We start from the raw sequence: 72,089 nt of genomic DNA, 5'->3' as shown, positions 1-72,089 counted from the left end.
ACAAGGTTTTGAGAAAAATCTACGGTAACCATTACTTCTTTTCTCCTAGTGTGACAAAATATCTGATAAATACAAGCTACAGATGACAGGTTAATGCTTTAAGATACAATTCATCATGGAAGAAAGACAGGATAGGTGGTCATAATGTAACTGGTCACATTGGTTTTACAGTAAGAAGTCGAGAGAGATAAATGCTGATTCTTGAATAAATACCCTGACTCATCAGGGAAATTCAAATCAAAACAACCCTGACATTCCACCTTTCAGTAGTCAGAATGGCTAAGATCCAAAATTCAGGTGACACCCAATGCTGATGAGGATGTGGAGAAATGGGAACACTCCTCCATTGCTGGTGGTATTGCAAGCTGATACAACACTGGAAATAAGTCTGGCAGCTCCTCAGAAATTTGGAAATAGTACTACTTGAGGAGTCAGCTCTACCACTCTTGGGCATATACCTAAAAGATGCTCAGCTATTAAAAACAACGATTTCATGAAATTCACAGGCAAATAAATAGAACTTGAAAATATCATCCTGAGTTAGGTAACCCAGTCACAAAATAACACACATGATATGCACTCACTGATAAATGGATATTAACCAAAAAGAAGCTCAGAATGCCCACGATACAATTGACAGACCCTATGAAACCAAGAAGAAAGAACAAACATCACACCAAAGTGTGTATACTACAGTACCATTCAGTATGGAGAAGAGAAGAATCTCTGAGAAGTAGAGGGAGAGAGGGATCTGGGAGGAAGAGCAGAAGGGCAGGGAAAAAGGGGGCCAGTTCATATATGGGAGGAGATCCAGTAGAATTACAAAGGGTAAGGAATTTGAATGTAGCTGTGTAGCAGTTGGGGAGGGGGGAACGGAGTGTAGCCACCAGCAAGTCTTAGATGTCAGGGACCCAAGAGGTTCCCAAGATCCAAAACGGAAGATTTTAGCTGAAATACCCAACAAAGTTGAGAGAGCATCTGTAGAGACCATATCCAGTGGATAGGCACAGCCTGCAGTTGAAGGATGGGGCCAGCCATCCACCTCAAAAATATTAATCCAAAATTCCTCCTGTCAAAAGGAAATGCAGGGACAAAGAGTGGAGCAGAAACTGAAGGAAAGGCATCCAGAGACTGCCCCACCTCGGGATCCATCCCATCTGCTGACACCAAACCCAGATACTATTGTGGATGCCAGACACTATTGTGGATCCTTACTGACAGTAGCCCAGTATAGCTGTTCTCTGAGAGGCTCTGCCAGAGCCAGACAAACACTGATGTGGATGTACAAAGCTAAAAATTGTGTACCCAATGGGGAAGTTAGGGTAATGACTATAGGAGCTGAAGGTGTTTGCAAGGACCCAGGGATCCATGGTCCTCTTCTCAGACCTCATTTGTTAGAACTTTGCAAGTACATGCATTGTGAGTGTCATGTGTTGATAGTACCCCACTTGACACATAAGCAAAGAAAAATTTACTACTCCTTAAAGGGGCTGGAAACAGGTTGCACCCACAGTCAACATTAAAGCTACATTTCTGTAAAAAAAAAAAAAAAAAAAACTCTGGCTCCCTTGGGCTAATGACCAACTCCCCCCACCCCTCGGCTTTCAAAAATATAATAAATAATTCTTAGGCTTTGTTTTTGTTTCTGTTTTAGCAGCAAGATCTGTTTCAGCTCATATGTGCTAGGTATATAGATTTGTGCTACCGTGACCTACTAGTATTAGTATGAAACTACTTAATATGAGGTATAGCTATGTAAACTTCCCCTCCTTTTCCAATGTTTTTAGATATAGTCATTGTCAGAATTGCACCAGATAAGAAAAAGATACTGTATGTAGAGATGAGCATACTTTAAAATAATAAGCCATTCTATCATAAACAATGCAGATAACAATCAACATAGGTTTAGTGGTCATACTAAAGATGTACAACATGATGACTTGTTACTAGAGCACAGCAAAAGTATGCATCTGATTAAGTTGAGGGTCTTGATATATTGAAATTACTAAGAATAATTCACCTATGTCTAATATAACCACAAGCATTATTATAAAAGTAAATAAGGCAATCTAATCAACAGAAAAATAGTTGAGTTCTACTCTCTCATGGAAAATAGTATTACTAAATAAAATAGAAGTTGCTTATTACCTACACTAGCTAATCATGAACTTAATCCTGCTAAAACTTTAATTATAGCCAGAAAAACTGGTTTTAAATATTTTGTACTTATAACTGGTAGAGAATAAATCTACACAGTCATAATGTACCATGTCTTTATGTACCACTATTTGAAAAGGAATATATTATATTTAATAATATGCAAATTTCTGCAGACTGTTATAGTAGATTTATAAACTAGGAAACAGAAATTATAATGTAATTATTATATAGTTCATCAAGTATTGAAATTACTAATTTCATTTAATATAACTAGTCATTTCTACTATTAGAACTTTCACTTTTATTATTGATATAGCCTAGATATTTGTATATATTTTACATTTAAATATTTAATATCTGGATTTTGTTTGAAATATCAACAAAATTATCAACCAAGAATATCATTTGTACAGAGAAAGTTTAGAGACTTCATATGAATTACAAGTACATAAAAATCCATTTGAAGACATTAAAGATCTATGAGCAATGTACCTGGGACCCTCTGAACAACATGGTTCCTTTAGCATATTAAGAAAAGCCAAAACATGTTGAAGGATGTTTTCTCCAGAGAAAATATTGAAGACCTAGGAATGCTAGACTGAAGACAGACTATTGATTAAAGAGGTTGCCTGCTTCAGCAGTTTGGGTTTTTTTAATTGTCTCTTCTTAACAAATGTATCAAGTAAAGCCATAGAAAGTTTCCTACCAGATCTCTAAACCTTTCCTCCCATCACTATCCAAAGATATGTACTTCAAAGTCCTGCAATGTAATGGTTAGGCATTATGCTCCAAGAAACTTTTATTATTATAAGAACTCTTATTAGACAAAGGAAAAAAAAGGACAAAAGATGAGACACTAGTTTTGATTTTTTTGTTTGTTTGATAATTTTTGTTTTTCTTTAATTACTTTTGATTTTTTTTTACAGTCCAGATGTTGCTTCCTACTGTTCTACCCTCCAGAGTTCCTCAACCCATTCCTCCTCTCCCGTGTGTTCAAGAGGATGTGCCCACCATGACTCCTCACACCTTGCAGCCTCAAATCTCCCTATGGTTAGGAGTGCCATCTCCCACTGAGGTCAGACCAGGCAGTCCTCTGCTGTACATTTGTCTGAGACCTTGGACCACCTAGTGTATGCTACCTGGATGGTGGCTCAGTGTCTGAGAGATCTCAGGTGTCTGGGTTAGTTCAGACTAATGGTCTTTCTATGAGGTCGTCCTCCTCAACTTCTTCCAGCTTATGCTAATTCAACAACAGGAGCCCCCAACTTTAGTCCATTGGTTGGGTGAAAGTGTCTGCATCAGTCTCAGTCAGCTGCTTATTAGGCCACTTGGAGGAAGGCCATGCTAGGCTCCTGTCTGCAAGTACACCATTGCATCAGTTATTCCTGTCAGCCATTGTAGCCTCCACTTGAGATGGATTTGAAGTTGAGCCACTTTCCCTCCATCAAGTTGAAGAAGAACCTCATGTAAGTTATGAATCAAATACACTTTAGTTTGTTGGGCCTCTTGGAGGATAACCATGCTCCACTCCTGTCTGTAAGCCTGTTATAGCATCAGTAGTTGTGTCAGGTCTTTTGCCTCACCTTCTCCTCTCCCACCTATGTCCCCCCCTCCTTCTGCCTGATTATGATTGTTTTATTTTTCCCTCCTACATGGTATTGAAGCATCCTCACTTGAACCTTTCTGCTTGTTAACCTAAGGGACCCTGATATTCCACCTTACACCAATCAGAATAAAAATACTCAGGTTACAGCATATGTTGGTGAGGACATGGAGAGAGAGGAACCTTTCTCCATGTCTGGAGGGATTGAAAACCTGTACATTCACTCTGGAAATTAATCTGAAAGTTTCTCAGAAAATTGGAAATAGATGTACCTGAAGACCCAGTTATAACACCCTTGGGCATATACACAAATGATTTCCCACCATACCATAGGGTCACATGACCCACTATGCTCATAGAAGCCTTCTCTGAGATAGTAGTTTTGTGCACTGTTTAACTTCCAGTTACTCCTACATTTAAAAAGTTATTTGCTAAATACCATTTTCAGTAATTGTGGATACGACACTATACATATATGTAGAACAATGAGGGAGAGGTAGACTAGACTACATTCAGACTAGACAAGAAGACTTGGTCAAGTTCCAGATCAATTTCTTCTTCTCACTAAGTGTTCTATTTTTTTTTCTGTTTTTGTTTTGTTTTGTTTTGTCTTTTTTGTTTTGTTTTGGTTTTGGTTTTGGTTTTGGTTTTGGTTTTGGTTTTGGTTTTGGTTTTGGTTTTGGTTTTGGTTTTGGTTTTTCGAGACAGGGTTTCTTTGTATAGCCCTGGCTATCCTGGAAATCACTTTGTAGACCAGGCTGGCCTTGAACTCAGAAATCCACCTCCCTCTGCCTCCCGAGTCCTGGGATTAAAGGTGTGCGCCACCACGCCCGGCTCTAATATTTTAAAAGCAACGATGTACTTTAGGTATGGATAGACCAGCTGTTAGCCTGCTTTGAAGCATACTCAGATCTTTGCCTTTGATCCCAGCCCTGTTCAAGCCAGGTGTGGTTGTCTGTAATCTCAGCACTCAGAGACTGAATCAGAGAGACAGTAAATTCAAAGCCATCCTCACTGCATATTCATTTTGAATCCAGCATGAGGTATATGAGATTCAGACTCAAAATGAGTAAAAATAAAAATGAATAAACACATAAGTGTGTTAAATATATATACTACTTTTGTGGAGCAAATTAAATCAAGAGATTTTTTTTTCTGTAACTACCCATGTATTTTACTGAAATGCAGCATATGCTGTGTTAAATATTAGGTTTTATTTTAGAAGCTCTGCTCAAACTTTTCTAACATGTGGTGATGCATTTTAATTTTTACGTGCTAGTTTACAACTCTGTCAGCAGCTGCTATGTGTAAACAGAGTTCTGCATCAGATAAGTGTATTTCTCTACAAGAAAATTGGAGACTGCCCTGCTGCTGCAAGGAAAAAGCATATGGCTATTTTTGATACTGGAAAATATACCTGGTATTTCTAGTCTGTCATATCAGCGACTACAAAACATGAATGTCGAAGGAATAAAATATTTAATGCTAACAGAAAAGAAAACAGCAAATTAAATAATTCAAAACCTACCATTTTAAAAAAAACTACCACTTTTTCATGTATGTGCAATATGAAACAATGTAAGTAGAGAAGATCTACAGTTGTAGTGATTTTTTTTCATTCAATAGATTCAGCTGCTTGCAATATGTTTGTTTTCCTTAAACTGAAGTCATTTCCTAAGGTCATCATATCCTTTTTTTTTTTTAATTTTGAGAAGTTCTTAGGTAACCAAACTAAAACAATTAATCACACAGCTGGGCTGTCTTCTCACAATCCAGGGGAATTATACTTGGAAGTCATTCTTCAAAGCCTCTCAGGACAATCTCCCTGCAGAAGATAATACCTAGGAGGTCAGCATTCATTTCTGTTTCCAGAATTGCAATTGCTCTGGCATTGTTTCACACACACACACACACACACACACACATTTTTTTTTTTTTTTTGTATTTCTTCATAATGACGTCTCTCAAAAGAAGTTTGAGAATTAGGGTTATGAATGAACACACTTGCAGATAGTGTTGTAATTACCTGTCACATCACTGAACATATTCTCATGCTTGCTTGTGCTGAGGGACAAAAACTGAGTGTGAAAAAATTGAGTGTGAATCTCATATTTTGTCAATAATTGTTAGGTCTCAAATCCTGGACAAATGGCTGAAGTGCCTATTTATCTTATAAAGTGGAGCCAGAAAAGTGACAAAAAAACCCAAAAAACAAAACCAAAAAACATAAGATAAAGAAGAAGAGGAGGAGGAAAAAGAAGGAAAAGGAAGCAGAAAGAAAGAGAAAGAGGAAGGAAGGAAGGAAGGAAGGAAGGAAGGAAGGAAGGAAGGAGGGGGAGGGAGGGAGGGAGGGAAGGAAGGAAGGAAGGAAGGAAGGAAGGAAGGAAGGAAGGAAGGAAGGAAGGAAGGAAGGAAGGAAAGAAGGAAGGATATGGATATGACTATTTCTAGGTATGGTGGAGAAGGTTTATTATAGCCAGGATATCTGGGAGCTGCCACAGTGAACAGAACTCTTAACCAAGCCATGAGAAAGAAAGAGAAAAGAAGGAGTAGTGAGTCAGACTAAGTGGCCAGGAGGGTAAAGGGTAGGCCAAAGGCTAAAAGGTTTTGTATGGCTGAGTTATATAGGAAATGGCAGCCCAGCCCCTTGGCAGAAGTTTAGGGTAGGAGACAGGGTATCCCAGTAATGAAAGAAAGATGAAATTTTAAGACCTGTAAGTCATATAAAGTACTCAGAAATTGTTGGTTGTTTGTGAGCCTAGAGGCTGCCTGGGGCTGAGAACAAAGAAAAACAAACCCGGGCATGCCCCGTAATTAAAACATTCCTGGGAACAGCTTGACCATAAAGATATAAGGTACACTTTGCTAAACACATGAAACTCAAGAAGAATGAAGACTGAAGTGTGGACACTATGCCCCTCCTTAGAATTGGGAACAAAACACCCATGGAAGGAGTTACAGAGACAAAGTTTGGAGCTGAGATGAAAGGATGGACCATGTAGAGACTGCCATATCCAGGGATCCACCCCATAATCAGCATCCAAACGCTGACACCATTGCATACACTAGCAAGATTTTATTGAAAGGACCCAGATGTAGCTATCTCTTGTGAGACTATGCCGGGGCCTAGCAAACACAGAAGTGGATGCTCACAGTCAGCTAATGGATGGATCACAGGGCTCCCAATGGAGGAGCTAGAGAAAGTACCCAAGGAGCTAAAGGGATCTGCAACCCTATAGGTGGAACAACATTATGAACTAACCAGTACCCCGGAGCTCTTGACTCTAGCTGCATATGTAACAAAAGATGGCCTAGTCGGCCATCACTGGAAAGAGAGGCCCATTGGACACGCAGACTTTGTGTGCCCTGGTACAGGGGAACGCCAGGGCCAAAGAGGGGGAGTGGGTGGGTAGGGGAGTGGGGGTGGGTGGGTATGGGGGACTTTTGGTATAGCATTGGAAATGTAAATGAGCTAAATACCTAATAAAAAATGGAAAAAAAAAATAAAGAGGAGTGTGAGGACATAACAGGGCTATCAGAACTGAGTCAAATTGACCAGATACTCTGCTAGCATTGATAAACATCCAACTCACAGAACTCTGACACCCTAATCTGCATGTACATGTAATTTTTCTGCTGATGTTTGAATAAGCCAATAGTGTGTCCCTATGCTGAATTCCACACCCCTAAGCCCCTTACCCTATAAAAACCCCTAGCTTTCAAGCCTCGTGGCCAACATCCATTATCTCCTGTGTTGGATACATGTCAGGCCGGAGCTCTGTCATTAAACTACCTCGTGTATTTACATCAAGACGGTCTTTTTATGATTCTTTGGGTGCATGCTGAATGGGGAATTGAGTGGGGGTTTCCCCACTAGGTTCTATCAGTAAAACGTAGGACTGGGGCATACTAGGAGAACTGATGTTCAGGTCCAGTTGTCATGGTAAATAGGCACCTCAGCCATTTGTGCTAAGATTGATTCCTAACAGTAATATAGTGATAAGAAAATACAGTCTTATACTTTGCTCCAATTAAATTGAATTATATGTGGTTTCACACCAAAAGTTAAAGGTTAAAGAATTATAGATTTTTAATAGAATAAAATATTTGGATTTCTCTCCCTTGAAAATTTGCAGCTGAACTTGATGACATGGCATTCATACCCTGATAGAAAGAGACTCCATAAGCATTCCGAGTTACTCAAATTCAGTCACTCTGGAGTTCAAATATCTCCACAGTTTAATCTTCAAAGAACATGAAGTAGAAAAAGAATGGAGAACTGGGGACTTCCTCAAGGATAGCCATAACCTTTTCTTTCCTTCCTTGTCAGCCAGTGCCTGGGGCAACCTGGAGTTAAAATAGCCCATATTTTACATTGATTCTAAAGATTTTTTTCTCCATTCTTTGTCCTATAAGTAGTTGACTTTTTCTCAACTGCCTCAAAAATTCCCTCTTATAGATTAAAATTCTTTGCACAGATATTTGTAACCAATTTTCTACAGTTTCTGCAAAAATTAATGACATCAAGTCATTAAAACAATTCAGAACTAAGGTAAGAAGATTATGATAATAATAGAATTCTAAAAAGATAAAATTAACCTTTACCAAACACAATGAAATTGTGTCTTCAATACAAGAGTTATCAAAACAATGCTAAGGGGAATGAAGAAGGCATTAATTTTGTGAGGGATTCTGAGTAAGGGATTTAGCCCAAAGAGAGGTGACTGGCATTTACCTCCATTCTGAGCAGTCCTGACTGTCTCAGTTTTGCTGAATGAAATAATGACTCCCCTTATGAATTTTCTTACAGCTTCATACAGAGATAATGTGCCCTAGATAACAGAAACCAGTTTACAAACACATAATGATCACATGAGTTCATCCTGGTGTGGTAGTAATCATTAATTTTACATGTAGAAATCTCTGTTTCTCATGTTTAATCTAAGCCATTATAAGAGAATAATTTGGGTAACATAAAATGCTGCTACTACAAGAAAGTTATCCCTGCATAAAGTATGCCATTTTTACCTTCTTAATTTCTACTACAGAAGTATAAGAACATATATTTTTATATATGTTCACATATGTTTAAATATGTTTACATATTTTCATATAAAATATGTATATACTCTATTTACATATCCAGTGAGCATGAGTTAAATAATGTTGACCACAGCAATAGCACCAAAAATAATATGTTGTAGTCTACATTCTTTTGAATATTTAGGATTTGATGAGAGGGAAAAAATGTACAGTCATAGCAACATAAATAAAATTTGCATATTAAAGTTGACACATTTGCATTTGTTGAAAACAATTTCAACAATAGAATAAAAATAAAATCTGAAATTGTGCTTTAATTATACTAGGAAAATACATTGAACATTGAGGATGTATTATAACTCCACATTTATGCATTGAAAGCTTATGCTTTAGCAAATACAAATATTTGGTTTAAGATATTAAAGCAGAATTGAATATTTCCTGAAGCCATTGTTATAGTTTCTAATCTACTGGACTCTTTAGAAAAAAACACAAAACAAAACAAAACCAGCACAGAAGTCCAAGAGATTATGGTAAGACATCTGGAAATGACAACTTTGGACTAATGTGAGAGATATTCAGAAGAGAACAGCCCTGCCTACCTCTTGATCTTAGACTTAGCTATCAGACTGTAAGAAGAAAAAAAAAAAGTTAGGTGCTTAATCCATCCAGCCTATGGGAATTTGTTATGGTGAATATAAAAAAATATACCTGAGATATTAAGTGAATAAAATATTGCCATTGCGCATCTGAATGAAGAACATTCTGATGTAAAAATTCACAAAGTATATGCATTTAAACTTTTCCCTGGTTATAGTAATTTGTCATGAAAAGTCATTTGACTCCCATGTTGTTTTATGTCCTAAAGTTTAAGGGAGCAACAGTATTAGGTATTAATTCTGCCTCTAGGGTCTATGATCTCTTGAAAAGTATATCATCATATTTTATTGTATGAAAAAAAGCTCTTTGTAAATATTAGACCTAAGGGTATCAGATTGCGTTTAAACATCCCTTCAGACTCTTTTAAATTCATACGAATACAGAAAGCAATAAATCACAATTGTGTTTGTTTGCTTGTTTTCCAAATTGGAGGGAAAGCAATTATGTCTGTAGTATTCCTATTGGTATCAAATCTCAGATGAGTGGACAAAAGCTGAAAGGAAAGGAAATATGTATAGATTCTACGTAAATGGCTCTATATAATTTGAAATTCATTTGCTTATACAAATGTTCTGTTAGTTATTTTCATCAGAGATATCATTAATGACTTTTTGTTAACACTACGTGCTGCTTCTGCTTATCTTTATCTCTTTTCTATAAGGTCAAATTTCCGTAAGGACATACAGATCACTTTGGTAAATATTCATACATGAATATTTTCTACTGACATATATATGTATACATTTATTTTTATTTATGTAATAGAGAAATCAATAGACATACAAGAATATCTGATTAGTCAGATAGGGCACCAACAACCAACCACAGAACTGAGCTCATCCAGAATACCATGATAAAGCAGTGAGTGCAGGTGGGTTACACCATAGTGTACTTTGGGAACATGTGTATGGATGTACTTAGACAAGACTGTATCGCTGAAAAGCTTACCTCAGCATGGCACATGACTTACAAAGCAACACCCCTAGGCTCTCTACCCAACCTAAATCAACGACAGTCCTTGCTCACACGTAATAGTTTACTCCTTTTATAACTTTGGAGCAGTTTAGGAGTTTATTATTATTGCTATTATTATTATTTTATTAATTTTGATTTTGACTTCTGAGCTTTGAATTTTTCTTAGGAAAATTTTCATTATTTCCTCAAGTATTCTAGGTAGTTTTTCTCTGTATTTAGGGCTGCTTCAATTCATAGGCATAAGCTGCACACCAATATCTTTCTTCATTATTTCCTGTAAATAACAATTGTTTGTTTTCCACAAAATTGAAGAAACTAATCTAAGCATAAAAATCTGCCCAAAATTGTCACTAATATAAAACAAAACAAAACAAAACAACAACAACAACAAAACAATAATGATGATCCCTGTTCAACTTAGCTAAAACTGTAAAAGGAAAACACATTTTAATTTTAATTTGTTTTAAATAACTGTTAATATAACTGTTAACATGCCATTATCATCTGATACATGCATTATAATGAAACATGGAACTAACAAATCCTGATTCTCAGAACACAAAGGATCATTTTCTAATAATGATATTTCTATTAATTTACTTTCCAGGGCTTTCCACTGGTCACCTTTGCAATATGCCTCAAAGGAGTTGGTTTAGCAAGTGCTTACTTAAAAATTCATGCTGAGTCCTAACTTGGTGCTTCAATTTCGGCAAGAGAAGTTGCTTTCTTCATATCTAGCTTCCAAATGCTTATAATAGGGTTACTGAAATTCCCTTTAAAACTGATGGAGGTATATACTCTGTAGGAGGAAAAATGAAATAAGTCAAGGTTTCCCAAAGCTCCATTTTTGTTTGCAGAATGGATTTCAGCAGAATAATTATATATACCCACACATCATTGCCTTGGGCCATACTCTGTTTGGAATTTTTTTAGTGAGGAGGTTCGAATGCTTCAAAGACACCTAATATTTCTAAAATAGAGGTGACAAATATGTACAATTGTTCTCCAGACTCTTTGTGCACAGAAGTCTAAACCTTAGGGTAATCAAATCAGGAAACACAGTCTTAAAGCAATTTCCTCCAAATTACAGTCACAGCTGTAGCAATACATTCCTGACTTTGCGTGTTTGTGTGTATATGTCTGCGTGCATGTGTGCGTGCACCTGAATCTTTTGCAAGCTTCTACGTAGTTGGGTGAATTGTGCTAATTATTATGTGCTCTCAGAACAAAGGCTGCAGTCCCTCCAAAGCTTTCTGAAAAATGGAAAAGGAAAGCTCTAAAATGTATCATAAAAGATACATTTTTCCTAAATCAGTATTTCAGAATAAATGTAAAACTATGACTCTATACTATATTTGAAGTGTTCCTATGTATAGGCAAATTGTAAAATAAGCATTTTCTTTATATTTTATGGGGGACTTTTGCAATAAATGTAGCTACATGTGAAAGGGTTTAGAGCAACCTCATTTTGCAGGTGTTTAGCCTGTTCATTGGGGTTGGATAAAGAGTCAGAATGCAGAGTTTGAAAACAGTTTTTCTATGATGTCAGTACAATGGAACCCCAGATGCAGCACATTCTGTGGATAAGTTCCCCCACGAAACCTCTACCTTGTTTTCTTGCTAAAATAAAGGTGGCTATGCTCTGAATACCTCCAAATGTGCCAGGAATTTAAAAGCATGTGGTTTCCGCACTGCATCGAAGAGACTGATACAGCAGAATCCCAATTCTATTTTCACAGCATTCAGATTTGCCTTGAATTTAACAATTTAACCAGTTATAGTGTATTGAAAAATGTATTCACATTGGCATTTTTCTTAGTTTATGTTTCTAACTCATTAGGTTTATTTAAAAGAAAAGAAAGTCATAGCTCGTTATGAAGAGAAAGAGGGACTATTATAAAATTGGTTAGTAGACCTCAATATTTAAGATCAAAGGGTTATGGGCCACATTTAACCAAGGCAGTGATGATCTCTGCTTTGTTTCTCTGCAACAAGGGCAGCTATTACTCTATTTCCCTGAACAGTTCCATTTCATTCTCTGTGAAAACTGCAAATGTTTCCCGTGCTTCTATTTTCCCAGAACTCTTGTTGTTCTTTCCCTATACAGAGTCTTGGGTTTGTGCTGTCCCTCCAAACTGCTATTCCCTATTTTCACAATCCTACTCTAGGGGACTACATTGTCTTCCTCTTTTGAGATTTCTGCTGTTAAATCAATGAGCTCTGAACGGAGTCCTGCGTCACATAGAACACAAGGCACTCTAACCCCAGCCTCCTGTACCAAAGATTGCAAATAGAAAATGTGAATCTCTTAATAATTATTTTCATCTAATTTGATTGTAGTCTTTTGGTGAAATAACGTGCATTTGAAGTATCCAAATACCAGCATATTTCTCTCTCTCTCTCTCTCTCTCTCTCTCTCTCTCTCTCTCTCTCTCTCTCTCTCTCTCTCTGTCTCTCTCTCTCTCCCTCCCTCCCTCCCCCACTTATAAATTTTAATTAATTTATTTTAATTTTGGAACAGACACATGCAATTTGATTTATGCTAGCCTTAAATTCAGCACCTCTTGCCTCAGGTTCCTAACTTATGGAATTGTAGGCATGCAATAGCATGCTCAGCTAGCAATATGCATCTGTTGACCAATTACTATTTACCATATAACGACAAGGCAATAAAATAAAATGTGCCTTACAAACAAACATGGATAAGTAGTGGTGGACATTAGAGTTTAGCTGAAAGGGTAAATAGAGAAGGTACCCAGCTATAATCTAGAAGCACTCTTATTGTGATTCTATAATTAGCTGGAGCCAATGTTAGTATAAAAACTGTCTTTAGGGTGAAAGGTACAACATTAAAAATATTCACTTCTCTCTTAATTTTATTTTTCAAAGTTCTGCATGGTATCTAGTTTTTTATTTATTAAATGTGCTTAATAAATATCAAATCAGAAGATCAACTTTAATTTAACATTTCACTCATTTATCAATATAGTCTCAAATGATTTACTGTGATATATTTTTTCTTATTGCTAATCCTAACATGCAAAACAAACCAATTTTATTTAAGAAACATAATGTACTTAATTCTTTATCTGTAATTGAAGGATATGCCAAATTGAATTTGAACACAAATAGTCTAATTTTCATAAATAATGCCTCAGACCCTGTGTGTGTGTCAAGGGTGTGTGTCTGTGTGTTTGTGTGACTTTTTAATTATTCCGTTTAACTCAATGATCAGTTTAACTCATTTATCAGTTCTTATTTTTCAAATGACTGAACCAATTCTTATCATACCTAAAATAAAACAAAGAGAGAAAGATGTATTTTTGTTCTCAAGTTCAGAGGGATCAACTCTGGTTAGCTCCACTATTTCCACACTATGTTGAAGTACATGCTAGAAACATAATGTACACTTTACCATGGATAGGAAACAATGAGCTAACCAGAGGGACTTATGAACTGCATATAATCTCTCTAAATGACATGCTACAGTGATCCATTTCTTCTGAAAAGGCTCTATGTCCTGGTCACTTTTAATTTCCTAGTGTAGTCAAACTATGACTAAGTGAACACTCCACAGATTATATCTCACCTACAAAAGACAATAGGTACAGCCACCTGACTGGTACAAACCTCAGTAAACAAGCCTTTGGGAGAGACATTTCTCATGCAAATAATAACAAAGAGATATGATGACACATACAAGTATCTCAATTGCTTTTAAAAATGATGCTACACATACAAATATCTCAATTGCTTTTAAAAAATGAACTACTGCCAAGTGTTGTTTTTTTAAGATTAAAAAATGTTCTTAACATTTAAAAATTTTTGTTTTATGTTTATGGGAAATGTATATGCATGTGTATATTTGACTATGTGCATATCTGGTACCCAAACAGGTCAGAAGATGGTAGGTAACAGATGCTCTGAAACATGCATTATGGAGAGTTGTGGTGCTGAGAACTGATCCCAAGTCTTTTTTTTTTTTTTGGTTTTTCGAGACAGGGTTTCGCTGTGTAGCCCTGGCTGTCCTGGAACTCACTCTGTAGACCAGGCTGGCCTGGAACTCAGAAATCTGCCTGCCTCTGACTATGAGTGCTGGGATTAAAAGTGTGCACACCCACGCCCGGTGCAACATCTTTTCTTAACCACTGAATCATATCCGAATCCCCATAAAAAAGACACACATATGCTTTTTAATATTTTTGTTATTATTTTATTTTTGTTTTCCTGTGTTTCATGAAATTCATGAGAACTAATTTGCACGCTAAAGGCTAACCTGATATCCTTATTTAAAAGAAAATAATTTCTATAGATACAGATTATATAAATTAAGTTGAGATTAAAACAGTCTTATACCTTACGATATTTTTGCTCAAAATTAGCTGATATAGCTCTGAAATGATATAATTTTCCTGAATTTGTAGTATCTTGTATACATTTCATAAACAAAATAAGTAGACATCAACAGACAATGAACATGTCATTTGATTGATACATTTGTTTTCATCCAACACATTAGCTGTTCACTGAATATTACTTAGAGGACAAATGGGAAATGATTATAATTATCTGAGGAAAAGAAAGTATGTCTCAAATATGATAAGTGAGTATCATGATTAAAAGATCATTTTTAATATCCAGGAGCTTTTTATTATTTATTTATTTCTTTATTAGGTATTTTCTTCATTTACATTTCCAATGCTATCCCAAAAGTCATTCATGCCCTCCCCACCACCACCCACCCACTCCCACTTCTTGGCTCTGGCATTCCCCTGTATTGAGGCATAAGCATATAAAATTTGCAAGACCAATGGGCCTCTCTTTCCACTGAACCTGTCTCTTGTGAGGCTATTCTTGGGCCTAGCAAACACAGAAGTGGATGCTCACAGTCAGCTATTGGATGGATCACAGAAGGTAGAATTTTACAAACTAGTTCTATGGCTCTGGTTAGAGGTGAATATTCATACGGACCTCTTCATTCCTTTCTGTGACTTTTTAATGTCATGAATCCTAAAGACATTGAACAGGTCACTGAGTATTGGCTAAAAATTAACAATTTAAAATTTTTTCTTGTAAAATTTAAGAAAATATATCTCAAAATAGGAACTCATATAGTTATTTAACAAAATATAGTGCAAACTATGAGTTTATGAGTTGTAGAGATGTGGAAAATGGTACTTAAATCATACCCACTCGTTGGGATAAAACTGAAAGTGTGACTAGACTAAAAATAGCCTCAAAATGAACTGACATTTTAAGAAAGGTTATATTATACATAGGATTTAGATGACAAAGTGCTCACGGAAGAAAACTACTACTGCTCAATTCCTTTCCAGTAAGACCAATCACTTGCTCATTATTTAAAAACAACTGATGTTTGTTTTGTTTTGTTTTTAGAGATTTTAACAGAAAATTAAATGTAAGTATTATGCTTATGTCTCTACACTTGGCTAAGTAACTTTATCTCCAATACAAAATCATTGATTGTGGAGAGCTCTGTCAGTATGTTTGTATATTCAGTCAGTTGTAAAAATGAAGCCAAGGAAAAACTGAATTTGTTTTTCTTTCTTTTTTTTAAAATATTTTTATTAGGTATTTCCTCATTTACATTTCCAATTCTATCCCAAAAGTCTCCAATACCCCCCCCATTCCCCTACCCACCCACTCCCACTTTTTGGCCCTGGCGTTCCCCTGTACTGAGGCATATAAAGTTTGCACAACCAATGGGCCTCTCATTCCAGTGATGGCCGACTAGGTCATCTTTTGATACATATGCTGCTAGAGTCAAGAGCTCCGGGGTACTGGTTAGTTCATAATGTTGTTCCACTTATAGGGTTGCAGACCCCTTTAGCTCCTTGGGTACTTTCTCTAGCTCCTCCATTGGGGGCCCTGTGATCAATCCAATAGCTGACTGTGAGCATCCATTTCTGTGTTTGCTAGGCCCCGGCATAGTCTCACTAGAGACAGCTATATCTGGGTCCTTTCAGCAAAATCTTGCTAGTGTACGCAATAGTGTCAGCGGATATGGCAGTCTCTAGATGTTTTTCTTAAACACAAAAGAATAAGTGAAAAAACAATCATCTATGAAATTAAAAGACAAGACAGGGAGAAAAGTGACTTGACACTCAGTCTGTACTCAGTCTTTAATTTTTTGGTAATGAAAGCCTGTTGTTATTCAGTATATTTATAGGAGAATTTTGCTGGTAATAATATACTGAAACGTTTTCAAGAGAGACAATATACATGCAAAATAAAAGTGTTATAATAAATGGTCCTGGATTCTATAATCCACAATGGCTGTTTCCATTGTAATTTCAGAAAAATAAATAAGATGTGCTCCCTGGTGTACAAGCTTCTTACATATAACAACACAATCCTTCAATAAAACAAACTTTGAAAATATATTTCAGACTTCCACTGGCTTTTTGTTTCACTTAGGATGTGTTATATGTATAACACATTCACAACAAGAGTGTAATTTGATGACTATTGTTCTTTGGCTTCTCATAATTTATGAATTCCCAGTGGATTTTTATAAGTTCAAAGGTTATATCTTTTGGTTACCTTCTGTTTATTAACCTTGAGTTCTGTGGATTGTATCCTAAATATTCCTGTACTTTTTTTCACTGAGATCCACTTATTAGTGAGTACATACCATGCATGTTCTTTTGGGTCCAAGTTACCCCACTCAGGGTGTATTTTCTAGTTCCATACATTTGTCTGCAAAACTCATGATCTCATCATTGTTAATAGCTGAGTGCTATCCCATTCAGTCCTCCAGATTGATTTCCAGAGTGTTTCTACCAGCATAAAATACCACCAGCAATGGGATAGTGTTCCTCTTTCACCACATCCCTCCCAACTTGTTCTGTAATCTGATTTTTTTCCTTTTTTTTTTTTTTTTTTTTTTGACCACAGCCATTCTGATTGGTATAATGTAGAATTTCAGGTCATTTTGATTTGCACTTCTGATGACTAAGGACTTCATGGCCATTTGAGATTTCTCTGTTGTGAACTCTCTGTTTAGCTCTATACTCCATTTTTTATTGTATTGTTTGGATTGTTGGAGGTTAGCTTCTTGAGTTCTTTATATATTTTGGATAGTAACCCTCTATTGGATGTGGAGTTAGTAAAGATTTTTTACCAATCTGTAGGTTGCCGATTTGTCATACTGACTGTTTTGCCTGCATTGTGAACATAATGCCATCAAATCCTCCCCAAATAACCCCTTCTTTACCCACCCAACATGTATCTTTCTACATTTAAATCCACCAAGTCCAATTTGTGAAAGGCATATATTCTTAGATGTGCTGCCATTCAGTGGAACATGGGTGACTTACTAGGAGCTACATGCCTAAATTTACTCCCCCTCTTTCAGAAGCTCATAATTTCTTCTTAGCTACTGGTGGGACCATAACATAATCAAATTGAATTTATGGTAATGGAATTTTGTCTCTCTTGAGAGTACATAGAACTGGTGCGTACTGTTGTAAACATTGTGAGTTTATATGTGCAGCTTCCCTGCTGTGCAAGGGAGAGAGTATTTTCTCATAGACTTCACCAACTTTAGATGGTACAATGGCTATGCTCCTTTAGTAATGACTCCTGGATCTTGGGAGAAATGAGTTATGATGTAGCTCTCCCATTTAAGGTGGAGCATTATGCAATGCCTAAATAAGTGCCCCTTCATTATTGTAGATTTCATTGTTAATAACCCTCTCCATAAAATAGAATCCTCACTGATGAGGGTTGATAAATGCATTAATCTATGTGTATAATGAAGTCATTAGTAAATTTAATATTATGGCTATTCATTGTTTTAGGTTGTCCCCAAGGGTTGATAATGGTCTCTGTATCCATATGACTTAGCTTGATGATGGTCCTAGGTATAAGCTTTATCTTGTGGAGAGGGACTTAAGCTATACCAGAGATTTGTTGGTTACTTCTATGATGTTCATGCCATGTTTATACTAGGGTGCCTACATTGTCAAACCAGGTATTATTCTAGTTTGCATGCATCATAGCGAATTAATATTGATTATTTCTTGTACCCTTCGTTAGCACACATAGTGCCTTCTAGCACTATGAAACTAGCCAGTGGGAATAATGATCCCACTTCAACATAAGATTGATATCTCCGTGTTTTATAATAAAGTATGTAGTTGTTGGAGACTGACATTGAGCCATAAGGCAAAGCTCCCCTCCCTTCTTGAGAAACTTCTGACCTTTTCAGAGATGTTAGGGACTGACACTGAGTCATAAGCCAAAGTTCCGCTCCCTCCTGGAGAGACTTCCGACCTTTTGAAATGACAGCTGACAGAACATCAAGATCAGATAATAGTATCTGCAAACTTCCTGTGAAAAAACCCCAGAATGTCCCCTGAGCTAAGAGTAGATAGCACCTTCCTAGGCAGTTGTGCAGAACCACCCCTACCCCGGGCTGAGGCACAGGCAAGTTTCTCCCTCTTTGCTTCCTTCCTTCTTCTTAGCGCTTATATTCTGTAACCTTACTCTACTTGGTCTCTTCCTTCTTTCATGCCCGTTTCTCTTTCAGGCATGGTCCCCCTCCGAGCCCCCCCCCCCCCGAATAACTGGGTCCCGCGGGTCAGGACATGTAGTACCTTCAGTCAAGCTCTCGATGGTAATCTAGAGCAATGCAAATAGTCTGTACTGCTTGTGAATGTTTACGACTTCACTTGAATAATTTCAAAAGTGGCAACAAATTCCTAGCACAAAGCACTTCAGTTTTTTAACTTGTGGTGATTAGTAGGGACATTGTTGTGTTGTCTCATTAAAGGAAAATTTTAAACTCTTCATTTGTAATCATATATGACATGGAATTTCTACAGTAGTATGTTTTATGTAACACATTTGAAAGGTCTTTAGTGTAATTTATTCTTCGAAGTATTCCTCCTTTATGCTACTTTCCCATGATGCACTCTTTCATGTTTTCTCACTCTCATTATTTTTACAACTGTGTCCTATCTCTCCACAGCTGAAATTGCCCCTTACTAATTTATTGACCTCAGAATGAACCATACATGTGTGACTACTCAAAGCTACCTTTCAATAAGGGGAAACTTGTGGTGTTTTTCATTCTAAGTCTGGATTAGCTCACTAAGAATGAGTTTTACCAGTTCTGTTTGCAAAAATTGTATATTGGTTTTTCAATGGCTGAAATATATTCATTTTGGGAATAGATAACATACTTTTCTTAGACATTTATCAGTTGTTATCTCATCTTGTATTTTATACCTGTTAGCATGTGTACAATCCAAACATTATTTGTTGGAAAAAAAGTTAAATCCTCTGATTATGTTAACTGAAACTATATTTCAGGCTCTGTGAGGCTCTGTGAAACATCCATTAAAAGGTTAAAAGAAAAGGTATAACAATGGTTGCGACTTATTTTTGTATTATGTATTATTCACTTATGTGTTCTCTTTTAAATTTAACAACTCTGAAAGGTAATTATGATTAGTGGTATGCAGACTCACACTACAGAATGTAATCTATTTTCAATACCAATCAGTGTATAGTGATTAGTGTGTTGACGTGGATGCTACAATATATAGAGAAACTGGTATCTATTAATTCAGCATCTACTGTAAATGAATCCCATTTTTCCTGAATACTATGAATCAAGGAGCAATTGAAGTAGTGAGAATATCTATGGGCTGTAAGAAGAAAAAGCTGTGATATGAGAGAAGAAATATGGTCCAAATACAACAAATGAATAAGCAGATGTGGTTGTGAGAGGAGTGACAGAGGGAGGGACCATATCATGAAAGTTTGTTTAGGCAACAAAAGATTAGGATCATTTTATTTCATTAATGGCCATTTTTCTTTTAGCTTTAATTGTGATGAATATAGAATGGAGCCTGTAATGGCTAGTTTTTTGCCAACTTGACACAGCTGGAGTTATCACAGAGGAAAGGAGCTTCAGTTGGGGAAGTGCCTCCATGAGATCCAGCTATAAGGCTGGATATAAGTACTCAATTAGTGATCAAAGGGGGAGGTCCCCTTGTGGGTGGTGCTACCTCTGGGCTGGTAGTCTTGGTTCTATAAGAGAGCAGGCTGAGCAAACCAGGGGAGGCAAGCCAGTAAAGAACATCCCTCCATGGCCTCTGCATCAGCTCCTGCTCCCTGACCTACTTGAGTTCCAGTCCTGACTTCTCTCAGTGATGAACAGCAATGTGGAAATATAAGCTGAATAAACCCTTTCCTCCCCAACTGCTTCTTGGTAATGATGTTTGTGGAGGAACAGAAATCCTGACTAAGACAGTGCCAAATACAGAAAAACCCAAATGAAGTAGATCCAGAATTGAAAGACTATAATGGTGGAAGTAGCTAGAATAATATCATATTACACATATTATGTGCTAACATTTTAACTCTCCTTAGGTCATGAATGCATAATTTTAAATCAGGACATGATAAATGAAGAAAAAATACAGCTCTCTTAGATTTTCCTTCCTCAGTATAAACTCTTGAAAGACATTATGTGTCTTTACATTCCACAATGTGCAAATGTCTCAGAAGCTCTGTATAGATACAATATCTTGCCCACCTTTTCAAACATTATATTGTTAAATTTCTGTTTCATATGTGAGCCAACTATAGTTACTGTAAGCCTTAGCAATAAAAGATTTTAAGAGTAATGAGTAACAAATCTGAAGTATGCCGTAAGAAGTTAGAAGCAAGAAGACTAGAAGAAAGTCCTCAGGGATTAAGAGAACTGGCTACCCTGTCAGAGGACTAGGGTTCAGTTTTCAGCATACACTGGGTATCTTACAACGATCTATAACTCCAGTTTCAGGTATTTCATGACCTCTTTTGGCTGCCATTTGTGGTACATAGAGAGATATTGGAGAAAATACGTGTGTGTGTGTGTGTGTGTGTGTGTGTGTGTGTGTGTGTAATTTTGAACAAAACTTTAAAAAGTTTAGAAACCTTATGACAAATTACACTCAAACTATCATATAGAGCAATCAAATGTGAATGCCATTAAACATCTAAAAACTGTACTTAATAATAAAAACATTGATTTTTTTTAGTTATTATTCACCATTTATAAATAATGCTTACACTAAATCACAGCAGTGATTGAAACACTTAATGAGTTCTTTCTTTTACCTTTCTTTATTTTACTGTTGATTTATGCACCTAGGTACAAAACTTTAGTCAATGCTAACCAGGTTATTTAGAAATGAATGATATGCCTGATAGTGATTCTGTATAATTGTGCATATTTGAATAAATCCTGCATCCATGATTGAAAGTGTAATCTACACAAGAATGCTTTATTTAATCACTACAATATTTATTATAAGAAAAAGCACAATGTAGAACTAATTATAATTCGAAATAAGACAAGGGATCTATAACCCAGCAAGTCTGAGTATTTTAGGAATTTATTCCTGAGATTTTTTTCTATTTTTCAAAACAATTATGTGTACATGAGTTTTCCAAATGTAGTATATGTACATGTGTGGGGGGTCTGCATGCCTATGCTCAGGCATGTGAATATCAGAATAGAATTTTGGGTGTTTTCTTCTCTTATTTTGTGCTTCATTTCCTTGAGACAAATGCTCAGTAAACCAAAATATTTATAGTTTTAAATCTTGCTGATCTGCAAGTTCCCTGGATAAGCCTGTCTCTATTATAAAACCTCATAGCCATGCAACACTTTTACTTGGTTGATAAGGTTAGAACTCAGATTTATGGCTGGGCGTTGGTAGCACACACTTTTAATCCCAGCACTTGGGAGGCAGAGGCAGGTGGATTTCTGAGTCTGAGGCCAGCCTGGTCTACAAACCAGGACAGCCAGGGCTACACAGAGAAACTATGTTTCAAAAAAAAAAAAAAAAAAAACAACAACAAAAAAAAAAAAACAAAACAAACAACAACAACAAAAAACAGAACTCAGATTTTTAATGCTTCAATTATAAGTATTGCCACTCATTGAGCTGCAGAAAATTGTGAATAACTATAGAATACACCAGTAATAATGACTTACACAAAATTACAAGCACTATGCTAAAAAAAAACAAATTTAACTATGCCAGTTACTTTGCAATATTTTCTAATTTCTCTAAAGAACTGTGCTTCTTACTGTTAATATTGACAACTCCTCCTTTCTGATGTCAGGTTGACAGCTTGGAGAAGGCCATCCTAAGTGATGGCACAGAGAGGGGCTATCAGGACAAATAACATTTTATCTGTTTTGTTGTACAATTCATCTTCAAATAAAACACAGATTAATAATGGAGATTAAATTATGCTGTGTTCTCTGAAGTATTTATATGGCTATAGAAACAAATTTAAAGAATTTCATTTTGGTTTTTAGCTTTTGTTGGAGCTAACAAAGGACTTGAAGATTGATGGGTGAAAGAAGTTTAGCATACATCTTAGCTGTCTCAGTTTTTGCATGCTTCTTAATATATGCAAAATATCGATCAATGTTTATGCTTGAAGTTTACCTAAAGCTGCCAGGTAAACATATTTAGCTTCTAGCATTTTAATGCCTGTAAATCTCTTCTTGTGCACATGAGAGATAATTTCCCACACATAAGGAATTGGAAATTTTATTGCTTATTTCCAATTACTCTTTTAAGTGGTTGTAGTTGCATACATTTCATTAATGTATAACATTACTCATATATATATAATTTTGTTCTTGTCATATATATGATAATTTGCTAGTACAGTGTGCTTAATAATAATTCACTGCTAATCATCTTATTGTGCTTCTATTACTCAGGTAACTTAGAAGAATTCATATATTTTACATACATTTTTATATTTCTATTTTAATTGAATTATGAGTATACCCTGTGCTTATGATATTTACATATTATATAAATTATCCAATGAAACACCTTTTCCTATACAACACATAATATTTTAACTGGATGATAATGATGCCTTCAATAATTCTTATATTTGTATTGTTGTCACATAATATTTGCTAAAATGTCTACTTCCATTTAGCCAGATAGAGCATAAGAATAGAACAAAGAGAGTGGTTCCACTTAAGTTTACCCTTCTGTGGTGGTTTGAATTTCCTTTGCACAAGGAGATGTACTATTTGTAGATATGGCCTTGTTGGTGGAAGTGTGTCACTGAGGGGATAGGCTTTAAGATCCTTCTACTAACTATGTGGGAAGCAGTCTTCTCATAGCAGCCTTCAGATGAAAATGTAGAACTGTCACCTCTTCCTGAACCATGCCTCCCTAAACCTGGATGCTGCCATGTTCCCACCTTGTTGATAATGGACTAAACCTCTGAACCTGTAACCTAGGCACAATTAAATGTTGTCTGCTAGTTGCCTTGGTCAAGGTGTCTGTTCACAGAAGTAAAATCCTAACTAAGACACCTTTTCAAGTAATGAATTTAATATGGCTTTTAAAATTTAGTTGAATTTTTTTCACTTATTCACTTTACATTCTGCTCACTGACCACTCCTGATTAACTCCCTCCCACAATCCTTCCTCCATCCCACTCCCCTTTGCCACCACCCTGGCACATCAAGTCTCTGTGAGACTTGGTGCTTCCTTTCCCACTGAGGGTAGAGTAGGCAGTCCAGCTAGTAGAACATAACCCATGTACACCCAATAGTTTTCGGGATAGCCCCTATTCCTGTTGTTCAGGACACACATGAAGGTCAAGCTGCACAACTGTTAAGTATATTTGGGTAGGCTTAGGCCCAGCATGTTGTATGTTCTTTAGTTGGTGGTTGAGACTCTGCGAGCCCCAAGGGTCCAGTTTAGTTCATTCTGGTGGTCTTCCATTAGAGTTCCTATCCCCTTTGGGACTAATGTAACTTTCTCAAAGGAACATGGGTAAGGCCTTATATACAGGGGTATGTATGGGAAGCTACAGAAGGAAATTATCCTCCTTACCCCTGTAATTTTTAACCATACATATATTTTGAGGCAGGACAGAGCTGTGTACCTCCTGAGCCTTTCACATCCTTCTACAGGGGAATGTCAATGGTATTGATCTTGTGAGGATCTAGTGGAGTGATCATAGTTGATCTGTTGTCAAAATAGCAAAGTTGGTCTGGAGGACAAAATTCCACAATAATTTGTATTTTGTTCTCATATTCTATAATTTAAAAATACAATTTTCTTTACTTTCAGACATCTATATACATCTAAGCAAGGTAAAATTTGGAATTTTAGGTGTCCTCCTTAGGGATACTATTGTTGTGATGAAATAATGTCATCAAAAGCAAATTGGGCCAAACTTTACAATGCAGTCCACCATTAAAAGAAGAAAGACAGGAATTCAAAAGGGGGTCCATGTGTCATGCCCCTTTCATAGGCAGTGCAAGACTGAGATCATACAGACCTGATGACATGAACCTGGTCCAGGCGAGCAGACCATGCCTAAGACCTCCCCTGCTGGGCACTACATTTTGCAGTGGAAGTTAACATTCCTGAGCTAACCTCAGATTCCCCAACCACTACTAAGATAGCCAAGTAAATGATGGAGGGATCAAAGAGAAAGAGAAACAGATACATGTGTCCCAGTAAAGAGACACTTAACTTGAGGCTATATTGAGTACTTGTCCATACTGCTGTTAAGGGCCATGTCTCAGTCCCTGGCCCTATAGTAGCTCCATCTGTTACCATTAAATCTCTGTTGATGTCCCTGGTCTGGTCTGCTGTCTTGGTATATATTGATGTATAAGTGCTGTGCAGAGATGGCCCTACACATCTTCTGGATATGGAAGAGCTGGCCCCAAGGGGATGAGAACAGGAGGCCCTACCTCTCAATAGCTGTAGCAGGAAGAATGGAAGGCCTCACTCCTATCTTGGGCAGCTGTGAAGAGCTAGCCAGGGGAAAACAATTTGAGAGAGCTGGCCCTGCTATTTATCTGCCATGTTGAAGCCTGGTAAGGGAGAGATGTCTTTCCCCAACTCCTCAGCACCTAGACTAGAGAGCTGGCCCCAGGATCATGAGAGGAGGAAAGCTATCCCTACACCTGACTTGATGCACTCAAGAAAAAAGGCCATGAACCTTGCCTGTGCAGCCAAGAAGAGCTGGCTCTGATTGCAGGGATGCTAGTGAGCCATACCCAAGGGTTTAAGAGATAAAGAGCTGTCCCAGCCTCTCACTAGTTGCTTCACTGAGTGGGCTAGCCAGGACAGTACTGGAGGGCTAGACTTTGGTGTGAGGGTGCAGTAGATATGATAGGCTGACCACCTCAGCTACCATCCAGGCCCACCCAGATCCAGAGCTTTGAGTTGGTCCACCCCAGTATTTACCCCACCTATCATCTTCTAGAATGTGTGAAGTGCTCTGTCCTGCAGATCCAAAGCTGCAGGATTTCCAAGATACGGGGCAAAAGCAGAATACTTAAGAGCAACTCTGGTGGTGATGTGGTACTGACAATGTAGCAGAAGCCAGAGACTTTAAACCAGATCAATGACTTACTGCAATGAACCTCTGCAAACAAAGAAGTGTGAACAAAAGGGTATGCTATGTGACATAAATGGGCGCTCTATAACATCCATAATAAGATAATTTATTTTCTTTTTGAGGGAAAGGTTACAACAGCAGAAGTTAGATATGAAGTCATGGGGACATGAGTGGAATTGGAGTGCATGACGTGAAGTTGTCAAAGAATCAATAAAAAAGCTTTTGTATTTTTTGGTTTTTTAAATGCAAACATAGAAGGAACCTGGAGACAAGAGCTAATGCAGAGGCCATGGAAGGGTGCTGCTTGCTGATTTGCTCATTGCTTTGTTAGTCTGCTTTCTCACAGAAAGCAAGACCTCTAGGACAAGTATAACACCATTCTCAATGGGCTGTACCCTCCTAATCAATCACTAAATTCAAAAAATGCCCTACAACTAGCTGTTACAAAGGTATTCTTCTCAATAGACTTTAAGATGACTCTAGAGAATGGTGGACTGCATTGTAAAGTGGAGGCCAACCCAACCATCTCCTCCCCAGTTTGCTTTTGGTGACATTGTTTCATCACAACAATAGTATTCCTAATGAGGACACCTAAAAAATCCAATTTTATCTTAGTTAAATGCATATAGTTGTCTAAAAGTAAGGAAATTTTTATTTCTAACGCATAGAATGTGAGAATAAAATATGAGATTAACGTAGAGACTCAAAATTGTTCTAAATATTGATGACGAGAGACAATGAGGGCTAAAACATTTATGGAACATCTATATCAGACTGACAACATCCCAAGGATCATAGAACATTGCCGAAGAGTTAAGAGAAAGAACATAAATGCTTTTGGATTGGGGGAATGAACATGAATTCACAACAGTCTGGTTACCTGCATAAGAGCTGAACAAGATATATCAGTTAAACTTTACAACATTGGTAGGAGAGACATTAATGAACCCACAACCCTAGCTAACAAACTATTGGCAGTTGATGGCTACCAAGAAAAATTACTTATTTATGGGTGTGGCTAAGGAAACCCAGTGGATAATCCCATATCCATCAGTTTATGGTCAGTATTTACTGGAATTAGGAAATTTAAAATATGTCAATTTACATAATATAGTATGGATTTGAGAGGAATATATATCAGGACTTTCTGATAATAACGTGGGGAGTAGAGTGAGGGCAGGATATCTTAAAGATACAAAATATTCACATATGCAAATTTAGAATTTCACAAAAAAACATAACTATAAACATTAGTGAAAATGGGCATTAAAGAAAATAAGAAAACAGATAAAAATGTGAGTGATCAGTCCTGTGTATGTATGTATGGGTGTGTGTGTGTGTCTGTATGCATACACACATGCACACACACACACACACACACACACACATATATATATATGAATAATCATTAGAAGGAATTGAAAGTAAAACAGTAAAGTAACATGAATTTTGTTCACAGATATTTAAATTTAAAAGTCAAAACAAGAATATTTACTTATCAAAAAAATATCAGATATGAGCAAACCTAGTTCAAAAAATATATCAAAGTTCTAGGATAACAGAAAATACAGTGTATCAACACAGGTAACATTAATGTTAAAGAAATGAGGGAATAAAATGTCTCAATAGTTGATGTTTTGCATGTTCTAGAATCTAAACAATAAAGAATACTAGAGAATCATTTGAAAAATATATACATATATACAAAAATATATACCAAGCACAAAGCTTCATGAATATAGCGACTTCATGTATTATAAATTATATATGGAAGAACAAAGAAAGAGACAATACTTCTAAGTGAAGCTTTACTTTCTGATTGATAGATATAGGAGCCACCTACAATACTGAATAAATCTAGTACTGATGAAATAAGTATGACTCATAAAATATTTAAATACTACAGAGCTAGAACACAGCTTGGAGGGTAAACTTTCCCATTTATTATTAAAAAAAACACTCCCTTAATAAGTGAATTTTAAAAAGAGAAATTGTAGCTCTACTCTAATGATGGCTTTTCTTCAAATACAGATAATATAATTTTATATATTTTGCAACAAATTCCTGATAATCAAGACAATTATCTTATATGGCTACTTTTAATTTCATTGGTAACCCTTGTGAATTAGCACATATTGGTCATTTAAGTTGCACTGTTGACATTACATCATTACAATAGCTCCTATAATTAATGCAGTTCATTGAATCATTTCATCTGGTAGTTATAGACTGAACAACTTTTAATGATCTTTACTACTTAATGTTCAAGTTTTATTTGATTAATGCAGCTTTTTCCTTTAGTGATTAATCAAATACAGCAATGTTTAAATATGCAAGTGCATCTATTAAGTATTAAATGACAAATTACTCTACTTAATATATAATTAAATATATTAATAAATGAGGTTTATTTAATCAAAAATATTTCTGAAAGAAAAAATAGAATGTTTAACACTGACTAAATTTATTGTGATGACTTGTGATGTTTTGGTATTTGTATCTATCATTTAGAAGGTGAACCAAGGCCAAGTTGTATATTTTTCACTTCTCTGTGAGAAACATGAATAGTATTCTCAGGTTTTGAATTATACAATACATTATTGTTGTCAACAGTTTCTCTTCTATGCAGTAGACTATCTGGGATTATTTCTTCAATCAAGCACAATTTTGTAACTGTTGACCAAACTCTACCTTTCTTTCCAACTTACTCTGCTCACAATTTAATTCTGCTCTACTGAAGCCCAACTCTAGGTTTAGTTAATGGATGAGATCCCTTGGTAGTCATAGAATTACTTTATACTAACCGTTGACAATACATACATTAAATGCAATGCTAAGGTATTCCAAAGCTAAATTCACATAAAACTATCATTTTAAATAAATCACCCACATATATTTAGCTTATTCACAATGTTGAATCTATTATAGGTTTATTTATAAGATATTTCACTTAGTATACCGATTTACTTGGAACAGACAGCATTTGTATAAGATTATTTCAGAAATCAGTGAACAAAATAGCCTTCAAACAATTATGAAGTAACATATACTAATTTAATAATGTTGCATTTCATTAGCATAGAACTTTGATTAATATATTATGATATATTTAAACTTCAATGAGAAAACTAATTGTATAAACTCAATTTAAGGATTTATGTTTCATTAATTAAAACACTTATACATGACATAAACAATATTTGGAATTCAATATTAGATAAAACTAAAGACAATGTTCAATGTTAATTTATTATAACTTCAAGTCATACCTAGATTTATCTCAAGCATTGAATTTTAATATTTAGTGCCTTTTATGGCCCTTCAACATCACATAATAATAATACATTTATTTATTTTGAGTGGTTGTGAATATGCATATTTTTATAGATGCAAAAATGAGTCTGTGTGTTTGTAGGTAAGAGAGAATGAACAAAAGTTGTCTCCTTCCAGCATGTAGGTGCACAGGATCCAATTGTTATCAGTTTGGCACTACTACCTGCTGTCATTTTGCTGCCACTCCTCTGCATTTTTTAAGGGTAATACAATGAGGAGTTGCATTTAATATACATGTCTTATTTATTTTTGAACTTTAGCTTTCATTTTATGATGAAAAAAATTACAGTTTAAATTTTAATGTATAGAACAAATATTTGAAAAACAGAGAGACAATGCTTTTTAGAAGCTAGAATAGAGAAGTTAGGAAATACAAATCCAGTTGTCAAATGAAGTTTAGTTGTTCATAATATTTCTTAAGATGTTTTATTTTATATTTAGTCATTGAGATAGGGTAATAATCTTTTGCTATTACTACAAAGTTGTTTTCATATGTCATTATTATCAAACAAAAGATGTTTTGTTTGATGAAAGATCATCCCAGGCTCTTATGGTTAAGAAATGAACTTAAAAAAAAAATGAACTTAGTGTAAAATGAAGGGCAAGTAGCACCCGCAAAAACATGATCTCTATGTAGTTTAAGAATCGGAAGCTGAAAGACCAACGCCTGGATACTTCATTCATTCCTAGAATAGGGAATAAAATATCCAGGGAAGGTGTTGCAGAGATAAAGTTTGGAGCTAAGACAAAAGGATGGACCATCCAGAGACTGCCCTACCCAGGGGACCATCCCATAATCAGCCACCAAATGCAGGCACTATTGCATAAGCCAGCAAGATTTTGCGGAAAGTACCCTGATATAGCTGTCTCATCTTAGGCTTTACCAGTGCCTAGCAAATACAGAAGTGGATGCTCACAGTCATCTATAAGATGGAACACAGGGCCCCCAATGTAGAAGCTAGAGAAAGAACCCAAGAGCTGAAGGGGTCTGTAACAATATAGGTGGAACAACAATATGAACTAACCAGTACCCCCAGAGCTCGTGTCTCTAGCTGCATATGTAGCAGAAGATGGCCTAGTCAGCTATCATTGGAAAGAGAGGCCCCTTGGTCTAGCAAACTTTATATGCCCCAGTACAGGGGAGCGCCACGGCCAAGAGGTGGGAATTAGTGGGTATGGGAGCAGGGCAGGGGAGGGTATACGGGACTTTTGGGATAGCAATTGAAATGTAAATGAAGAAAATATCTAATTAAAAAAAAAAGAATCGGAAGCCGAGAGATGCTGCAGAAGGTAAGAACAATAACTGAGAGATGATTCTAGTTTCGTTCAGAGCATCCACATCAGAGGTTACCAATGTCAATAACACTGGTTGGAGGGAACAGGCATCTCTGTCCTCCACAGATACCTTTGCTCACATGCATATGCTCAAGTGAAGCCACACTAGATATATAAAATTTTGCCAACACAACCAAATGTATTTATTCAGTTATTAAGTTACTATAAATTATAGTAAATTTGTAATTATTAATAAATTAATATAGTTATATTTTTGTGATGGTACAAATAAAAATATAAAACCATGTTTCCTTTAAGGAACATTTTTTAAATTAATAATGTGACTCAAAAAACCTTCAGAGAAGATTTATTTAAAAGTTCCTTTCTTTAATGATTTACACTGTTACTCTTACAGTTTATAACAAATCTCCACTTAGTTTTACTTTGTTTGCTAGCATTCTGAAATCTAAAATTCTGATGTTTAAGGCATTTGCTCTCTAGTACATTTTGGTATCAGTCTGCACTGATTAAAATTTCTGAAAGTTCCTGGATCCAAGGCAGTTCCATTCAGCCTTTTATCTATCATTCCATTCAAAAAATTAGTGTCACTGTAAAGGAGTATATTTTGTATCATATTTAACCATTTTTAAATGAAAATGAAAGGTAGATAATTACTGTTGTTGATATTCTATAAGTAAATCAGCAATACTTTACTATAGAAAATATTTAGGTAATTAATGTGATCCCTCCAAAGCTAAAACCTGAGGAAATAGGTACATGATATAACACTTGTTTTTATAAACCACCCTAAAATTCAACACTTTCTTCAAACCCTAGGGAACTAAAATGTTTTGATGCATATGATGCTAAATGTATAGTGCTGGTAAATTACTACAAGAGCATCTGGTAGTGAGGTTGGCTTTCAATATTCAGCAGTTATCCTTTAGCATGGTACCAAGGCACAAAGATGATGGATGTATTTGTATTCATGAATGATATCGTGCCAAATATTTGCATATATTTACATATAAATAAAAACTAGAGGTAGACATCATGGCTATCAGATATCATCCCTGCTAACATTATCATCCCAGAAGTTGATAGACAGAGTCAGGGGAATCACTTTATGTTTCTAAAGCTAGAGACAGCTATATAATGAGGTCCAGGCCTGCTTGAGTTACAGAATGATAGTCTCTCTCAAATAAACATATATACCTTTAGGAGATAAAATTATAAGTAAAGTCGGTAACCAATTACAAATAAGTTTGAACAACACCCATCTTTTCTTGGGAGGCATAACAGTCTGTGCTGACTGCTTTGGAAAAGTAGAATGCTCATTTTTATTTTGTCTCTATAAACATATGATTGTTGATTTTCTTTGCTTATGATAGGTTGTTACAAACATATCTTTGTTAAATATATTTAGTAAAAAGATAAGCAAAATTGTTAGAAGCTGTGTGAGAATATCCCTACTTTCATGTCCAAAGTAAGAACTAATTGAAACTACAACATGTTATGCTGAACATCCATGTTTTAGTTTTGACATTTCTATAAGCATTTCAAAACTCAAATAAAAATGATAAAATATCACATCCCAAAAGAAAGATACTGGTACCATGAGTTTTGGTTTCATCCTCCATTGCTGCAACAAGATAGCTAATAAGAGGCAATTTAAAGAGGAAAGGGTTCATTCTGGCTCAAACTTACAGAGGAACTGTTCTGTAAATGTGAAGATGCATGGTGGCAGGAATAGAAAGTTTGTCACATTGCATCTAAAGGGAGAAATAACTGGCAAAGAGTGATGAATTACTTATCTTAGTTTGAGATCTCTGTCTGTGAGCCTGTGTACCAGAGACTTTCCACTGAGTGCGGGCAGGGAGGGGAGGTTGCTTCCACCACTTCCGTTGCAGTGGTTGGCTCCAGCTCTGTCTCTGTCATGCCTCCAGGTTTCTCAGCTACTCTGTGCAACCCTGCACTGAGGCAGGTCAAGCTGGGCAGCTGAAAGACAGAGTAGCCAGTGAGGAGTGCAGCGGAGCTTCAGGCAGTGTATCAGGAGAGCAGACCTCTTCCCAAGTGTTACAGCTCTTTGGACAGAAGGCTCAGACGATGGAGTACTTCTTGCACACGTTTTATTCCCTGGATAGGATTTATATACAGGTTTTGGGGGTGATTCAGAGTTTGATAGTGTTGGAGTTCGCCGAAAGACCCTCCTTACTCACCGAGACCACAGAGACCAAGATCGCTGCAAACTGCAAGAGGTTTTATATTGATCCAACAAGTTGGGGCCCTTCAGCACGCAGGCAAGAGGAGACCCAGAACGAACAAAAACCACACTTTTTATACCTTGTAAGGGGCAGATTTAGGCATCAGGGCTAGATGGCTTATTCTAATTGGTGTAGCAAGTGACCCTTTCAGGCCTTTCAAATTGGTTTGCATAGGGTGACTACCTTTGGCCTAGTCCCTCACTTGGCCAGCCCTTATGGTTTTCCTCAGCATTGTTTAGTGGGCCAGCTTCCTTATCTGGCTCTGCATCTGGCCTGCTAGTATAGTTTAGAAAGTCCCTTCAGAGGGGGAAGGGGCTAGGTGGTCTTGAATTTATTTTGGATTCTAGAATTGCAGGTACTTCTCATTGGCTTGGACTGAGAGCTTGGGGAAACATTTTTTGCATGTGGGAGGGCTTGGTGCAGCTAATATGTGATTGATGACAATACCTCTCTGCAGGGGGGCTGTGGGAGGATGTAGCTAACTGACAGGGGCCAAGTGCCCAGGAGGCATGGCCAGACTCCTTCTTTCTTATGCAGGTGGATATCACTGCCCACCAGGTCTCCAGAGTTCCAGACCTTTGCTCAACTGGGGACTAGGCTGCCAGTGCACAACCCACCACCCAACATCTGTCTTGTCTCTGTCTGTCTCTGTCTCTGTCTCTCTTTCTCTATCTCTCTACTCTAAGACATCATACAGGCCATTGAACAATATTAGACACATTTAATTTGGATCTTCTCATTTAAACTTAATCTAGATAATCCCTCACAGGTAAACAACAATAAATATAATTTCATGTAATACTTTTCTATTCAGAACTATTTAAACAAGATGTAACAAAAAGGGAAACCAAATCCTAAGAGCAGAAAAGTTCTGATAAAAAACATACGAAAGACAAGCCCTATGGAACAATGACAAGTAATTAGCAAATACACATTTCAAGGTACAGGAAGATTTTCCTCCTTTTGCCTTTGCAATATATAACAATGTTCTTATTAATATAAGTGTTTGAAAGAGATGATTTTAGTACATTTTGATTATGTTCCAGGATTTTTCAAAACTTAACAAAGGCTCACTTACTGGTTAATTTTATGTATTTTGTGTTTGTATAAAATAGATATAGATTTCCATCTCTTCTATAAATCCCTTATCAGCTATGCTCAGAAATAATATTTCACAGATATGTAGATATTGCTGAATGCCTTCAAATTAATACGTAAACCATAAACAAGTAGAAATAACAGATAAATATATGAAAAAGTTATCACATATGATGTAAGAGAAACCCAAACCAAAATGGCAGTGAGTTACTACTGCATACCTATTAGAATTCACAAATCTATAACACTGACATTATGAAATGCAAGAAAAACTTCTAATGTTCTTGTAGAGATCCTAAATCGTGTTGCTATCTGGGACAGTTTGGTGGCTTCCAAGAAAACTGACAAATTCTTAGCTTGCATTAGCTAAATAAAAGTACTTGAAAGTTATTTTAAAAGATTGAAAGATCATCACAATAATATTTGAATATATAAATTAATAGTAGATTTATTTATGATGTCTAAGGTTTATAATTAACTAAAATAGTTTTTATTCCCTGACTAGATATATAAACTGAGGTACAATGAGACAGCTACTACTCCTCCCTAAACGAGAAGAAAAGCTGTCAGTGTATAGTGGAACTCACAAATTTATATGTTAAAACAATTTTGTTAAACATGATATCTTGTACACACTTAATAATTAAGAATTTTATTATCTTTAAGGCTAAATAGTATCACAGTTTTAAATGATTTATTTATTTGTATTTTATGTGTATGTATTTTGCATGTATGAGTCTGCTTTGTATGTGTGCCTGGAATATCTTAGTTTTATGGATAAGTTGTCCTTAAACAGGCATTAGTCGATGGACACAATCTTTTCTATCTATTAAAAATTGAGACTACTCATTTATATTATGAATAGACTCTATGTTAATTTACTACTCTCAGTGTTGGCTGGAATCTATGCTTGCCCTGTGTATGTAGTGACTACCTGTGTGTGTCGTATATATGCATGTCTTGTTGTGTCTGGAAGACACTGTTAAGTGGATATTAACCCAGGAACTTAGATTACACAAGATACAATTTGCAAAACACATGAAACTCAAGAAGAAGGAAGACCAAAGTATAGATACTTCGTTCCTTTTTAGAATGGGGAACAAAATACTCATGGAAGGAGTTGCAGAGACAAAGTTTGGAGCTGAGACAAAGAAAGGACGATCCAGAGACTGCTGCATATATAACCACCAAACCCAGACACTTTTGCATATGACAGAAAGATTTTGCTGACAGAACCATGATATAGCTATGTCTTCTGAGGCTATGCCAGTGCCTGGCAAATACAGAAGTGGATGCTCACAGTCATCTATTGGATGGAACACAGGGCCCTTAGGGGAGCTAGAGACAATACCCAAGAAGCTAAAGGGGTCGGCAAACCTATAGAAGGATCAACAATATGAACTAACCAGAACCCCCCAGAACAGTGTCTCTAGTTGCATATACAGCAGAGAATGGCCTAATTGGCCATCACTGGGAGGAGAGGTCCTTGGTCTTGCGAAGGGAATGCCAGGGCCAGGAAGCAGGTGTTGGTGGGTTGGGGAGCAGGGTGGGGGGGGTATAGGGACTTTCAGAATAGCATTTGAAATGTAAATAAAGAAAATATCTAATAAAAAATGAAATGTAAAAAAATGTCTATTTTTTCCCAATCCCTAAAAAAGGACACCTCTTTCCTCCCATATAACCACTTAATATCTCATTAAATGTAACTTCAAAAGTTGTTCAGGTATGTAACATTTCAGGTTGCATGTTACTCATTTAAGAATGTTATGAGGCAACAAATCTGACATGGTTCTCCTAAAAAGCTTATATAGTCAGGTCTCACCTGTAGTTTGGATATGAATTCCTATGAAATTAATGCACAGCATCCAGTCTTTGCTAAAAATATGAGGAGTTGAATTAGAAAGGGGATGTTAAACATAGAAATTGAGAAACGACTATATTATAGGTTTAATATTAATTATGTACAAATGGTACCTGCCTTCTGAAGAAAGTCATTTTACTCTTAATGATTCAGATGCTTTATTTACTGAATTTTAAATTACAAAGTTTAACACATTGTAAAGTTTGTTAATGTTTTTGTTATGTTATCCACCATAGAATTTGTACATAAAAAGTTGCTATACATGTGCCGGGCAGTGGTGGCGCACACCTTTAATCCCAGCACTCGGGAGGCAGAGGCAGGTAGATTTCTGAGTTCGAGGCCAGCCTGGTCTACAAAGTGAGTTCCAGAACAGCCACCACTACACAGAGAAACCCTGTCTCAAAAAAACAACAACAACAAAAAAAGTAAAAAGAAAAAAAAAAAAAAAAGAAAAGTTGCTATTCTTCTGCCAGAATTTAGCAGTAAAATCTGAAGTATTGCATAATAGTTTTATGATGAAAGAAATTATATATGCTTGTTAGGAATATTGGTATTTGGTTTCATTATTACATATATTCTTAGTTATTTTTATTAGTATTAGTAACATCACTAAGAAATTAGATTAGTAAAAATGAATATATCATTTATAGATGGCTTTATAACTGAAATGAAAAATATGAGCAACATATTTATTAGTAATATATTAGATGGTTTCAAATATTTTATATTCTACTCATAAGTAGCATGTGCAATACATGTGTTAATTCATGATGGTATAGTGATACTTTCCATTATGAATTGAAAACTGAAGAAGATATTTCATACTAGAGAGTTTTAAAAATGAAAATTAATTTTTGAAGCATCATATCTGAGAAACCAATTCTAATTTCAATGGACACTTGATTACTATATAATTATTTCAACTTCAACAAATGTCAAAAAATATTATTAGATGAATACCAAAGACAACTTTAAATATTATATCAATATTAAGGTTTAAATGTTTGAGTATTTCCAAGAAAAAGTATACTGGATAGTGGTCTTTAAACAGTCTTGCTAATTCAAATTTATTTTCCCCAACAGTTAATTTGTTTTCATTATTAGTATAGACCAGGCTGTTTTATCTCAGAACTAACCCTAGGTATTCATAAACCACAATATCAACTATTATAGTCCATCAATCTGAAGTATACATTATCTCTCAAAGTTTTTTTGTTGAGATCCTGAGGCATTTTAACATTACCATTGCACATATTCACTAAGATAGCATTTATTTACCTGGTAAACTAATGTATGAAGATTGAACATGTGCTATTCTGTTCTCCCTTACTTATTCTTGCAGCAGCACTTTTTCTTTTAAAACAGAGGTCAGTCCCAAGATGGAGTAGGTTTTGCCGCTCAGTGGACTTGGTATAACTCTGTATAATAATGACATCAGAACAAGTTGTTTGTAAGAAAGAAAAGAGAAGAAAAAGGGAGGCAAGGAATAGATCTGAATACAGAACAAATTCTCCATTTCCTGCCCATTCCTTTTTTTGGACTTCTTTTTTCCCACGTGAATAATTTTCTGTACTGATTGTTCCTAATACAGAGGAAATTGACATGTACCACCTTCTTCATATTCTCTTGGGTCAGCTTTGAGAAAATCTGACTTTTTATACAGGTTGATATCTCTTGTGTAGGTAATCTACTGATTATGATAATCCTATAGACACATGTAGAAGATGAGATTATAGATTTTAAAAGCCATACTTCCTGGAGGTTAACTGAGTCTTCCAATCCTCGATTATAATGCATAAGATTGCTCTATCTGCATTAATGGCAGGAAGAGGCTTGGGAGATAGACTAGCAATGTTAGGTAGTTAGTACACCTTTCTATCTATGTGACTTAGACTGGGGTCACTCTAGTGCTACAACAATGACAAGACACAAATGGCAAACTACCAGCAGATGTACACTCAGGTTACCATCTAGTTCTGAAATAGGAAAACAAAACAAACAGACACAACTAACAAACAAAAACAAACCAAACAAACTAACAAAACAACAGCATCGAAAATAAAACCCTTCTTGCTCATAACTTCTTTAATACAGGCACAAGGCCACATTATGAAGACTGGAATACATACTTTGCCTTACAAAGTTATAATTATGTTGTGTAAACACAAAAAGAGATGCAGAAAACTAACAACTCACAGAACAGTCAAAAAGTAATATTCGAAGCACACAAGAGAGTTACCTGACGAAATCCACAAATGAAGAATTGTAAGCAGCTCTCCTAAGGAAATGTAATGAAGTCTGATGAAATACAGATAAATGATTCAGTACTCTATCAGAGAATTTTAATGGAAAGGTAGAGGCAATTAAAAAAATCAAACAGAAGTCTGTGAGCTGTAAACTACACGAAGTAAAATTAAACTGTGACAGATGGCACTGGTAGCATAGTGAATAGAATAAAAGGCAGAAAAGGGAACTCAAAGTAGCTGGTTTGAAAATGTGCTGCTGAGAGAGATAAACAAAAATAAAGCAAATAGAGGAAAGTATATAGGAGTATTGGAACAACTTTAACAAGAACTAATATTCAGATACAGGCATTCATGAAGCAATTAGACAAGCAAAAGAATAAAATTCAAATTCTTATTCAAAGATGTAATAACAAAAAGCAATGGAAACCTAGAGTAAGATACAATATGTGTGTATCAGAAGGTTCTAGATCATTTGGAAAGCACAAATCAACTTCATCTACCTTAAGATACATCATATTAAACTTTTTAAAGGCTAATCAGGGAACATTTCTAGAATTGTGATAGTAAAGAAAGATAGCATGAAAACAAAACTCAACTCATCTGCAGTTGACTTCTCTGGAGAATGCTTACCCATGGACACAAATTCCATAGTATAGAAGGGGGAAATTTTTTCCAGCTGAGAAAAACACGATGATAATTTGCATTTTATTAAGAAGAAAAACTCTATACCTAGATAAAACAAAGTGAGAGCATGTAGCCACTAGATCTATCTTAGAAAACATGCTAAGGAAATTGAATGAAAAATACATTACTAATAACAAAGAATCATCTCTGGCAAAAATAAGCATACAAAGAAATAGGGAGTTTTATCACACTGCCACCACAGTAATCTCTATAATATAGATGACAGTGGATCACAGATGATATGATAGATGAAGGGAAGGAATTCTGGGAAGAAAAGGTTTAAGCAGTGGTAGAAGGACATTGACTTCAAGGTGAGATAACAGATGATTCATAATACTAAGAGGTATGTATATGAAGACGATTCATGAAACCTCCCTAGTACACAAGTCAGTATCCTAAGCTACTTGGAAAGCTGAAATAGGGTTCTAAAAATTTCAAGGCCGTTCAGGGCACTTAATAAGACCCTAATCATTTTCTGGATATGAAACTCAGGGGTAAGGTACTTGCTTAGCATGAACAAGGTATTTGTTTCAAATCATGGACTAGCAAAAGAGAAAAACGTTAAAAGTTAAAAATATACTAAAATAACAGTTTTATTTTTATTTATCCTATTTTTTCAGAGAAAGAATACAATTGCATAGGTAGAAAGGTTGTGTAGATTTGAGAGGAGATTGGAGAGGAAACTCATGTGATCAAAATGTACTAAATGAAAAAAAAATTATTTAAAAAGGGTCATCTGCCATACAATAGGGAGAAAAATTCTGAATGATTACACTAATTTAATTAAAATTGTAAATGCAGAGAATCGAATCATGGATAGGGAACAAGAAATATGGTAAAAACTGCAGAATGCTCACTAGTTATACAAATATATTTTCAAGATCTGCCAGTGATTATGAATCTCTAGTAAAAATTAATGTTCTGCATATACTAGAAGTTGATAAGTATTCCACTATAAGTGACATGACTGCTCAAGTGAAGAGTAGTCAGAGAGAGAATGTTGACTATATATTTATTTTTTCCTAAAACTGGAATATGGTTGCAAGGTTGCATATATAGCCCATACTGTTGAGTCACAAAGACGAAACATGTGTATAGTTTATGTCAATTATTTCTCAACAGGATGATAAATATGAAGCATGTTAAAATTAGTAAAAATTGTAAGATCATGATGTTAAAATTACAACTGTCATCGTTAAAGATTATAGCTTCCTATTGGAAAATATAAGCATTATGTACAAATGTACATGTAACACTATTTCAGGCTTAATTTTTGAACACATAGAATAAAAGAAATAATATTAATAAAGATAACAGATAATTATTGTTAATCTTACTTGTTAAGAACATTTTTAGACTTATAAAAACATTAGACATTCTATAACGTTCTGCATTATTAATCATTCCTTTGCATTCTAATACATACATGCTTAATACACACACACAGACACACACACAAACATGTTTCCTTCATATCTTGGTAATTGATGATTCTATCACCTTTGTGTGATCTGCAATGGTGAATCACTGCATTAATAATCAGAATTTTTAAAAGAATATTAGCTAATAAATACACTTTGATTCATATCCCTATGCATATTTCCTATGGCTCTTTTTTATGAGCTCAAAAGTGTAGATATTAACTTATCTTATAAAAATATATTTTAGAATTGAAGGTACAACCTTTTGTACCTAACAGGTGAGTTAATAATTTACCTTGAAGTCACTTGACTTGTGGTCATTTCACTCTGTGACCAGCATGTTTGTCTAACCTGCCTTTAAAATAACAATGTAATAACCAACTTTACTTGCCTTGTATTGACCATATAATCTTCTCTAGCATCTTAACCTAATATAGCTGTAATCTATATTAAGTATTTTATGTCCCTGACCCAGAGAGCAATGCATGTATATATGATTGTAAATTATGTTAATGATATCCTGAGAAGAAAATAAGTCAAGGTGACCTCATACAACAAATTTCTGCTATAAATGCTAGAAGTAGCATATTGATGTTGCTTGGTCAACAGCATGTTTACAGGAGTCTTTGCTATCTGGATCTGTTGAGACGAGTTAATGTTAGTGAAAGCCTTGTAAAACTGTTAACGATTTCTGAAAACTATTTCTCATTTTTTTCCCATGAGATATGTTTTGTTCTGTTAAAGTAGGAGCAAACACCTTTTCCAGAGGCAAGACAGTTAGACACCAGGCAGGCATAAATAGATGGATTGAAAATGGACTATAGACAAACTAGAATGATTATGCTAAGCACTGATGGAAAATGCATAGAGAGAAGTAAAGAATTCAAACTTAGAGTCACACTTGGTTAATCAAATCCAAAGGAATTGCTGTTTTCTTGAATTAATGTGGCAGTGACACATTTTGGTGTCTCTAAATTTACCTTTAATATGCCTAATGGACATATTTATGGGCTTTGTCTTGTTTGCTTTTAAGATTTAACTCATCTAATCAAATATTTTTTATAATGTTATAAAATATTATATTAATCACTGATTAAAATTATTTTTAAATTTCAATATATTTTGATTATATTTTCCCTACCTCCAAGCCCTTCTAGATCTTCTCCTGTTCCTCATTCACTCAACTTAAATTCTTTCTTTTTTTTTATTAGATATTTTCTTTTCTTACATTTCAAATGCTATCCCGAAAGTCCCCTATACCCTCCCCCCGCCCTGCTCCCTTACCCACCCACTCCCACTTCTTGGCCCTGGCATTCCCCTGTACTGGGGCATATAAAGTTTGCAATACCAAGGGACCTCTCTTTCCACTGATGGCTGACTAGGCCATCTTCTGGTACATATGCAGCTAGAGACACGAGCTCTGGGAGTAAAAATGAAAGAAAACACAATACAACAACAAAACTTCCCAAAATTAAGAAAATAAAACCATTCTTAAAAAGAAAAAACAAAAACAAAACAAGCAAACCAACAAAACAAAACAAAACAAAACCCTGTAACCAAATAAAACCACACACACACACACACACACACACACACACACACACACACACAGATGCATAAATGGTCCAGTCCATTACATGTTTTTAATCTATTCTTGAACATGAGACCTGTCCTGGTGTGATTGATATACCTAGAGTTACTTACTCTATGGCAGCAAACCAACATTCCCTTTCCCAGCATGTGACTAGGTTTCATTCATTCATTCATTCATTCACCCATTCATTCAACCACTCATTTTCTTTCAAATTAAAATAAAAGATAAGTTAAAAAAAACCAATCATTTCAGTTTTCATCAGACATAAAAGAGCGAAAGACAAAAGAATTAGAGAACTTCTTGTTCACACACTCAAAAATCGCTTAAAAAATGGTACTTTTAAAGCCATTATTATGAAAAATGATACTTGCCCTTATACTAGAAAATAGATTTTTGATTTTTGTCATCTACATGAACTATTCTGGGCAGCTACTAAGCCCTATTTTTATAACCTTTATCATGATTAAAATAAACAAATAATTAATGATAAATTTATTATTCAACTCTTAATGAGTAATGGGAGTCATGAAAGAATTTTCACAAAAATTTAAGTAATAATGAAGTATAAAATAAAGTACTACTAGATTTTATTGATAAACATTAAAATTATAATAATAAAGAATATAATCCTATTCAGTTCTAGATACTAAATCTTACAAATAATGTTTGGCAACTAGATATTAATTTTATACATTAGTTCCATTTTTCTTTTCAATATTCAAGCCACCACTTTATTTAAATATAAATTAGAATTATTTACTAAAATCTAAAATTAGAGTCTGTTGTTTCTTATTGAATATAAGGAAATTGTTTTTAAAATATTTTGTTTTAGGTCCCAGGGAACTATGTTACAGGCCTAATTGCCAGAGTTCATTAAATGAAAGAAAAATCCTTAGGAAAATACACATAGTCTTGGATTGATTATGCGGTAAGCTAGGCAGTCATGTTCTCATTAATATTCCTCATTAAGACCACAGAAAATTATTCTGTAGAAGTCAGAGACAATTTAATTATCCCCAGTGAGCACCTCAGATAAAGACCCATTATTATCTAAGATATTGGGTACTGCATCATCACTATCATTGAGCAGTATAAACAAAGAAGAAAATCCAGGTCCATGAATTTTGGAGTAATCCCCATACCAGAAAACTTTAACATAAAAATGAGTGTTCAGATAGCAACTGAAGCCACTTGGGCAGAAAGTAAGACATTCTCTATAACCTTGATAAAGGAAGTTCTTATCTGTTGAGGCTGCAAAATGGAGACAGCTGACAATCCAGCTCAATCACTGATCCCTTGGATCCTGCTGGTTTGCAAATTGCAATGTCACTTACAGGTTTAGTCCTGCTAGGTATCCTATGAGAAATACAGGGCATCTATAGGATAAGATTGCAATCTTGTAGAATTGAATTGCTTTAGGGAGATAAACAGCTAGATGTGAAGCTTGCACTAGCTCTTTCTAGGTTACTGAACTCCCCTGTCTGATGGAGCTGATTATAATGCTTGTCAGGGGCAGAGTTTTGGAAAGAGTTGGAAATATTCTGTTGCATGTGAAAGTATACCCGATTTTATATTGTTTTGTAAAATGAGAAAAGCAATGGAGTCTAGAAGAAAGGTAATCAGAGTATGCCAGAAAAGAATGTACAACATTAAGAATTTTAAGGTTTTGGTGGTGGTGATTGTCTAAGGACAACATTTAATTGGGCCTGGCTTACAGATTCAGAAGGTCAGTCCATAATCATCAAGGCACGGCTGCCTCCAGGCAGCCATGGTGCAGGAGGAGCTGAGAGTTCTACATCTTCATATGAAGGTTCTTAGCAGAGTACTGATTTGTCCATGCAGCTAGGATGAGGGTCTTATAGCCACAAGGACATATGTACTCCAACAAGGCCACATGTACTCAAACAGGGCCACACCCTCTAATACTGCCACTCCCTGCGACAAACATATAACAATTATCAGAGTGATTTTTGTCTATTTTTATTCTACTCTAATATATTACAATCACACTATAGTTGCTCCTCCTATCTCTCCTCATCCAGTTGGTTCAGGCTCCTTATAACCTGTTAGAAGGATTCCTCTCTAGGAACATGCTCATAGATTCCTGGGAGTTTCCATTGCACAAGATTTATACCTTGCCTCTGAAATATTTCTCAATTCCAGTTGGCTTTCTTTTAGTTTTTAACATAATTAATTAATTTTTCTTTACACTCCATATTTTAATCTCTTCCACATCAACACTCAAACTGTTTCACATGCCATACACTCTGTCTACATGTGGATGTCCCCATGCCCCACCCCACCAGACCTCTAAACTCCATGGTGCCTCCAGTTTCTTGAGGGTTAGATGCATTATCTCTGAATGAACACAGACTTGGCAGTCCTCTACTGTATGTGTGTTGGGTGCCTAATATCAGCTGGTGTATGCTGATTGTTTGGTTGTCCAGTGTTTGAGAGATCTCAGGGGTCCCAATTAATTGAGACTGCTGGTTCTCCTACAGGGTCACCCTCTTTCTCAGCTTCTTTCAGCTTACTCTAATTCAACCACAGGGGTTATCAGCTTCTGTCCATTGGTTGGGTGCAAATAAAACTTCTGAAAATTATCAAAACCTGGAAATGTAACTGACAATGAAAGCATTTTTATTATCAAAGCTCAAAATTAATAAATACCAGAAATTATATAACAATGTAGATAATTTATTTTGTTAAGGCTACAAGGTAATGTTAAGAAAGATTAAGACTTAAACACATGAAGACATAACTTGACATGCCATGGACTTAAAAGCTTAGTGTTGTTAAGTTGCCAATGCTCACAACTCTGAAATAAAAACCAGACAAAATTCCAGGTCTCCTAGAAAGTTAATACTAGAAGTTACACAGGAACCCAGCATACATGAGATAGCCTAATCAATTTTTAAAAGTAATTATAAAAGTTTAGAAGTCACTAATTTTGCCCCAAACCCTGTGTAAGTATAACAAAGGAAGCAAAGTAAAGCTAAATGCCAGACATCTTACACAGTCATGGTCACTGATTTAAAACAAATAAAGTCAGGATTGTTTAACAAAGGAGAAGTTTTTTTGCTTTTGGTTTTTTGGTTTTTTGTTTTGTTTTGTTTTGTTTTTTCTTAAGGCAAAATAATGACTTTGGATGATTTTTTTCATACATTGACCAAATGTCTCAACAGTAATGAGATTGCTATTTATAATTAAGACCTAAATATATAATACTTTCAAAAAATATTAGATCTTCAAGATTTTATTTGAGACAAAACTTTGAGAAAACAAACGAAATAAGACCAATGTAGGTAAATTGTATTTCAATATAAAGGTTGCAAATCCTTGTTAACTCTAATAATTAGAAAGAAGAGATCATAGAGTTTGGTATATATTGGTGAAAAGAGAATGAAGTGTGGAAATGAGGATCTAAGTTCAATTCCCAGCAACCACATGGTGGCTCACAACCAACTCAGACTGATGTCACGTCCATCCTAAAACAAAAAAACAAACAAAAACAAACAAACAAACAAAAACAAACAAAGAAAAACAAGTGAACAAACAAAAAAAACCAATGACAACAAAAAGAATTCAAGTATGAAATGCTCAATTCTACAAAAAAAAATGTGTTTGAGAAGATTTAAGAAATGAATACAAAAATGACCCATAGCAGTAAGAAAATATTTACAATTCTATAACTAAGAAAATATTTAAATTTATAACATATTTAAAATGAAAGTAAACAGAGAAATTCTCTGCCTTAACTTTCCTGCTTCTATGTGTCCCTGCCAGCAGGTGAGATACATGTCCATCCACCAACAATATCTTTACACATAATATCCTAAATCAAAATAATAAAAACATCTAATAAATGGTGAATCATGTGTTTAATGCACTTTGTAGTCTAATTCGAATACTCTTTTTCCTAATTATAAAGTATTTTATCATCTTCCCTTAAGGAGAGAACTTAAAAGTAATTTGTTCACTATTAATAATATGCTTTATAACACAATCAAAATAACAGAATACAGTCCATAGTGTAAAAATGCAGAATTGCTTGTAAAAACCAAGGGAAATAATGAATGCACATTAATAGATTTCCAGCTTATTTAGTGTAATAAGAGGTCCTAGGGTTATGCTATAATACATACAATATTCTAATATTACTTGGTATTAAAATTGTTACTACATTGTGTGGCCAGCATTCTAATATATTTTTCATGATAAATTCAAACAAATATGAATAAATATATATGCGTAATATACACTACATAATATACTACTTTCAGAAGAAGTATACTACTTTCAAGTCTTGCAACTTGAAAAAAAGGAAAAGATAAACATTGTTTTCTCATTTTTTTATTGTCTAGATAAGTAATTGATAATCACATTGTAGATATTTATGAATCCATGCATTGCAGAAATATTCATGCTTGGTTAATTGTGTCAGCATGTTCTACTATTATCTTTACTTTACTCTTCTTTTGTGTTTATATATGTCTATCCACATTAGGATGTATATGGCCAGTGTCGTAACTGGCATTGTTCACTATATGCCTAGAATATTTCTTGAAATGGAATAATTGATTAAGACTGGGTATTCCTATTAGTATATATCTTCACTGACAGTACACTGTTAAAACATCGTTTGACTCAATTGTATTACATTGTTCAAGTCTCATTTCTGTGTATATCTCATCTTTTTAATTTCTTGTTTCAGTTTACTAGAGTCCATTTTCTTGCTTTAAACACAATAGAAATTATACCATGAGAACTTCTTAGTCACCTATTGGTTGTAATTTCAGAAAATAAACCAGAATTCCATTACCTTCTTTCATATGAGATTAAATCTTTATGAAGAATACTATAGTTCATATATGAGAGAATTTATTCTGAGATGAGAAAATCATATCAGAAAGGGAAAATGCATGAATATTTGAATGAATATGAATATCAGAATGCCTATCTAGTTTGATAAAGACAAATTTTTAACCTATTCATAACAAATTGATAAAAAAAAAACTGATGTAAAGGGAGAACTAATAGAATTATACTTCGTAATAGAATTAGACTTCTTAATGGAGACTCTGAAAGACAGAAGGACCAGGACAGATGTCTTGCAGAATCCAAGATATCACAAATGTCTACCCAGGTTATAATACCCAGCTAAATACTATACCACCATAGAAGGGGAAAGCAAGATATCCCATGTCAGGGTCAAAATCCAACAATATCTACATACAAATCCAGCCCTTAAAAAGCTACTTGAAGAAGAACTTGAAACCAAGAAGGTTAATATCAGCCCAAAACCCAGGAGATAATAATATGAATAATCTTAAACCACCAAAAAAAAAAAAAAGGTGAAAGTGTGGGACCGTGAAAGGTAGCCTGTTTTGGTTGAGCGAGGCTTGTTCTGGAGACTCAGTAGAAAACTCTACAAGGGACAGAACATTGAGCCACGTTCCTAGTGACAGGTACCTGATACTACAGAGCCCCTAACTCGAAAATTCTGTGGCTATCAGTCACATACACAAAGCTCCAAGCTTCTGGCATTATAGCTAGACTCAACCATCAGAGTTTTAGTTGCTTGTTGGATCTTCTGGAGTGCAGTCATCATAGGTCCCATTTTGTGTGTGTTCCAAGGTCTCCATAATAGTATTCTGGCCTTGGGGCCCCCTCTTGAGCTGGATCCCACTTTGGCCCTGTTACTAGATCTTCTTTTCCTCAGGCTTCTCTGCATTTCCATCCCTGTAATTCTTTAAGACAGGAACAATTATTGGCCAGAATTATGACTGTGGGATGCCCCCCTCCCTCATTTGATGCACTGTCTTCCTCCTGGAGGTGCACTCTACAAGTACCCTCTCACCAATGTAGGGCATTTCATCTAAGGTCCCTCCCTTTGAGTCCTGAGAGTCTCTCACGTTCTAGGTCACTGGTGCATTCTAGAACATCCCCCAAACCTCCTATCTTCTGAGGTTGCCTGTTTCTATTCTTTCCGCTGGTTCTCAGAGATTCAGTTCTCTTCCCTCACCAAATACCAGATCAGGTTCCCCTTTCCCCCTCTACTCCCTTACTCCTGTCCACTTTCCCTCACATTTACCATGGTCAAGTAGGCTTCATCCCAGGAATGCAAGAAAGAAAGAAATTAAAGAAATCTCAGAAGATGGAAAGATCTCCCATGCTCATGGATTGGCAGGATCAATATAGTAAAAATGCCTATCTTGCCAAAAGCAATCTACAGATTCAATGCAGTCCCCTTCAAAATTCCAACTCAATTCTTCAACGAATTTAAAAGAGCAATCTGCAAATTCATCTGGAATAACAAAAAACTTGGATAGCAAAAACTCTTCTCAAGGATAAAAGAACCTCTGGTGGAATCACCATGCCTGATCTAAAGCTGTACTACAGAGCAAATGTGATAAAAACTGCATTGTACTGGTATAGCAACAGAGAAGTAGACCAATGGAATATAATTGAAAACCCAGAAAAGAACCCACACACCTATCTTCACTTGATCTTTGACAAGGGAGCAAAAACCATCCAGTGGAAAAAAAACAGCATTTTCAACAAATGGTGCTGGCACAACTGGCTGTTATCATGTAGAAGAATGCAAATTGATCTTGTACTAAGGTCAAATCTAAGTGGATCAAGGAACTCCACATAAAACCAGAGACACTGAAACTTATAGAGGAGAAAGTAGGGAAAAGCCTCGAAGATATGGGCACAGGGGGAAAATTCCTGAATAGAACAGCAATGGCTTGTGCTGTAAGATCTAGAGTCATCAAATGGGACCTCATAAAACTGCAAAGCTTCTGTAAGGCAAAAGACACCGTCAATAAGACAAAAAGGTTACCAACAGATTGGGAAAGGATCTTTACCTATCCTAAATCAGATAGGGGACTAATATCCAATATATATATATAAAGAACTCAAGAAGGTGGACTCCATAAAATCAAATAACCCCATTAAAAAATGGGGCTCAGAGCTAAACAAAGAATACTCACCTGAGGAATACCGAATGGTTGAGAAGCACCTGAAAAAGTGTTCAGCATCCTTAATCATCAGGGAAATGCAAATCAAAACAACCCTGAGATTCCATCTTACACCAATCAGAATGGCTAAGATCAACAATTCAGGTGACAGCAGATGCTGGCATGATGTGGATATGGAGAAAGAAACACACCTCCATTGTTGGTGGGATTGCAAGCTAGTACAACCACTCTGGAAATCATTCTGACTGTTCCTCAAAAAACTACACATAGTACTACCAGAAGATCCATCAAAACCTCTCCTGGGCATATACCCAGAAGATGTTCCAACTTGTAATAAGGACACATGCTCCACTATCTTCATAGCCTACTTATTTATAATAGCCAGAAGCTGGAAAGAACCCAAATGCCCCTCAACAGAGGAATGGATACAGAAAATGTGATACATTTACACAATGGAGTACTACTCAGCTATTAAAAAGAATGAATTTATGAAATTCCTAGGCAAATGGTTGCATCTGGAGGGCATCATCCTGAATGAGGTAACCCAATCACAAAAGAACTCAAATGATATGTACTCACTGATAAGTGGATATTAGCCCTGAAACTTAGTATACCCAAGATATAAGATACAATTTGAAAAACACATGAAACTGAAGAAGAATGAAGACCAAAGTGTGGACACTTTGCCCCTTCTTAGAATTGGGAGCAAAACACCCATGGAAGTAGTTACAGAGACAAAATTTGGAGCTGAGACAAAAGGATGGACCATCTATAGACTGCCATATGCAGGGATCCATCCCAGCCTCCAAACACTGACACCATTGCATACACTAACAAGCTTTTGCTGAAAGGACCCTGATATAGTTGTCTCTTGTGAGACTATGCCGGGGCCTAGCAAACACAGATGGATCACAGGGCCCCCAATGTAGGAGCTAGAGAAAGTACCCAAGGAGCTAAAGGGATCTGCAATCCTATAGGTGGATCAACAATATGAACTAACCAGTACCCCGGAGCTCGTGTCTCTAGCTGCATATGTATCAAAAGATGGTGTAGTCGGCCATCAGTGGAAAGAGAGGCCCATTGGTCGTGTAAACTTTATATGCCTCAGTACAGGGGACTGCCAGGGCCAAGAAGTGGGAGTGGGTGGGTAGGAGAGTGGGGGGGTGTATGGGGGACTTTTGGGATAGCATTGGAAAGGTAAATGAGGAAAATACCTAATAGAAAAATTTTAAAATTTTTTAATTAATTAAAAATAATAGAAATATAATTGCAAGTAAATTTTTTCATACATGTTCTGATCATAGTTTCCATTCCCATAATTCCATAGCTCTTTCTATTTTCCTTCCTTTCCATATTTATAATCTTTCTTTCTTACTATACTATGATAAGACATCTAAAATAGTAAGAGTAAAATAATAATAATAATAAATAATAATAATAATATAAAATTAGATAAAATAAGAAATAAAAAACAGAAGAAACAAACCAAACAGAAAGAAAAAAAATGGCCAAAGCAAAGACTCAAATAGATTTAGACACAGAAATCAGAAGTTCAAAGACAGAGAAAGTCTTTAGAAACAAAAAGTAGAAACCAGTATACATAGATAAGATGGAGAAGAGAGAGACAGAGGGGAGAGAGAGAGAGAGAGAGAGAGAGAGAGAGAGAGAGAGAGAGAGAGAGATTTTGTCAAAGCACTGTGAGACATGGAACTTTCAAAAATGTACTAGAGTTCATTTTGTGTTTCTATCTATGAATGTCTATGGGGACTAGACTTAAGCAGACTGCGTATTAAGTGAAACTATTGGTTATCAGCCTGCTCCATTACAAGCAGTTATCAACTGAAGATAGTTTCTGTTTTAGGGATTAGAACTTGAGTCCAATTCCTGAGTCACTGTTGGGACCTCACCAAGCTGAGGACTGTGTTTGCCCTGTGCACGTAGGCATGGGCTCTGTGAGTTCATACATTCTTCAGTCTATCTATGTTCAGAAGGTCTTGTTTCCTTGGAGTTCTTCAACCAATCTAGTCCTTAAAAACCTTCTACTTCCTCTTCCTTAGGATTCACTGTTTCTGAAATTAAGTAAGTATTTAGCAATGCGACACCTAGACTAATGAGGAGCTGACAGTTACCAGGTAGTTATTCTGTATCATGTATTAAGCCAAATAATCATATTATTTTTATTTCATGTCGGATACATATCTGTAACAAGTGTTAGAAACCTATAATATTAAAGATGTAGCTAAACTTGGGAATTAATAATTTAAATATATACAGCTCATCATGCTGACTATAAATATTGCGATTAAATGTATTTATTTTTCTGACCTTTCTATTGTGTCTCAGACATTGAACCACATTATATTTAAAACTTGGAATTTCATAGACGAAATACTAAAGCATACCTCCTCTGCAGCAGTATTTTTTATATTTTAGGGACATCAACTAAAAAAAAGGAAGAATTTGTGGCTTCAGTGTAGAAATGATTCCAATCACAGTCCGCTTAAATCAGAGATGCAGTTTAGTTATTCATATTTTAATGTAGACCTAAACATGAGGGTTACAATACAGGATACATTTTTTAAAAATCTCAAGTATTGTGCAGTTTCTTCAATAGCTTGAAATTAATTGTTTTATCATAGTCCTTTATGTCATGTGGGTGTCTCTCAACTTAACATCTCAAAGGGTTGCTAAGAAACCTTTGTTTCTAGGTTTTCTCTGCTTTTGAAAATTTAGATCATAGGTGACTTTAGAGATAAATGATGCAACTAAAAGCTGATAACACACAACCATAAGCCACTCGTGCTCCAGAATATTTTACTATATGTTCTTTGCCTTTGTCTGAAATGGTGTTTCTGATGTGAATCATAGAAAATTTCAAGTTTAGAGCTGAAAGATAGGAAGGCCTGAGTTAGTTGTTAACTGTGCAGAAATTCTACCTTTTCTGTTTGAAAATGGATTCATATAGATTCAGAACAGTGGGATTAATTTCCATCATATGTCTATAATTTCCCAATATTTTGGTTTTGCCTCAACACTTAAAGCATAAAGGTGTGAGCAAAATAAAAAAACAAAGATCATATATAAGAATGATATAATATATAATTTGCTCAAAAAGATAGAAGCATTTTAGAATAATGATATTATATAGATATATAAATTATAGCTTTGACTTTTGTTTGTGCATGTATACATGTACATATAAATTATAGTATAACAGATCTAATATTGTTTTCAAAGACAAGTAATTGTGAAAGATATAGCTTAAGAATAAGAACTAATTTTAAATTGTTAGAATGTGGAGATATTGTATGCTAAACTGAAAGATGAAAAGTTTATACGGATATCTTTTAGATACATAAAATGTAAAATCACAACCTTCTGCTAAAATATTCAGAGGATTTTATCCTGAAGAATACTTGCCAACAGTTCTGAGGAAAGGGAGAATGAGAAGCTTGTATTTAAAAATTAAGCCATTTTATAATTATGTCTTTATACTCTCTGAACATTTATAACTTTGAAAAAATAGAAATTAAGCGAACAGAGAGTGTGGGAGGGAGAGTAGAACATAGAGAAATATTTTGCATTTTTAAAAATGTAATTAACTACTCAAAATGATGGCTTGGTGCCTAGCAACATCTAAGTTTGACATGAAGAGGTTCCCTTGTTTGTTTAATTCATGGAGAACTATTTTAAACCTATGGATTTCAGCATATTGCATGGAACTTTCTGTACTGGAGCCATTAATTTTTTTATATATTTTTATTTCTACAACTAAATATAATTGTTAGTAATATTTGAATAACAAATTTAAAATCTCCTAGGTAGAACAATCAAATAATATAGCCTCTACTATGAATTATGAGCAAAATATACCAAATATCAATGTGTATTTAATATTTTCATTATTTCAAATAAGAAAAAAACAAACATGAACATTAAAAGTATGATGGGTAAACATCAAGACAGAAATAAATTTTAAAAGAGTCAAAGAATAGAATTGTAGAATGCAGAAGTGTCTGGGGCAGCTAAGTGTTTGGGGAACTATGTTTTGATTTCTTAGTAAAAGCCTGACCTAAGTAGTTAGCCCATTTTTCCATTACTGTAGGACAATGCTTGGAGAATCCTCATTAGCCAGTTTAGCCAAGGAATGATTTCTATGTTCAGTGAAAGAATAACTCTCAAAAGAAAAACTGTATGTTGAAGACTGAGGATCCCTCACACCCAATAATGGCATGTTCCTTTCCACCCAAACTATGTATACATACATACACATTAATACTTTATAACATACACACACACACACACACACACACACACACACACACACACACACACATTTAAATCAATTGCTAAGGTTTTTTGTTGTTGTTATTTTTATTTGTTTATTTGTTTATTTGTTTGTTGTTGTTTTGTTTTGTTCTTTTTTGCGATTTAAGTAAATTTAACATCAGAATAAAATTTGATACATTTGATTGAATTTGAGGTAAGGAGAGAAGGATGGATATAGGTGGGGAAAAGGACAGGGAGGAGAAAAGGAGAATATGATCAGGTATTGAATGGGAAAACAGGACTGAACCCCTGAGGGCCAGCAAAAAGAATGGAAATAGGCAACCTCCAGAAGTAGGAGGTGGGGGGGGGCATCCAGAATGTAGCAGAGACCTTGGAGCTAGGAGACTTTCAGGACTCAAAGGGAGGGACATTAGATGAAATGCCCTACAGTAGGAAGAAGAAACTTGTAGAATCCACCTCTAGTGGAAAGACAGAGCAACAAGTGGACAAACAGGGTTGTTGCCATCCTACAATCAAAAACTCTGACCCAGAATTGTTCCTATCTGAAGGAACTGCAGGAATAAAAATGGAGAAGAGCCTGAGGAAAAGGAGGCTCAGTGACAGGCCCAACAAGCAGCTGAAAGAGTCAGATGCAGAGATTTACACCTAACCAATGGACAGTAACAGGCAACCCCTGTGGTTGAATTAGGGAAAAGTTGGAAGAAGTTGAGGAGGAGGGTGACGCTATAGGAAGACCAACAGTCTCAACTAACTTGGAACCCTGGGATCTCTCAGAAACCGAGCCAGCAATCAGGCTGTATACATCAGCTGATATGAGACTCCCCAACACCTAAACACCAGAGGATTGTTGGTTCTTGATTCAGTAAGAGAAGATGCACCTAACCCTCAAGAGCCTTAAGGAGTCCCTGGGGATTTGGGAGGTCTGGTGGGGTGAGGTGGGGTGAAGGATGCTAAAGGGGGATGTGGAGACAGTAGGGTAGCAGACAGGGAGGAGGTATGGCATATGGGGCAGTCAGAGGGTGGACTAGAGGGAAATAAAATCTGGACTGTTTAAAAAAAAAGATTAAATGAAAATTTAAAAAAAGAATAAGCAAATACTCCAAATAATAAACCTACGAAAGAAACTTACATGATAAAATGCTTGTATAATTTTAATAATATTAAAATAGCTCCGATTTTGACATACCTTTCTTAGCCGGTTGATACTATAATGATAGGATATGCAGAAGCAATAATTATTGTTATCTTTAGCTATGGTAATTTTCTACATGGAAAGTGAATTTTTCTACATACTAGAATATTTGGAGATAGACTTATGTTATTCCAAAAGCTTTTAAAAACTAATTTCATTTTACATAGGAAGGCCTAAATACTGATAAAAACATTGGCTATAAAATGGTCATATTGTAATGTTATGAAACAGACATAAACTAGTTGAAATCTTGTAATATTTTTCACTATATAGACTATTTTTTGATGATAATGATGATGTTAAACAACATAAACAACATATTTAAATTCAAAATATTCAAAATTTCAAGATTTCATATTAATGTTACTTTATTATAGGAAACAGGTTTTACACATGAAAAACTATGTTGTGCATTGATTACAGAAACTATGCACATACACACATGTACACACACACACACATATATAATTTTTATACAAAATTATCCTCAAAATGATTAATATATTATCATTACAACTTAATTTAAATGTCCAATAAGCCATTTGGTTTTTATTACCATTCTAAAGATAAGTGAAGGCGATTATTAAACTATAAAACAAGTTGGAAATTATCAGATTTTATAATAACCATGCTGTTGAAAGGGGAAATAGTATCCATTGCTACCTTAATATAATGCCTAAAACATCCAGTTTGCAACTACAGTTATGCAAAATACAAAGAAATTTTCTTGTTGACTAAAATCTCTGAAATAAGCAGTGCATATCATCTCTGTATAAGACCAAATGATAGCTTTGCTAGTCAATGAGATTATCAATAAATTAATACAATTACATTCAGAAAATTAATGGATACTAAATTTAAGGAATTAAAGGGGACTTCAAGGTGATGATTCATAGCTAGAACTTATCAAAATAATGTTATGAATTATTTTCAAATATCCAAATGAAAATTCTCAACTGAAAGAGTAGCAACCTCCAGAAACTTCACTAGAGGGAGTTAACAGAATTAGACATTGACAATTAAAGTCTTTAAAGGTGAAAATTAGGCAAGAAAAAAAGAACAATTCAGGGAAAAAAAAGCAAACCATAATAGATTCTGTAAAAGTACTAAGCCTACACATAAAATAATGTATTCAAAAATCATGTGTTCCACAATAGATAAAAATATATTATAAACAGCTCAATAAATGTGCAATTAAGTAAACATGGAAAAACAAATGTATAGGTAACTTTATGTTTAATGTAAAAAAACAATTTTAAATTTTCTTCTTATTTATAATTGAGAATGTTATATATACTGCTTGAATGATTGCTCCTTCTATCTGTACCTGAATTCAGCCTGCACTAACCTCACTCCCTCTCACACTAACAGTTAATATTGTTAAGAAAGATACAAAGATACACACACACACACACACACACACACACACACACACAACTTTTCAAATAGAACCTGCTTAATACCTTTATTCCTCTAACATGTGTTTATGTGTAGAACATACATAGGTGTAAGAAACACAGTTGCAGCTTTCTAATGAAGAGTAATGTGACTAATGGAATAAAATGATTTCTTATTAATAGATTTAATGTTAATGTGGCGTAAATCTTTTTGATATATATTAAAATTCTTAAAAAACACACTAAAATTCTTACTAAATACTATTTTTCAAAATTCGATAATAGTGTTGACTCAAAATTGATAGTGCCATCTGTTCTTACAATGGACCTCGTTTTTATACTAAATACGCTGTTAGCCTGCTATGTCCTATAACTCCAGATCCAAGGGATTAGACAACTTCTTAGGTATTCCATACATACTTGCACTCCTATGCAAATCCAGAGTCACATATCCATACACACAATTAAAAGTAAATATTAAAATATCATTTAAATAATGTAAAATTCTAAAGATTAAATTAAATATGTATGTATGCATGTGTAGGTATAAGCATTTTATCTAAATACATTTTGTGAGCAGAACAATATTAGGTAATACATGTAAATAATTCTCAATTCTTAATTCTCAAAATTAAAGAAATGTTTAGGTATGGTAAATGTATTAAGTACAGGGAGTATGATTTATTAAGCACATTTAGCATGGATGATGTAAAAATAAAAGATCAACAGATTCCAGAACAGCCAGGGAAATTTTTGGAACACTCTGAAGGATTCAATAGGGTGTAGGTATTTGGAAAATCCTAATCATTTTTAATTAAAGCATAGAATAAAAACGTATGTAGAGGTTTCAAGAGCTTTCTGCCCATTCATTCCTCGGATAGCCTTCTTCTCAATGTATACAAGGCCAAAGGAATAGCGCGTTGGTGATCAGTTATTGACAGGATGGTTTGTATTCCCATGTCAGCAGCAGTGTCTGCAGAAAATTAGAGCAGCTTTCATCCTCCTGTGTTTCCTTTATTTTTTTTTCCATTTCAAATCCAGTTCCTTAATGTTTTTCTATAGATTGAGTTTCGTATTTTTGGATCCTGTTTTGTCACTCCTGCACTCAGGGCTGAGTGCTACAACACATGTTTGGTTGCTTGGTTGGTCGAAGCAGCTGTATGTATATCTGTATTTAAAAATTTAAGGCTATCAGTCCCAGTTTATTAAGACCATCTGCTGTTAATTTTAAGTATGTACTGATGCATTATTTATGAAAGGAAATTTATAAAATGAATTATTACTAATCATTTTGTTCCAAAGATTTTTTATTAGATATTTTCTTCATTTACATTTCAAATGCTATCCCCTTTCCTAGTTTCCTCTATGAAAATCCCCTATACCCTTCCCCTCCCCCTGCTCCCCAACCCACCCACTCCTACTTCCTGGCCTGGCATTCCCCTGTACTGGGGCATATAATCTTCGCAAGACCAAGGGCCTCTCCTCCCACTGGTGGACAACTAGGCCATCCTCTGCTACATATGCAGCTAGGACAACCACCAAGCCCAGACACTATTGCATATGTCAACAAGATTTTGCTGACAGGACACTAATATAGCTGTCTCCTGTGAGGCTATGCCAGTGCCTGAAAAATACAGAAGTGGATTCTCACAGTCATTGACTGGTTGGAACACAGGGTCCCCATTGAAGGAGCTGGACAATGTAACCAAACAAAGATTTTAAGTGAGGTACAAAATCCTCCGCAAGTGCAACCAAGTGTTATGATCTGATTTCTGAGTTTGGTTCCAAGAATCATAGGATAGAATTTTCTCCTGTCAAGTTTTCTCTTCTGGTAAAACACACACACACTCCAAAAAATAGAGGTAATTAAAATTTAAAATATTAACTTTCAAAACCAATTCATATTAAAACTAAGATTTTGAAAATGGAATGTCTGTAGCAAAATAGACATTCTACGCTGGTGCAAAATACTGAGTCTGTATATTGCTTCAGAGCACAGTCTACAGAGCATTGAAATACATTTGAAGTCTAAGAATTCAGTCTTAGGAAAGTAATGTTTCATGGGAAAGTGAGTTAAAAGAAGCTGAAAAGTATTTTTTGGAAACTGAATGGAAAAGAGTAAGTGTGTCAGTGAAAATAATTCTTTTTTTATATGACATTAAATAATAAAAACCAAAAAAAAATAATTTTAAAAAACCCTTTTACCTTATAGATGAATAACCCAAATTAAATACCTTGTCTAAATATAATCCATAATTCTAGGAGAAAGTTGGATGAAAATTATAGCTGATTTCAATAAAATGTTATTTTTATGGCTATTAAAAGAATAATCCCTGAATATAAAGATAATAATATGTAATTTTTGAGAAATTTAAAATTTAACTTTGCCCAATCTAAGTGTCTACTATGAAAATAAAAAGATGAAGCCCAAGATGAGGAAAGTATTTCAGAAATCAGATGGAAAAAGAAAGTCATTTGTTTATGGTGCACAAAATATACTTTAATGTCGATAATGAAGAGAACACATCAAGAATCAATTGGAAATCAAACACACACACACACTTCAAATTAATGAAAACTATAAAGGACAAGGATTATTGCTGTAAAACACTGAGGACTCTGTTCTACTGGCTGATAAGAATATAAAATAGTACCAACAGTTATAGTGCACTTATACTCTTAAAAGGCAGAGTATATTTTGCCCTTACACGCCAACCATTGGCTTTTAAAAAATATTTTAACAGTTAATTGGAATGTAAGTCTACAGGAAAGCACATAAGTATCTGTAGTAGTGTTTTTCTACTGTTGCAAAGATATGCCAGAGCTCCTTCAGGTAGTGGATAAAGTGGGTTTGCATAAAATTCAATGTTATTCAGCACAGAAATAGGTGAACTAATAAGCATAAAGGACATATATAGAAGTCAAGTACATATTACTAAGTGAAAGAACCCAGACTGTAATCGTTCAAGGTTATAATTCAAATACATATTGCATTTTGACAATGGTAATATGAAGGGAGAAATGCTGATTATGAGGGGCTGCAGGAGTGACAATTTAAAAGGCAGAGCAGGGTAGTTGAAAACTTTTTGATTTCATACTATGTCGACGGCCATTCTTCTTTCCAAACACCTGAGATGCACAACAGCAAGAAGGGCAATGATAATATAAACTACAGATAAGGCTGCTTGCAAGATGGGTCAGCAAATAAAAGAGCTCGTTTGAGTTTCTGTGAACAAATCTTCAGAATTCAACCAAAAATTAGGCCTGGGCATATGTGCTTATAGCTCCAGTGTTTGGTGAGGGGAAAGTGGATACCTGTGTCTTCCTAGTGCTTCCTGACCACCAGAGAAGCAAACAACAACAACAACAAACAAACCCCAGATGAAAACAAACCAATGAGCATTATTTTCAATGAGAGACTTTGATTCAAAGTCATAAAGTGAAAATTAGCACCTTCTTCCTCTGGCCTCCACTTCAGTAGCCATGCACATGTACACGCATATTTATAGAGAGAAGCAACTTACAATTAAATATAAATAAGTAATTGATAATGGATATTGGGTGAAAAGATAAACATATATACTTAACAGTTATTGAGAATGTTCTACTCTACTAACGACTATAAAGGTCTTTCTATGACTATTAAAATATTCCATTGAACCAACTGCATAGTGGTTAACAGTATAAATGCTTAATCATTCTATGTAATATACATGTAAGTTTCACTCAGTCTATTCTATACATGATTCTCTTGTTGTGGCTAAAGAAATACAAAGACAGAAAAACATGGCTTTTTAAATCAGAGATTTATATTTTATATTTGGAATTAAAATAGTTCCTATGATGTTCTGTAAATTTAATATATAATGAAACTATATCCAAATGTATTACAGCTAAAGAATAAATGGCAGATTTCCTTTTAGAATTAAAACAAATTTTTCTAGGGATATAACAAGTTGTTATCTTTTCTCACCAGCTGTTTTCAAACTATGGCATTTACAGAAATCTTTGTAATGTATGCTTTGCCAATTTCAAATGCATTCATTTTAAAATGAAAATGAACATATGGATGTCATACTATTATGTCTGTGATTAAATTTCTACTTTAAATTAAAAGTGACTTGCAGAATGCAACTTCTTTCGATCTTTATTTTTCTTATTTTGGAGAATTTTACAAATGTATACAACAGGTGATTGAATTCACCCATATCCCCTCGTCATCTACCCATTTTCTCCACTCAAAATGTCCATCTCCCTTATCATGTCTTTTAAAAATATATAACACACTCTTATGTTTAGGTTTCTATTGCTGTGGTGAAAAATGATAAAAGATAAGATGACTAAATTATGTGGGAAAAAATAATTTATTTCTCTTAAAGTTTCAGTCCATCATCCAAAGAAGTCAGAGCAGGAGCTCAAGGCAACAACCTGGAAGCAAGGACTGAAGTTGACACTGTGGAGAAAGGCTCTGTTTTGTCCTACTCTCTGAGTTTTCATCAGCCTACTTTTTATTTATTTTTTAATGATCTTTATTTTTTATTAGATATTTTCTTCATTTGCATTTCAAATGCTATCCCGAAAATCCCTATACCTTCCCCCTGCCCTGCTCCCCAACCCACCTACTCCCATTTCCTGGCCTTTGCATTCCCCTGTAGTGGGGCATATTATCTTTGTAAGACCAAGGGCCTCTCCTACCAGTGATGGCCAACATATGCAGGTAGAGACATGAGCTCTGGGGGGTTGCAGACCCCTTCAGCTCCCTAGGTACTTTCTCTAGCTCCTCCACTGGGGACCCTGTGCTCCTCCAATAGATGACTGTGAAACTTAGAATACCCAAGATACAATTTGCAAAACACATGAAACACAAGAAGAAGGAAGACCAAAGTGTGGATACTAAGTTCCTCCTTAGAATGGGGGAACAAAATACCCATGGAAGGAGTTACAAAGTTTGGAGCTGAGACAGAAGGAAGGACCATCTAGAGACTGCCCTACCCAGGGATCTATCCCATAAACAACCACCAAACCCAGACACTATTGCATATGCCAGCAAATTTTGCTGACAGGATATAGCTGTCTCTTGTGAGGCTATGCCAGTGCCTGGCAAATACAGAAGTGGATGCTCACAGCCTACTTTCTTATACAGCCCAGGGCTCCTAACAAGGAGTGACACCAGCAAAATTTTGATAGACTTTCCATCAGCAATCACTAATTAAAAAATTGTAGCAAAGGCTTAACCACAGACTAATTTGGTAGTGACATTTTTTTCAACTGATATTCTTTATTTCCAAATGTTTTTAGCTTATGTTAAGATGACAGAAAACTAGCCAAAACACCCACTAAGTCCAATCAGTTCAGTGCTTGTGTATATGGCTATAGTATAATCCACTGGAGTGTGAAAATCTTACCAGTGTCTGCTCTTTTTTAATTTTGGGGATGTCTATTGGAAATTGAACCAATGACCTTATCCATGTGATGACAGGGATGTGTTCTATCACTGAGCTATGTTCTCAATTCTTTTCTATTTTACATTATTTTGAGGCATATTTTTCACCAAGTTATACAATCTGGTTTTAAGATCATCCTATATTGTAGGAGGACCTTGCACATGTGATCTTTTTACATTAACTTTCTGAATATTTAGAATTATATGCCTATGCAAACAGGCCCCGAAAGAGATACTTCTTGCAGATAAAATAAATCCGAAATTGATATAGTCTTGCTTACCAATAGAAAAATATGGAATTTATATAATAGTAAACTTTAGCAGAAAAAGAATCTTCAAAATACTTGGGTTCAATTTTATAAAAATCCATAAAAATGTTTATCAAGAAGTAAGTAAATGCTAAGCTCACTTGCTGTCCCAGAAATAATAAGATAAGAAAACAGAGTTTTTGATATTAAGCAAAAAAGAATGGGTTAGGGAATTAAATATGACAATTTTTAAGTCTCTTTTTATTTCAGCATATTTTCTGTAAGTGATACAAACATTGTTTCGGATTTTGATCTGGTGTCATGTCAATTGCCCTTTGACTCCTTGTTTGAATTAATAATAAAGTTTAAAACAAGAAAACTAAATGTCATTTAACTTGTAGCGTTGAAAGAACTGCCTTTGATAACACTTCCAATGCCAAATGCTCCTATCACACTTAAGATAAGCACTTTTAAACACATATAATTTACTATAACTTGTAACTGCCAAGTAAGAGTTACAGTGTGAAAATTTTCTATTTTACATAATAATTTTCATACTCAAGTGTTTGACTTTATCTTCAAGATAACTAAGGTTTCCTTAAACATTCTATTTTGAGAGTCAACATTATATTTATTTTGACTTAGTAGAGTTTTACACATTTTCTTGCAATGATTGTGGAGATGCAATGGTAGGTATCTTACAAATATTATACCTTAAGTACAATAGCATTGAATTTATGTCATTCACAAAAGCTACCATTTCTCTTTATCATTCATTTTGTCATGTTTAATGCACATGTTTTCTACCTATCAAATGTGTATATGTATACAAATGTGTGTGGAGGTCAGAGGACAAATTGCAGGAGTTGGTTTTCTAGTTACACAATTACAGTTTTGGATGCCAAACTCAACCTAACTGTGTGAGACCTTTCCCCAAATGTATGTGTAAATGCATTTGTATATAATTTTATCTGAATAAAGTAATTAAAGTACTTTTGCATTTTAGAGTCTGCATTTACTGCTACATATATTGCTATTTTATTATTCACACACACTTATATTTTATATGTACGTGTTTGTGTGTGTGTCTCTGTGTGTGTGTCTCTGTGTGTGCGCATGTGTGTCTAACTTGTTAGTGCAGAACTTTAATACAAGCAGTGAGAAAACTGAGATAGTGAGACCATGAATTTATGGCCCTCCAGGGATACATAATATGAGATGTACTCTAGTAGCAAATCATATAAACAATTGATTAAATCACAGTGAAATAGAAGTGTCAGTAGCATTTGTACCAGTAGGGATCAAATATTCATAGTTGTTTTATAATGGCCCATTTTAAGCTCATAACATAAATATTGCAAAACTTTTACCTTTATATGACAGAGGGTAAAGTTGTAATTTTTATCTTTAAAAAGCCAAATACAATTCAGTAATGGAAAAAATTAAGAGTTTACTCCATGAAGGGGCTCGGTCTGTGTTTTTTTTTTTTTCACAAAAAGAAGATGGAGCACGATGTCTGCCTGAGAGATTAGTTTGTCAACTGGACACAGATCCTGAATCTTCTAGTAAGTATGACTCTAACCTTGATTATGGCTTAAAATCCTCTTTAGATGAAAAGTTAATTTGGAGCACAGCCTCCACTCCCAGAGAAGAGGCAGCCTTTCTGCAATTCTCAAAGCCACCTCCCCCACAATGGGAGCTCTAAGTCTAAGCTTGATCTTTGGTAATTTGCAACTGAATGGAGTACCTGGATTTCTCCAAAGAAGCTTTTATACTGTTGCTTTTCACTGTCCCACCCTTGTTTCTCCTTCAGCCTGACTGCAGCAGGTGTACAGCCTCGCCTCCAACAGCACAGGTGGCAGTTATTAATCTTCATGAAGAAGCATTCTAAGTACATATAGTGGCTTTGGTCTGAATTGGGAATAAGGTGTGCTAATGAGGGCCGGACAGTCAATGACTGGCACCCAGATCTTGGAACCATATCAATCTAAAACAGAAGTACATGCCAAAAGGCCGTGGCTGTTGATAACACACCACAGAGCCATGTTTGTTTGAAATATAACACAAACTAGCTGCACATAGCCTCCAAGATGGAATTGGATGGTTCAGGAAGATCTAAGATTTCCTAAGAAAGGTGCGGCCTCCAGCCACCATAATTCCCAGGCAGGACTATGGAGCATAAATAAATTTTATGCCTCGGTCCAGTTTTTTTTTTTTAATATTAATAACAGGGAGGAAATTGTAACCTTCCCTCAGCCTGAAGCTGGCTGAGCCAGACATTGATGTTGCTGTCACTAAGGAGATTACCTAGGGTGGAGCCTTCCTCCCTAGATCACTCTATTGTTCAGCCACGGTTGCTTTTCCTCTTTAAGATACTGCTACCTGCTGGGAGGCCACCTAGTTATTCCTGAGACTGAAGGAAGATGAAATATTGTAACTTGTTTAGGAGCCCACAGCCCCGATCTGGAACTGAGAACAAAGCAAAACAAGCCCCCAGGCATGCCAAGGCAGGGCTGTTGATAAGGCATTCCTAAGAACATCTTGGCCGTAAAGATGAAAAGGTATTCAAGGACAAATGGGGCTACATTATCTAAGCTAACACCATCTGGCCGGAATCTCCCCTCAATCCGAGGAAAGGCAGGGTCATCTTATATAAAGTTCACACCATCTGGCCGGAATCTCCTTTCTGTTACCCCTTTGGTGCCGAGTAAAGTCATATACATCAACTGGTTGTTATGTGAACAAAGATAAGCCCCAAGCCCACCGGAACAAAGCTCTGATGCCCCTTTTTGCTGACATGTAATCTTTCTGTTAATGAATCAATCCCGTGCCTTTGTCAAATTCCTTTGCTTCTTTAAAAACCCCTAGCTTAGGAGCCTCAGGGCCGACTCCCATGCCTCCTGCACGAGGTACGTGTTGGCCCAGAGCTTTGCCAATAAAACCTCGTGCGTCTTGCAACAAGAGAGGATTCTTGTGTTTGTGGGTGCTTCCTGTTCCTGGACTAGAGTGGGGGTCTCTAAATTTGATATCCTATAAGACCACACCCTATCTTGCAAGTCATCACCTGGTTCTAGGCTCCAAAAATGAATTGGCAGGAACGGGCCTCTCCCTCTTCCTTTATAAGCGCATTCACCATTAAACATTTGAGCCTTGGTCAGGAAAAAAAAAAGAAAAAAGAAAAAAGAAAAAGAGTTTACCCCAGAAAACCCTATCCAGGGAAGGAATATAGCATGCATGTAGGGTGGTGGAAAATGTATATCAGAATGAAGATCTTTTATTGCTGCCATACAAAATGTTGAGACGACAACTCTAGAAGGGAATCCTGATATAAATCTATTTCAATTTCAAGCTGTCTGTTTTCTATTAGGTTAGAGATTGAGGTGTGTGCAAATTTGATAAAACATAGAAGAGTTTCTATTTGAACTACTTAGCTTCTGAACTTCAATTTTAAAACCTAACTGTGTTTTTGTGACATGAAATTCTTTACAAGAACCCATGTTCAATTCAACAATGTATGTTGCAAATAGAAAAAAAGCTTTCGATCCAAGCTTAGAAAATATCTGTTTGTAGAGTGCTCACATAGCATGTACTAAGCTGTAGTCTCCATCAGCAGCTACTGGCTAGGGTGGCACAGTCCTATAATCATTTCACTCTGTGAATAGGGTGAGAGGTTAAGATGCCAGTCATACTCAGCTACATACCAACTTTGAAACTGTATGAAGCAGTGTCCCCCAAAATATCCAGGTATAAATCTAAGCAAGGAAAGAAACTATGTCTGTGATAAAAATAAAATAAAATAAAATATAAAATAAAATACTGAAGAAAGAAACAGGAAACCTTGATAACCGTATTATACTTCTGTATTGGTATAATTAATATTAAGAGCAGTACCTGAAAACTCATGTGAAATTTCAAAATTTCTTATATAGATAGATAGAAAGAAAGATAGATAGATAGATAGATATTAGATAGATATCAAATAGAACTCTGTTGCATGTGTGTGTGCACAAGTGAGTGTGTATATGTGTGTTTGTGTGTTTGAGAAAGAGAGGGGGAATGGAGGGAGGGAGAAAGGAAGGGAGGAGGGCTGGATATTCTTTAATTAGAGTCTCCTAGCTCCAAATCTATAGATGTGGTTACAAAATTGGTACTAACTGCAGAAACTAAGGTAGGAGTATCATGGAGCAAAAGAGAAGGGAATAGTAGGCATGGGTTACAAGTTGTCTACTAGGGGGAATAGGAAAAAGAGTGGAGCTCTATTAGTAAGAAGGGAGAAAAATAAATACTGAAGAAGGAGAATGATAAAATAACCTTAACTATAAGCATAGGAAAGTTATAAGGTATACTATTAAATATCTACCTAAAAATTAATACATATAAGTATATATAGAGAATACATATATAATTTAAGTGAAATTATCATATTATAGGTTGACTTTTCTCTAATAGCCTAAGACCAAGAGAAGCTCCAAATTTAGGTAGGAGAACCTCCTCGTTAACTCTTAGTTGCCCTTGCTTAGCTACCTAGAAATAGAATATTTCTATTTCTGAAGACACCAAATATTACAGACACAGTTTTCAAAAGCAAAAAATAGTGGAAATGACCCAAATGCTTTCACCTTGAGGACTATCTTTATTGTCTTATAATAATAATAATAATAATAATAACAATTATTATTATTATTATATACATTTTAAATTAAATAATTAATTTTTAAAAATCACAATTGCTGCCCCCTCCAAGTCTCCCCTTGCAGGGTATCCCCCCTCCATCTATCCTCTGAGAGAGTGGGTCCTCCTTGGGTATCCTGACAAACGAAGTTCTGTATGTTTAGGTGCATCCTCTTCCACTGAGCCTAGCCAAGGCAGCTCAGTTGGGGTAGAGATTCCACAGACAGTCAACAGCCCTGGCTGCAGTTCTTGGGGAATCCACATGGAGAACTAGCTGCACATTTGTTAGTTATGTGCCTGAGACCTTGATCCAGGTTCTGTATGCTCCTTGAGTTGTGGCTTAGTCTCTGAGAGTTCATAAGGGTCAGGGTTAATTTGCACTTTTGGTCAATCTATGGAAATCCTGTTCCCTTCAGGGCCTTCAATCATTCCCCCAAATCTTCAGTACGAGTCCCCTAACTCAGTCCAACGTTTGTCTATAGGTCTCTGCATCTATTTCAATCAGATGAAGGGTAGAGACTCTCAGAAGAGAGTTCTGCTATGCTCTTGAATGCAAGCATAACAGAGTATCATCAATATGTTAGCATCCAATGGTGCTTGCCCATTGGATGGGTCTCAAGCTGGGACAGATATTGTTTAGCTCTTTCCATAATCTCTGTTCCATTCTGGACTGTGCATATCTCTTAGACAGGGTACATTTTGCATCAAAAGTTTTATGGGTTGGTTTGGATTAAAAATACTTCAAAATAAATTGACACAATCAGGAAAAATCTATTTTTAATACAAGTAATTATGTATGTTGTATAATATTCAAACTATCATCTCTAGATTACAATATCGCAAAGTACAAAACTAACAGACTGGATGTATAAACAGGACCCAGAATTTTGCTGCATATAGAAAATATACCTCAGTGACAAAGACTAATTCAAAGTAAAAGGCTAGAAAAAAAAAATTCCAAGCAAATGGTCCCAAGAAACAAGCTGCAGTAGCTATTCTTTTGTTTTGTTTTATTTTGCTTTTTCAAGACAGGGTTTCTCTGTATAGCCCTGGCTGTCCTAGAACTTACTTTGTAGACCAGACTGGTCTAGAACTCAGAAATCCGCCTGCCTCTGCCTCCTAAGTGCTGAGATTAAAGGCGAGCGCCACCATGCCCGGCTGGAGTAGCTATTCTAATATTGAATAAAATAGACTTTCAACCAAAAGTTATCAGAAAATATAAGGAAGGAAACTTCATACTCATCAAACGAAAAATCAACCAAGATGAACTCTCAATTCTGAACATCTATGCTCTAAATGCAAGGGCACCGACATTCATAAAAGAAACTTTACTAAAGCTCAAAGCACACAATACACCTGACACAATAATAGTGGGAGAATTCAACACCCCACTCTCATCAATGGAGAGATCATGAAACACAAATTAAACAATGACAAAGAGAAAATAACAGAAGTTATGAAACAAATGGATTTAACAGATATCTACAGAACATTTTATCCTAAAACAAAAGGATGTACCTTTTTCTCAGCACTTCATGGTACCTTCTCCAAAACTGATCACATAATTGGTCACAAAACAGGCTTCAACACATACAAGAAGATTGAAATAATCCAACATATCCTATCAGATCACCGAGAACTAAGGCTGGTCTACAATGAATGCCCACAGACATGGAAGTTGAACAATGCTCTACTCAATGATAAGTTGGTCAAGAAAGATATAAGGAAAGAAATTAAAGACTTTTTAGAATTTAATGAAAATGATGGCACAACATACCAAAACTTCAGACCAATTTCCATTATGAATATGGATGCACAGATTCTCAATTAAATTCTCTCAAACCGAATCCAAAAACACATCAGAATGATTTTCCATCAGGATCAAGTAGGCTTCATTCCAGGGATACAAGGATTATTCAATATACAGAAATTCATCAACATAATACACTAATGAACAAACTCAAAGGAAAAAAAAAACACATGATCATCCCATTATATGCTGAAAAAGCATTTGAGAAAATTCAACCCCCTTCATGGTAAAAGTCTTAGAAAGATCAGTAATTCAAGGCCCATACCTAAAAATAGAAAAATGCAATATACAGCATATCAGTAGCCAACATCAAATTAAATCAAGAGAAACTTGAATCTATCCTACAAAAATAGGGAAATAGACAAGGCTGCCCACTTTCTCCCTATCTATTCAATATAGTACTTGAAGTCCTAGCCAGAGGAATTAGACAACAAAAGAACATCAAGAGGATATAAATTGGAAAGAAAGAAGTCAAAATATCATTATTTGCAGAATATATGATAGTATATATAAGTGACCCTAAAACTTCCACCAGAGAACTCCTAAACCCGATAAACAGCTTCAGTGCAGTAGCTGGATATAAAATTAACTCAAACAAATTAGTAGACTTACTCTACTCAAGGTATAAACAGTCTGAGAAAAAAAATTAGTGAAATGACACCCTTCACAATAATCACAAACAATATAAAATATCTTTGTGTGCCTCTAACCAAGCAATGAAAAATCTATTTGGCAAGAACTTCAAGTCTCTGAAGAAAGAAATCATAGAAGACCTCAGAAGATGGAAAGATCTCCCATGCTTATGGATTATTAATATCATAAAAATGGCTATCTTGTGGAAAGCAATACAGATTCAATGCAATCCCCATCAAAATTCCAATTCAATTCTTCATAGAGTTAGAAAGAGCAATTCTCAAATTCATTTGGAATAATTAAAAACACATGATAGCAAAAAATATTCTCAAAAATAAAAGAACATTTAAGGAAATCACCATCTTTAACCTCAGCTGTAACTACGGAGTAATATTGATAAAAACTTTATGGTATTGGTATAGAAACAGGCAGGTAGATCAATGGAATTGAATTGAAGGACCAGAAATGAACCCATATATCTATGGTCACTTGATCTTTGATGAAGTACATAAAACCATCCAAAAACCAGCCAGTGGAAAGAAAAAGACAGCATTTTCAACAAATGGTCATGGTTCAACTGGATGTGTGCTTATAGAAAAAAATGTAAATTTATCCCTTTTTATCTCCTTGTACAAAGTTCAAGTCCAAGTGGATCAAGGACGTTCATATCAAACCAGATACACTGAAACTTATAGAAGTTAAATGTCGAGGAGCCTCAAATACATGGGCACAGGGGGAAATTTCCTGAGAAGGCCAATGTCTTATGCTCTAAAATCAAAAATAGACAAATGGAACTTTATAAAACTGAAACTTCTAAAAGACATAAGACACTGTCAATAGGACAAAATGCCAATCAACAGACTGGAAAAATTCTTTACTAACCCTACTTCCAATAGAGGGTTAATATCCAATATATACAAAGAACTCAAGAAGGGAAATGCAAATTAAAACAACCCCGAAAGTCCACCTCACACCAGTCAGAATGACTAAAATCAAAAACTCAGGTGACAGCAGATATTCATGAGGATGTAGATAAAGAGAATTGCTGGTGGGATTGCAAGCTGGTACAACCACTTTGGAAATCATTCTGGGGTTTCTCAGAAAACTGGACATATTATTTGAGGACCCAGCTATACCACTTCTGAGCATATACCCAAAAGATGCTCCAACAGATAACAAGGAGTCATGGTGCATTATGTTCATAGCAGCCTTATTTATAATAGCCAGAAGCTGGAAAGAACCCAAATGTCCTTCAGCAGAGGAATAGATACAGAAAATGTGGGACATTTACACAATGGAGTACTATGTAGTGATTAAAAACAATGACTTCATGAAATTCTTAGGCAGATGGATGGAACTAGAAAGTATCATCCTGATTAAAGTAACCCAGTCACAAGAGAACATTCATGATATCCACTCAGTGATAAGTGGATATTAGCCCAAAAGCTCAGAATACCCAAAATACAATTCAGAGACCACATGAAGCTCAAGAAGAAGGACAATCAAAGTGTGGTTACTTCAGTTCTTCTCAGAAGGGGGAACAAAATACTCAAGGAAGGAAATATGGAGAGAAAGTATGTATTAGAGAGTGAATGAAAGGCCATCTAGACACTGTCTCACCTGGGGAATCCATGCCATATACAGTCACCAAACCCAGATACTATTATGAATGCCAAGAAGTGCTTGCTGACAAGAGCCTGATATAGCTCTCTCCTGAGAGGCTCTGCTAGAGCCTCACAAATATAGAGGCAGATTGTTACAGCCAACCTTTGGTAAGCGGTTTGCAACCCCATAGGAAAACCAACAATATCAACCAGCCAGTAATACTCCCAGAGCTCCCAGGGACTAAACCACCAACTAAAGAGTACACATGGAGGGACCCATGGCTCCAGCTGCATATGTAGCAGAGATGTCCTTGTTAGGCATTAATGCGATGAGAGACCCTTGGTCCTGTGTGGCTAGATGCTCCATTGTAGGGGAATGCCAGGGTGGGAAGGCAGGAATAGGTGGGTATGTGGAGGAGCACACTCATAGAAACAGGGGGAGGGAATGGGATAGCAGCTTTGTGTGGGTGGGGTGGAACTGGAAAGGCAATAACGTATGAAATGTAAATAAAACTTATATCCAATAAAAATGAAATGCTTTGACAAATGTGAGAACATTATTCAGTGAATAAATGTCAGTTTAATGAATCTCAGTGAAAAAAAATGCCAATATTTTATGTGTCCTTAAGATTTCTGTATAGTGTCTAGTACATTAAGTGATCAAGATCACATGCTGGATGGATGAAGAAAGTAGCATAGTTACGCAACATTTTTGGGTTTTTTTGTTTTGTTTTGTTTTGTTTTTGTTTTTTGTTGTTTGTTTGTATAAAGTATTAAATGCCATTTATTTGTTTTCAATTTTGATTTTTTTGAAGTTAAAATATGATTGCTTCATTTCCTTCTTTCATTTCCTATCTCAAATACTTTACATGGACCTCACACTAACTTGCTCTAAATTTATGGTCTTTATATTTTTAATTATTGTTACATATAAGTTTTAAATTTTTAAATGTTCACAACATCTGCAATGTAACAATCTACTGCTACTATTCCACATTATGTGGTTGAAGGAATGCTCTTGAAATATGTCATTTTTAATAGCAAAGTTTTAATTTGATTAACTAAAGATGAAAATGCCCTATATCATCTTAGATAAGAAAAGAATAGCTCAAATATGTGGAAGTCAGAAGAGTTCTGTCCTCAACATAACAGTTTGTTTAGAATGAAGGTTTCTTCACTGTGAACAAATAGGCAATGAGGAAGACTAGTAAGGAAATTGATTTGGTCATAAGAAAAAGTTATGCTCATTAATAGAGCATGTAACTTTCTACAGTGTGAGTAGTCAATGTCTTGGTGTAATTTTTTAATCTCCACTGAAGTCCTAAGTATCAAGTTGTAATGCTTATTACCACACACAAAAACTGAAACCAACAAACTGAGGAAATAGCATTATTTATTTTTAACTTATTTTTACTGCTAATTTTTTGTGCTTTGGATGGAAAATTGTGCCATGTATATACTAGGTAAGGTCTCTGCTATAGTCTCAACTGAAAATACTAAGCATTTTTAAAAATGATAATCAAATAAAAGGTGGAGGAATGAAAAGAAGTCATAACAATATATCTGCTGTATTGAAAGATTAAGACACTTGATAGGAAATGAGTCATGTTTCCTTAATCCTAAAAAGCTCCTTTCATCATGTAAGCATATACACATATAGGCTCATACACACATATGCACACGAACACACACACACACACACACACACACACACACACACACAACCACCTTACTCTATAGTTTGGAATAGTGTCATGTTAGGTTACTGTGGGTCAAATATTAAAGATAAGTCTGTAAGACAGATTGCCAGCAACTAAACTTATAATTTATTCTCATTTGACTCAAATATATTCACTGAAACATATTCTTTATTGATTCCTTCGCCTAAATTCTGAAAAACTCAGATTTAGGTGGAAATCCCCACAGAAACTTCTCTACCATATTTATTGAAAATATTTGTTGTTTGCTCCCCAGTGAAACAGATTTTGTCACTTTTATGAAAGGACACTGATACACTGAGTTCAAATGCTGAAATTGTTCATCTCCTTCAAAACGTAAGGTTGTACAGACTTAAAGAAACTTTTGAAAAATTCTAAAATATGCAGAAATTATTAATTATAATGTCTTTCTGAATTATATATATCATGGTTGCAAAAGTGCAAGAGATAC

Source organism: Mus musculus, chromosome 1 (assembly GCF_000001635.26).
Source record: "Mus musculus strain C57BL/6J chromosome 1, GRCm38.p6 C57BL/6J".
Lineage (NCBI taxonomy): Eukaryota > Metazoa > Chordata > Mammalia > Rodentia > Muridae > Mus > Mus musculus.
Note: the sequence above shows the minus strand (reverse complement) of the source record.